Source organism: Setaria viridis, chromosome 1, assembly GCF_005286985.2.
Source record: "Setaria viridis chromosome 1, Setaria_viridis_v4.0, whole genome shotgun sequence".
NCBI classification, from domain to species: domain Eukaryota; kingdom Viridiplantae; phylum Streptophyta; class Magnoliopsida; order Poales; family Poaceae; genus Setaria; species Setaria viridis.
In genome coordinates, this window is record NC_048263.2 from 17,842,921 (window position 1) to 17,915,009 (window position 72,089).

Genomic DNA, 72,089 nt, shown 5'->3' on the forward strand with positions numbered 1-72,089 from the left:
ATCCGTTGACAAAACCACTCCCGCAGTCTAAGCATGATGCGCATGTAAGAGCTATGGGTATTAGGTACCTTCTAGATTGACTCTAGTGCAAGTGGGAGACTGTTGAAGGTATGCCCTAGAGGCAATCATAGATATGATGATATTCCATTTGTATCCATGATTTATATTGTGTTCCTTGAATATCCATTAAAGGCTACTTGAATTGATTTGCAATTATGTGAATTGTATGGGAAACTCTTTACTTGTATGGTTATTCTAAAGTTGTCCCTAGTTGGAGTTTATGTGAGGACACACATGAATATTAGACTAGCACATGTATTAGTTAATGACTATGTTTCACGAGTCATGGACATGGAGATGTTAAACTAATAATTTGGGCACATGTGGAGACATGTGATAGGACTCACCCAACACGAGAAATAGTTCTCTCTTTACACAACATGTACGCTTTGTCCTTAGACCTGAGATTGTCTCATGTACTTAAGATGCGGATCGACTTACTTAGGAGCTATCAAACGCTACACCGTGACAGGGTAGTTAAAAAGGTAGCTTTCAGGTTTGTCAAGAAGCATGCTGTGAGACATGGTCAATCAAGATGGGATTTGCCCCTCTCTGATTGAGAGTGATATCTCTAGGCCCCTCAATTGATCGGATTCGAAAATGCATGGCCATGCTACGTACGGTTAAGAGTTAACCTACAAAGGGATTCCGAATCACAGGATCGAGAAAAAGCGGTCGGCTTGAAGCTAGACCAAATATCGTGAGGCAAAGGGAATAGCATGTACATAATGTTGTGACGGTTCGTTTGATATGATCTTCGTGTGCGTATAGGAGTTGGCACGTCTTGCTAGAGACCACTACCGACTATTGGGCCGAGTAGGAGTACTCGGGCCATGTCTATACGTATCCGAACCCATAGGGTCACACACTTAAGGGGCTGGAAGCCCAATTCGGATGTGATCCGAGTTGGATTAGGTTTAGAAGTACTAATGGGCCTTAGACCCAAAGGCCCGTCAGGAACCTCTATAAATAGAGGGGTCGGGGCACCCTAGGGTTTACACCTTTTGGCCAAAACTGTAACGACCTTTGTCAAATCTTCCGAGTTGATCTTAATCCGAGTCCCTAATCCCGCTGACTCAGCTCCCCCGAGCTCAAGCGCTCAACCTCCGGTTCCCAGCTCCGACCCCTGAGAACCGGACCCCTTTCCATCGGTCCCTTCTGAGTTCCCCAAGGCAGTGCCCCTTTTCAAGCTTGGAGCTGGATAACAACCGAGACTGACGGGTGGACCCGCAATCTTTTCCCCCGGATCTCCCGAGGCAGCCGCACTCGAGCGGCCTGCAGCGCTACAAAGCTTCTCCGCCGCGTGGCTCAACTCCTCCGACCCCCGCCGCTCCGCCTAGTCACTGGCCGCGACTGGATGGATTCCCGCGCCCTCCTCCCCAATCGCAGCGGAAGCCCCTCTGCAACCCTTTTTGCAGCACCCCATCTTGCTCGTGCCCTCGCCGACCGCGCCTTGGTGCTCCGTCGCCGCTGTGGCAGAGTTTTGCTACCTGCTGCATCAGACCACCTCGCGGCTCGCGCCCATCATCACCTCGCCGAACCTCCGGCTGCAAGGCCCGATGCCTTCCAACTTTTCCGCCACCTCTCCACAGTCGCGTCGCCCCGAGCTCGCTACGCGACGATTCCTCCATCGCCAACCCCAACCCCGGCCGTGACAGCTCCTTTTTCCACCTTGCCAGAACTGTGCCCCGGCAATGCCGCCGTTTCGCGCTCGCCCGCGCAGCCGCAGCCCGCCTGTCCTTCCCCCTGTGCAACCTCGCTCACAGCGCCGTTCCCCCTGTCACACCCATCAGATCCGCCGCTCGACAACGCCCGCCTCCATCAAATCTCAACCTCGGCAAAACCGCGCCTGTGCCACCCTGTCTCCAGTGCCCAATGGCCGAAGGTGTCATCCCCGAAGTCCTGTTCCGTCGCCCCTCGCTGCTCAATCGCCGCCATGGCAGCGCACTCCATCTCTTTTTCTTCCCGATCTTCGTGCTGCTCCGACCCTCTCTCTCCCGCGCAGCTATAAAAGGGAATGCCCGAGTCCTACCGGAGTTTCCTTCGCCATCGCTGCCTTACCGCCTTGTTTCTCTATTTCGTGCTCGAGCGCTACCACCTAAGTTCCTGAGGGACTCTCCTCTCCGCTCAACACCCGCCTTTCCCAATCCACCCAGCCGCTTGCTCCTCCGCGCTGTGCTAGAGCTTGCTTGTTGTCCACAAGAAGCACCGCCGCCGCCGGAGCACTGCCGGACATCGCCCCTGCCCAAGTCTTAGTGCTTCAGTCCTTCCGCCCAAGTTTGCTCCTTCCCGATCCCAAAGCTTCACCTATAAACTGAAGGTAAGCTGCCGACCCCTTTTCTGCCTCACCCGACCCTGTCCGTCCGCCTAACCCCCTTTTCCGCCTCGCCCGACCCTATCTGTTCGCCCGACCCCTTTTCCACCTCGCCTGACCCTGTCTGTCCGCCCGACCCCTTTTCCGTCTTGCCCGACCCTGTCTGTTCGCCCAACCCCTTTTTCCGTCTCGCCCGACCCTGTCTGTTTTGCTGACCCTTTTTCCGCCTCGCCCGAGGACTCGGCTGTATCCTTTTCCTTGACCCGAGGGTATATGTGTAAAAATCGGGGACTTCTCTACGCTAAGTCTGAGGGCCCCCAGCACAGCTATTCCTCTAGTCTAAGGGTCAGATCATAAGTTTACCCCATCCGACCCTTTGATCTTGCTTTCCACCAACTAAAGTAATCTCTCCCCACCTTTTCAGTAGCCTTGCTACCAGTGTCCGAGCTTTAACTGCAAGTGTTGTTGAATTAACCATCTGAAACACTAACTCCTGCATTGCATTCGTGTCGAGTTGCATCTCGCTGACGGCGTCTACGAGCTGTACCCGGCGCCCGAAGACGGAGCTGTAGCCGAGCTACCGCTCCCAGAAGCCGAAGCCGCCCCAGCAGAAGACCAGTTCCCTTCCTCCTTGCTTGAAGGCAAGCCCCGGAGCATGAAACCCAAATTCCTAAACTTGCACATGCCTTCTTCATCATGTTTGTGCATTTACGTATAGGAGTTGTTTGCAACTGTAGATGCATGGCGTAGTTCCCTTGATCTGAACACTAGTTGTTGGACCGAGTAGTTGCTATGCTTAAATAAGAATCGGTAAAAGTCGAGTGATTTCCTGTCACTCGCGAGTATAGGAGTCGGTTGTTTCTCCTTCTGTTACAACTATAAGGACGATGGACGGGGCAGGGTTTTGGTTAACTTTTGGTGGTCGGCTGATCGCCCCGTCTGTCTATGAAATATGATTAAGGCCCAACAGTGGTGGTGTTCATGATCAAGTGTTTGAAAGTACTAACCTCATACTCAGTATGGGATGGGGAAGCCTAGAACCTGATTGAACCTAGACGTGAGCGGTCGCCCCATTGTCCTTGGAATGGAGTTCCCCTACGGCCGCACGTGGTGGCAAGTGTGGTCACAGAATGGCAGAGGCCAGGTCTGTGGAACCTTGCACCAAAGAAAATGGGCCCAACACGGGTTAGGGAATTGATGGGGAAGGCCGACACAGGAAGCGACCCTCAGTGGTGCGCGGATGTCATGAGGTTAGGTTCACCATGCATGGTTAAAGAACTCGAATCGATTCGTCTGCCTCTCACAGTTTGAGACTGCTTGATCACTATGCTACACTGAGTAATAAAGGAATTTGATGATGACATGGTCTTGATGATGTTTATATACCCTTTTGGTTGGATCTATGTTTCTTAGAGTAAGTTGCCAACTTAGACCGGTTAAAGAACTTAGAATCTGAGCTAAAACTTTGAAAATAAGGATCTACATAGTGCTTTTGGCAAACAAACCCCTCAGCCAAAGAGCCTTGCATGTCTAGAAGTGGTGGAGAAGTTTTACCACCGGTCGGTTAAGTCTTATTGAGCTTAGCAACTCAGCCTTGTTGTGGCTTTCTTTTCAAGTGAAGTTGCCATTCCTGAGTTGGTTCCTGTTGGCACTTGGTCGCCCCAGCTCCCTCCAAGTTGGATGGTCGAGTGGGATCCCTCCTCGGACGGCGAGGAAAGGGGTCACTGATGTCCTGATCGGCCTCATCAAGGACATCCGACCCCCAGTGCTAGTTTCCGCTTGTGTTTACCTTCTGTCATTTTCTTCGGAACTTGTAAAACTCTGATTTTCAACCAAGTGTGTAACAACTTGTAATCTTCTGTTGGACCTGTTGTATTCTCTAGAACCACTCACCATCGTGTGGGTTATGCTAAAATCGGTCCTGTCAAGTGGTTAAATCGGATGAAATCCGACGGCATCTCGAGTTAGCACGATTAAGGCATGAGTATCGCATCTTAAGCGACTTAACCGTGCTTTAATTGAGTTAACCCGAGGGGTTCTACCACAGAAACAAATCTTACGCGCCTCCCACGCCCTCGCTCTGTTGCAACTCGTGGATCTAGCAGTCCGACTTGCGATGCTTCCTCCCTGCACATGTGGATACCTTGGAGGTGTTTCGCCTGCAACACTTAGACGAGCCACCGATGAGCGACGATGAGCCGACGACGAGCCACGACGAGCCGACGACGAGCCGCGGCATGAGGATGACCTTGCTGCACGTGGACGAAGTACTGAGGTGCCGCTCGACGTCGACGTGATCGACTACGTTCGACTACGCTGATCGTCTTTGCTGCCCCGACACGATTCTACATCTTCCGCACTAGTGCGTCGAGCGGTAATCCCGTGATCCATATACGGCAGTTTTCCTGGTTTACGCAGTAGAAATTTTTGATTTGCGCTAGCGTAGCCTACCTCATAGCCCAACAGGGGCGTCCTAGGGTTTGATCCTTTGGCCAAACCAGAGCTGTCATGCCTCCCACACTCTCGCCTGTTGCAACTCACGGACTTAGCAGTCCGGCTTGCGACGCTTCCTCCCTACACGTGTGGATACCTTGGAGGTGTTACCTCTGAAACACTTGGATGAGCCGCCGACGAGCCACGATGAGCCGACGATGAGCCGCGGCATGAGGACGACCTTGCTGCACGCAGACGAGCTGGTCGGCGTCAACGTGATCGACTACGTGTTCGACTACGCTGATCGACTTCACTGCCCCAACACGATTCTACATCTTTCGCACCAGTGCGTTGAGTGATAATCTCGTGATCCATATACGATAGTTTTCCTGGTTTACGGGGTAGAAATTTTTATTTTGGGATAGCGTAGCCTACCTCGTATCCCAACAGTGGTATCAGAGCCGTAGCTGTTTTGTTATGGATTTTTGTTTTGTGCATATGGAGATATGCAAGTTTTCAGATTGATCTATGACCTGGTTTCGTTTTCTTGCTGTAATGGTAGTGTACCGACATACTCCTACCGGTCGGATTTTCGTCATCGGAGTTAAGTGATACACGTAATGCTAATTGCAGCAAGCGAAGATCAATGTGATTGATCAAATCGAAACCCAGGTTCATATGCCGGGCGCATGTGATGTGCAAAAGTAGATTGGATCTACTACCAGGTCGGAATTTTTGCCGTATGCATGTGGTTCAGTAAAACAACCGTAACTTTTCGGTACGATCTCGGATCGAGGTGAATTTTATATGAAAATTAATATATAGAAAAAGTTACACATGGTTTCGACGAAATTAGATTTCCCAAATTCGGCTTGGAAGATGGAGTTTCGGGCCTCTGTAGTTTGGAACGTTAGAATGCCTAACTATGTTTTGCATGATGCTATGATTTTGTGATCGGTATGGCTCTCTTGTGTATGTGATGCATGTGTGTAACTCATTCGAGAGCTGCGCGTCATGCGTACGGCAACACGGCTGGAGCCATATGTGTTGTCACCTTAATGTATTTAATGGTCTGCGTACCAATCTATGATGATCCAAGCAACTATGTAATCTTCATTACTAACTATTAGGTGCTGTAACATCCGCAGAAATCACCAACTAAAATCACCCGTTAAAAACCGTCTTTAAAATCTTTTTACCGCTGAGCTCCCGGAAATCGGAAATCTCCCCGGCGATTTTGCCGTCCCGGTATCCATGCCGACCCCTACCTTTCTATCCGTGCCCGTAAATCTCGTCGCGTGCCGTTGTCAGACGCCGCGCGCGTGCTCCGACCGCGTGCCGAAATCGCCGCCGGTCCCTCTCTTTTTCTTTCTCTTTTCCCTCCCCCCTTTTTTCCTTTTCTTTTTCCTTCTTCTTTCTTCCTCTTTCTTCCTCCTTCCTTCTTCTCTCTCCTTCCCTTTCTTCTTCCCGGCACCAGCAACCGGCCCCAATGCCTTAACTCCCCGGCGCCACTAGCACCATTCCGCCCGGCCACCCCAGGGCTCACGCCGCCCGGCCGGCGCCTCCCCTCGGGCCGCGCACCCGCCGGCCGGCCCCGGCCACCTGGGCCGCCCCGTCCCGGCGCCTGGCCGCCTCGGCCCCACGCGCGCACGGCGCGCCGGCCGCCGGCCCCTACCGACACCCACCTCCAGCCGGCCACGCCACCGTGCCGTGCCGGCCACCGCCGCCGCCGGCCCAAGCGGCACGCCACCTGCGCCGCCCCGCCGCGCCTGCCGGACCCCGCCTCCACACCATACTGCCAGCGCCCCCACTACCCGGACCCCCACCCGCCGCTGGGCTATAAAAAGGGCCGTCCGCCGGGCTTCAATCGCCACACCTCCACCGCCAGCTCGCCACCGCCGCCCGTGCACCGCCGCCGCCAGTGCCTCCACCACCCGAGCCGCCGCCACCACCGCCGCCAAAAATCCACCGCCGCCCGCCCCTTTTCCCGCGCCGAAGCTCCAAGGTGAGGGGCCAAATGGAGCTCCCTTCCACCGCCACCCCAGGCCCGTGGCTCGCCGCCGGCGGAGCCCCGCCGGCCGGCCGCCGCCGGACCCCCCCCAACTCCCCACTCTCTCTCTTCCTTTCCTGGAAGAAGAAGAGATAAAAGCTCTCCAATTCCGATCCGACCCCCAAGTTTCCCCAAATTACACATAGGTCCTCCCACCACTCTCATAACAGCTTCGCAAATAGGCCCCTCCACCTCCGAAAGTATTTACAAATAGGTCCCTGGTTTATTACAAATCAGCCCTAAGCCTTCGTTTAAGCCCCTAATTCATGTTTAACCCGTCATTTCATGCGCCAAACTTCCTCCAATTAATCCCAAATTTCACCACGTCATCCTCCAGAATACTTTCGCCGGTCTATATCCAAATTTCCCAAAAATAATCCTTCTACCTATTTTCCGTTCATGTTTCCTGTTCGGAGCTCACGGTTAAAAACCGTTTCCTCTTTTATTTATTTGTGTGTCTGTTTGTGTGTGCCGTAGATCGCGGATTGCCCGAGGAGGAGCCCGAGGAGGAGTTTGACCGCGAGCCCGAGCCCGAGGACCAGTACCGCGAGCCGGAACTCCCGGAAGGCTTTGAAGACGGCAAGTCCAATCTCACCCTTTGATGCATACTTAATACCTAGTTTTTCAAACACAACCTATTGGCCTGTGTTACAAAATGCATATTATTTTATCGCAAGACATGGTTGGATAGCCACCCCTTGATTGTTATGAACATTCCTTGTTATCCTATGTTTATTTCTAAATACGACTTGCTCTGTTTAGATGATAACCACTACTAGAACACTTAGGAAACTATTACTTAACTGCAATCATTATTACCATGGTGTTCTCGGAAAATAAACGTGTGTGTGTGCAAGTGAGAAAAATGGCTTTTCGTGTTCAAGGGAAAAGGATGTGTAGACAGGATGGATGGGTATTCCTTGTGTGGGATGCCATGTTGTTGTGCTCGTACCTTGGTGGTTGAGCAATGTCAGAAGATATCCATCTTGTCATATTTAAGGACCGAGTTAATGTGTCATCTTGCCTAATTCCACCATCGTGCAACCACTCGACCGTTGTATGGGCAACGGCTTAGCATAAATCCCACTAGCTGAACTGTTAGTCCTCAAGGGTGCAGGTGAGCAACGGGAACCCATGGAAAAGGAGTAAGATCTTGGTGACTTAGGTCCCGGTTACGGTCTCATGGTTGAGCCGTGAACCCCTTGGGTGTTTCCGCGAGGGCTAGCCAGTCTTAGCTAAGGTGGGTAATGGCTTTGTTAGGATCCGTACCGTCACTAAGGTGATCGTGATGCGGTACCCTACTTGTGGGAAAAGTGTACACCCTCTGCAGAGTTAAAACCTATCCGGGTAGCCGTGTCCACGGCATTGGACGAGTTACGGCTTGGTCACATAACTAGCAATTGGGCAAGGATGTCATGTGTGTGTGGGGGGGGGATTTTGGAAGAGTCCGGCAGATGTGCCGTGCGCTATGGCGGACGAGGAGTCCGATAGCGATAAAAACTTGGATCCTTTGTGTAGGATCAACCCCACTCAATGTTTCAGGTATTAAAGGAAAACTTTACAAAAACCCTTTTGGAAACGATCCCCTGCATGTGTTAAAATTTAGCTTTACCGCAAATAAACTATAGCCTATCCTTGTTGTACCTGTGCATAAACTTGCTTGTATTCCCCCTCCGTGGATGGGGTTGGACTTGTTGAGTACATTTGTACTCACCCTTGCTTCGTTGCTACAGAGGAAGACCCGGACTTCGTCGCCGAGGACCTTGATTAGAGGTTGTGTCCGCACCCGACGCTGCCTGTGGTGTTGGCCTACCCAAGATGCTGCTGCTGCCGTGTAGTCCCGAGTGCTGTCTTTTGGCAGTCGCTTGGTTAGCCGCTGTTATTTATTTACTGCTTATCGCTGCGTGGCTTTCACGCCCACTCCCTCGGGAGTTGTACGATAACTGAATTATCTGTCGAATAAATGTGCTATCAGCCTCCTGGGACTGATATTTGTATCACATTTAGTCTCTACTTATGTGGGGACGCTTCAGGTGCAATATCATGTTCTAGTTCTTGGAGGACTCATCACTAGGAGGATGGCGCAGATGGAACATGGAGATGGAGATCACCATGGTGAACAGGTTCTATGGAGATAAGGATCACCATAAGAAATCGGGCCATACTGTGTTACAACTGTGTGAATGCTATTCTTTATATTTTACTTCCTTCATAATGTGTTCTTAGAAGTAGAACGATCCCTCACAAAGTTTAAGTTTGTATGCCCTCCCAACTAAAACTTGCACCGTCCCATGTCTTGTACAATTGGTGGTGGGTCTATGAAATTAGGGTGCCACTAGTTTTCCTTGACTTGACGGGTTCATGTTGGACACTTACACGTATAAGGGTTGGTTTGCTTAACAAGATCATCTTAACAGTTAAGGACCTTGGGGCATAAAGGTTGAGCGCCGAGACATGGAGATGTGACCTAACAACAGCAAGAAGTTGCTTACTGATCTACCTTGTTTGCTAGCGGTAATGCTAAAGCTCACTAGTAGACTTGTTAGTTGTGAATCCTAAATTACTAAGTATCAATAGAGGGATACTGATTTTAGTGGGAGTAGATTCTGTTAAATAGTTTAATGTGATTTTCCCTATCATGGCTATGTTTGTCTTAGTATTTTGCATTATTATTTTGTTATAGGTGGCACCTAGCAGCACCACACCGTTTGCTTTGCATTCGGTCCTTGAGAAGGACAAGTTCAATGGAACAAACTACTCGGATTGGATCTTTAACCTGAGAATTGTTATTAGGGCTGATAAAAAGGAAGATGTTCTAGACACCCCATTACCACAATTACCTGCTGATGATGCATCTGCTGCCGTTAAGGCTGCTTACAAAAAAGCATTTGATGTCAATCTTGAGGTAAGCTACCTTATGCTCGCTTGTGTGGAACCTGAGCTGCAGATGTAGTTTGAAACAAATCATGAGGCGCACGATATGATCGTGGCGCTCAAGGATATGTTCCAGACACAGGCCAGGACTAAAAGGTTCAATGTGTCCAAGGCTTTTTTGGAGTGCAAGCTAGCAGAAGGCGCAACAGTAGGACCACACGTAATCAAGATGATTGGTTACACTCAGCGATTGAAGAAGCTGGGCTTCCCAATGGGCAAAGAATTGGCCACTAACTTCATTCTTTTGTCTCTTCCGCCTAGCTATGGGAACTTCATCTCGAACTACCATATGCATGGGACAGAGAAGGATCTGAATGAACTGTGTGGTATGCTCAAGATAGCAGAAGTTGACATTAAGGAAAGCGCTAGTAGCAGCCATGTGATGGCTGAACAAGCCTAGCTACAAGAAGAAGGCAATTCTTGAAAGAAGAAGGGCAAGTCTGGAGTGTCCAAGCCAAACCTAGCGCCCGAGGCTAAAGCTGGACCTGCTCCAGATAAAGAGTGTTTTTGTTGTCATGAACCTGGTCACTGGAAGAGAAAGTGCAAGCAGTACCTAGCTTCGTTGAAAAATGGCGGAAGTAAGAGTACTTCCACCTCAAGTACGCTTGTTGTTAATATTATAGACAACATATTTCTTGCTGATACAATTATTAATTCTTGGGTATTTGATACCGGGTCGGTTGCTCATATTTGCAATTCGATACAAAGAATGATAAGAAGTAGAAGCGTTGAAAGGGGACAAGTTGATTTCCGCGTGGGCAATAATGCAAGAGTTGCTACGTTGACCATCGGGACGATGCAACTCCGCCTCCCGTTAGGATTTATTATGGAATTGAATAATTGTTATTTTGTTCCTAGTTTAAGTCGAAACATTATGTCTCCTTCATGCTTGATGAAGGATGGTTATTCATTTGCGAGTGAAAACAATGGTTGTGTGATCTCTAAGAATGATATGTTAATGGCTTTTGCACCCATTGTGAATGGATTGTTTATTTTAAATTTTGATGGTTCACCTGTCTGTAACATAAGTGCTAAAAGGCCTCGGCCTAATGATTTGAGTACTACCTACATGTGGCATTATCGTTTGGGTCATATAAGTGAGAAACGCATGAAGAAGCTCCATACTGATGGACTTGTTGGAACTTGTACATACCGATGTATGCGGACTAATAAGCACGATAGCCAGAGGAGGGTACTAATATTTCATAACTTTTACTGATGATTTTAGTAGATATGGCTATATTTACTTGATGAGGCACAAGTATAAAACCTTTGAAAAGTTTAAGGAATTTCATAATGAAGTTGAAAATTAGCGTGGCAAGAAAATTAATGCCTTGTGATCTGATCATGGAGGCGAGTATTAGAGCTACGAATTTAGCAATCATCTAAAGAGTTATGGAATTGTTCCACAGCTTATGCCGCCTGGAACACCTCAGAGAAATGGTGTATTCGAGCGACGTAATCAACTTTGTTAGACATATTCGATCAATGATGAGCCAGTCGGACCTACCTTTATTATTTTGCGGATATGCTCTAGAACCAGCAGCTTTCACACTTAATAGGGTACCGTCTAAATCCATAGTTAAGACACCATATCACATGTGGATTGGAAAGACTCCCAGTTTGTCTTTTCTAAAGATTTGGGGATGTGAAGTGTTTGTCAAGTGACTTCAGTCGGACAAGATCACACCCAAGTCGGATAAGTGTATTTTCGTGGGATATTCAAAGAAACTTTAGGATATTATTTCTACAACCGGTCAGAGGGCAAAGTGTTTGTCGCTCGGAACGGGGTTTTCCTAGAGAAAGAGTTTTCTCAAAGGAGAAAAGAGTGGAAAGACATTGCATCTTGAAAAAGTTCAAGATGAGCCGATTGGGCAAGAATCAATGAGTGATGCTAACGTATGCAAGTTTCAGAGATCCATTTATGGATCAAAGCAAGCATCTAGGAGTTGGAACATTTGTTTTGATGAAGTGGTCAAAGGGTTTGACTTCACCAAGAATGAATAAGAGTCTTGTGTTTACAAGAAGGTTAGTGGGAGCTCTGTAGTATTTCTAATCTTATATGTGGATGACATATTGCTGATTGGAAATAACATTCCTATGCTTGAGTCCATAAAGACTTCACTGAAAAATAGTTTTTCGATGAAGGACTTAGGTGAAGTAGCATATATTATGGGCATTAAGATCTATAGAGATAGATCCAGAAGGCTTATAGGATTAAGCCAAGATAGTTACATTGACAAAGTGTTGAAACATTTCAGCATGGAAGAGGCAAAGAAAGGGTTCTTGCCTATGTCACATGGCATACATCTCAGCAAGACTCAGTGTCCTTCGACTGCTGATGAGCGGGATCGCATGAGTAGAGTGCCATATGCCTTGGTTATTGGATCTATCATGTATGCAATGATAACTACTCGCCTAGATGTTTCATATGCGCTAAGTATGACAAGCAGACACCAGTCTGATCCGGATGAGAGTCACTGGACAGCGATGAAAAAGATTCTTAAGTACTTAAGAAGGACTAAAGATATGTTCCTCGTCTATGGAGGTGAGGAGGAGCTCGTTCTAACAGGTTACACCGATGCTAGTTTCCAAACCGATAAAGTTGATTCAAAGTCACAATCAGGAGTTGTGTTCACGCTAAATGGTGGTGCTGTTAGTTGGAAGAGTAGCAGGAGACGGTGGCCGATTCTACGACAGAAGCCAAGTACATCGCGGCTTCGGAAGCCGCGAATGAGGGTGTTTGGATAAGGAATTTCCTTATTGAGCTTGGTGTGTTCCAAAATGCGTCCAGCCCATTGAATCTCTACTGTGATAACAATGGGGCAATTGCGCAAGCAAAGGAGCCAAGGAATCACCAGAAGAACAAACACGTTATCTCGAGTGATGGGATCCGAAAAAGCATGGCCATGCTACGTACGGTTAAGAGTTAACCTACAAAGGGATTCCGAATCGCAGGATCGAGAAAGAGCGGTCGGGTTGAAGCTAAACCAAATATCGTGAGGCAAAGGGAATAGCATGTACATAATGTTGTGACGGTTCGTCTGATATGATCTTCGTGTGCGTATAGGAGTTAGTACGTCTAGCTAGAGGTCACTACTGACTATTGGGCCAAGTAGGAGTACTCGGACCATGTCTATACGTATTCGAACTCATAGGGTCACACACTTAAGGGGCTGGAAGCCCAATTCGGATATGATCCGAGTTGAATCAGGTGTAGAAGTACTAATGGGCCTCGGAACCAGAGGTCCGTCAGGAACCTCTATAAATAGAGGGGTGGGGCGCCCTAGGGTTTCATCCCTCGGCCGAAACACATCTGCCACGCCAACCATGCCCTTGCCCTGTTGCAACTCGCGCACCTAGCAGTCCGGCTTGCGACGCTTCCTCCTTGCACGTGTGGATACCTTAGAGGTGTTGCACCTGCAGCACTTGGACGAGCCGCCGATGAGCCACGATGAGCCGCTGACGAGCCACGACGAGCTGACGACGAGGTGCGGCACGAGGACGATCTTGTTGCACGTGGACGAGCTGTTGAGGAGCTGCTCGACGTTGACGTGATCGACTACGTGTTCGACTACGCTGATCGACTTCGCTGCCCCGACGCGATTCTACATCTTCCGCACCAGTGCGTCGAGTGGTAATCCCATGATCCATATACGACAGTTTTCCTGGTTTACGCGGTAGAAAAATTTTGTTTTACGCTAGCGTAGCCTACCTTGTATCCCAACAGATTCTTGATTCCTAAAGATGAAAGCAGTAATCTTGGAAGGGCTCCTATATAGCTTTTGGAAGCTAGTTAAGGTTGATGGCTTTAAAGACCATTAGACCCAAATAAGAAGTCTCAACTAACATCTTACTAGAATAGATTCAACATTTTCTACAAACTACATCAACATCGAAAAATAATAGATTCAACATTTTGTACAACATAAATCAACATCTTTACAAAACATCCAGCATTCAACATTTTTGTTTTTGTATTTGAACACCAAGCCAAAATAGGTTCAACATTCGAAAGAAATATCAACATTTCAGGAGGAAAAAAATCATCTCCTTCTACACTGGTATGGGTGGTGACGCATGCAAGTTGATGATGACAGCGGCAGCTGCAAAGCTTGGCGCATGGGGGAACCACGGCGAGGCCCCACGAGTGGAGGTTGGGGACCTCGGGAAAACGGCAGCAGCGTCCATAGCACGCGACAACGATGGCTCGGAGTGGCGGCGGTGCCCTGGGCGCGGCAGCGATGGTGAGGACACACGTGTGGGGCCAATAGCGGACATGAACTAGCAACAGGGCACGTGCATGAGCCACGACAGTGCGTGGGGCGGTGGGGGAAGTGCGTAGGTGGAAAGGCTGCTCAAGTTAGGGTTGAAGGAGATGGAATCCCACCCGACGGATCAGATCATATGCACGAACCTCAAACAGAAGTTGGGGAAGAAATTTTTTTTCCGGAATATATAGGTTTGCCGCATCTTGGCTAAAAATGGGCCTTCTGCAATGTCCGGGCTGCCAGTTGCGTCCGACCAGACTGGCGAGGTCCCGAATTAGTAACAGGCCCCAAAAGATTAGCCCAAGAGAGCCCAACTAGCGCCCCTCAATATAAACCGTCAACCATCTACCAGCAACCCTAAACCCTCGCTGCGTAACGAGCCTGCGGCGGCGGCCGCTTCTCCGTACCGCGGCAGACGACGGCCTCCACTCCCTACCGCGGCAGACGACGGCCTTCGGCCTTCGTCCACTCCGTTCCAAGATCCGTCCTTACTTCGACTCCTCGCCGCTTCGCTGGTCGGCATCGACTCCTCGCGGCAGGCAAGCGGTGTCCCGATTGCCGTCTCCCCTTTCCCCGGCCAGGGCTCGCCGTCGCCCTCCCTCACCCAGGCTTGCGTTCCCCTCCGCCCGCTCCTCCCGGTAACAGGGGCGGGGCCAGCGGTAGCCATCAGAGGCGGGAAAGCCCCCACGCAGGGACCCGGCGGCGGCGCCGAAGCCCGCAAGCAGAGGAGGAACCGGCCGAGCAGTGGGATCCAAAATGAGCGACGACGTGATATGGCACTGCATCCGCCACAATCACTGCAGCTTCATGGCCAAGTATCGCATCACCACACTTCTTATTTTTTTCTCTTTGCTGTTGTTTTAGTTACTTGTGTGGTGTTCTGATGGCGGCGCCCGTGGTTTTGCAGGATTACAACAGGGATATTCTGCCGGAATCCCTACAACGCGACGGGCATCTGCAACCGGAGCTCCTGCCCGCTCGCCAACAGTCGCTATGCCACCATCCGGGATCATGATGGTGATCACTTGATATTTACCCTCTTTTTTGTGAATCGTGTACATGGGTAGCACTATCACCATTTGAATAAGCTGCAAAACATACACCACGTCGTTCCTAAGCTCCCTCCTTCCATGGCCACTGAAGTACTCAATTCAGCACTGGATCACAAGTATGGCGTATTGCAACTTTCAAACTAATCGAATTGAAAGCCTCTAATATCAAAAGGATTACACAAATCTCTCACTCTGCCTCAGATGATTTGATCACCCATCACTAAACCTAGGATTGAATGAGGTCAGGTAGTTTTTGATTGATCGGATGTGCTACCTTCATTGGTTGGTAAGGATTTGTGGTTCCTGATAGGATATGTAACAAAAATTTTATAGCTTATGTAGTTTATGAACTTCGAACCTGAGACTTGAGAGACACGTATCCTCTGAATACAGAAATATTAGAAAACAAGATGAGGATATGGTGATTACTAACTTGGAAAATTTGTTACCATTTACCTCTGTGGGTTTGGATGTTGCACTTGCCTTTCTAACACCAAACTGAACTACTGAAGAAACATTATGTTAGCTTTGTGGTTGATCTTTTAGGTGGTTATTATCTTTTCATGGAATTATCATTTTGTGATTATGGCCGTTGGTCTAATAACAATTAAGATTACTGCTTTGTTATTCTTGATAATTTGGGCTTGGACACATGTCTTGAAAAATGAAGAGTTAAGATTACTAGACTACGGATGTTTAGTTTTGCTTTATGTGAGAACAAATTGTGCTGGGTTGTGGTGCTATTTATATGAAATGAAACTAAAAATCTTGAAGGGAATATATGCTACCTAAATATTCTGCTGATTTTATTATTGTGTTTTTCCTCCTTAAATGGTTATGCAGGTGTTTTCTATCTGTACATGAAAACTGCTGAAAGAGCTCATCTGCCAAAAAAATTATGGGAGAGAGTCAAACTGCCAAGGAATTATGAGAAAGCAATGGATGTCATTAACAAGGATCTTGTATGTACCTCTAGCTAATGTTAATTGTCACCGCCATATAACTTACTCCCTCCATTCCAAATTGTAGGTCGTTTTGGCTTTTCTAGATTCATAGATATTATTATGCATCTAGACATACACTATATCTAGATGCATAATATGCACCTAGAAAAGCCAAAACGACCCACAATTTGGAACGGAGGGAGTACAGTACTTAGTCTCATTGCTTGGCTTCCTTTGTTGTGAAGGAATTTTGGCCTAAGTTACTTGTGCACAAGATCAAACAGCGGCTGACAAAAATGACTCAATATCGTATAAGAATGAGGAAACTTCAACTGAAAGTGAGGTGGGAACTTTTATTTTAATTGTTATTGTTATTAGGATGTTCTTTTTCTAAAAATAAATTTTATGTTGTTGAGTACCAAGGAGTATATTTTAAATGTTGTAGTATATGCTTCAAGGATAGTATATTATAACTAATTAGCATGTGATTCTGTTCAGTTGGCATCACCATGTTCTTTATATTTATTTGCTCAAAAAAGACGAACAAGAAGGTTTCACAATTCTTATGTACATTTTTAATTATTTTCTAGAATATCTTCATGAGGAAAGAGCCTCCAAATTTGAAGATACCAACAATATTCATTCAAGTGTGAAAAGCAGTATTCCAATGTGGAAGTAGTTTTGTGTGTGTAGCTCACAAACTTACATTGCCAGATCTGAAGGAGGATTATTGCAAGAAATGCCTTGTGTATAATCTGCACACAATTCTGTTGCAACGGTAGCATATCATAGTTGTTTTTGTTTGATTTTCCGGATTCCAGGTTTATGTGATTGTTCAAATGATCAATATCCCGGTTCTGTTTATTCCCATTCTGTGCACTGGTGGAGGCTGCGTCAACCAGATTTTACGTGTTACGGACTTATTTGGGTTGAAAAATATTACCAAATCCCTTGTGATAGGAAGGGCTGTTTGCTGATCAGCTAATTGATTAGCCTAACTCACCAAAACTATGTGGAATTATTAGAGCACTAAATTTTCATAGGTTTTAGAATGAAGTGGCTAAATGTTTACTACGACCAGGAATCTACATAATGAAAAGAATGGTACACATTCTGTTTCTGTCCTAAGGTATATTCCACGATGATCCTTGCTCTTGTTTTAGGTGGATTGCCCTTTGCTCTGATCAATGTGTCATTTGTCTATAACTAAGTTTCATCAGAAAATGGTTCATCTTGTGATGCATTGTAATTCGAACCTCCTCTGAACCATGAAAATTAGCTTGACATATGCCTCCATTCTTTTAGGGAGAAGGTCATGACAATGCCCAGGAAGCAAACACAGCGCGATCTCAGGAGACTGGAGAAGGCTGAAAAGGCTGCCCAACTAGAAAAGGTTATTGTTCTTGTATAATTTTTTTTAATCAAGTTCTGTATCCGTTTCCTGATACATAGTAACAAAAACATGTCATCATTCAGAATATTGAAAGTGAATTGAAGGAACGCCTGAAGAAAGGTGTTTATGGTGACATCTATAACATTCCCTTCAAAGAGTTTGATGAGGTTCTTGAAATGGAAAGAGATCAAGTGGTTCTTGAAGAAGAGGATGAAGAAGTAAGCATTGTACTGAATACCTGCAAGCCCATTTATTCCTTATTCTCGTTATTTACCAGCTGTGTCATTTGTGTCCACTTGATAACATAGGAAGGTGAGGTAGAATATGTAGAAGGTGATGACATGGAAGAGATGGGAGACATGGAAGATATGGAAGACTTTGGAGGCCTCAGTGATGGTAAAGATGCTTTGCTGAAACTTCCATGAGTCTTACTGGCCTTGAATACTTCAATTCTAAATTGTCTTGGCCCGCTAATCTGTGCAAGATGTGACATTTGCACATAAGGATTATTGCTAGTGTAATTTTCTTTGAAAAAATGTTAATTGGTTGCAGGGGGCACAGATGAAGATGATCGTTTGGATGACCAAGTAACAAAGAAACCTAAGGGATCAGGTTCTAGTTTGAAGCAAAATGCTGGGAAAAGGTCTAGGAAGGTTATGACTGAGGTAAAGATAGATCGCAATAATCTCAGTATTTTTCTTTTCTGATACAGCTAGTTTTCCCATGACATCCATTTTAGCATAGTCAATTGAGTGAGTTGCTATTAGGAAGTACTGCCCTATATTCTTTTTTATAATAGTGTTCTAGGTTTCTCAGATCAAAATGATCTGTTTTGTTGAAGTTTGTTGAAAGCATGCTGTTGGTGTGAGGTTTTACCCTTCACTGAGGAATGAAGTCAGTATTCTGATGTTACAAACTTATAATTTATTGTTGCTTATATGTGACAGGTGGAACAAGACGAAGAGACAAATACCAGGCAAAGGACGCGGATGTGAACTCTGCGAGCATAACTTCAACTTATGTGCTGTTAGTTGCCAGTGGCCACTTATGTTGTATCTTAGATCATTTTATTTGCCTAGTCATTGTAATGCATAAAATTCACCTGGGTTCCTGCTGAGAACTTGGCTATCAATGCTTGTCAACCTCTGTGATGAGGCAAAGGGGCAAACTAACAAATTGGTATGTACGGTCTACCGTCTACACAACTGATGCTGCAAATCAGAATCCTGGTGTCTTTGTATGGAATCACTGGATGGATCGTCCTTTTACCTTTTTATATCCGACCTATCTTATATAAGTTTCAATGGATTCGTAAGTTAGCTGTTCTCGTTAGGACAGCGTTTGGACCAATTTATCGGATTGAGATATTCTTGGTCGTCCTGGTTGAATATGCAAAAATCTTCATTTTTCATTCTCAGTGGATCTTAGCTGGGAAATCTTCTTCATCGATGATCGTGTTTTATCTATCGCTTTGTAATATCGACCCAGCATGGTGTGTGCATGTCAAAATGCGCCTTTTGCCTACCAGTTATGGATACTAGGATGAGTAGCGCCCTTCGCGCGCCCATTCATCTCAAGGTTGAGATTGGGATTGCTATCAAGTCCCCTTATTCAGGGGTGCTGGCTCAGCTTAACTGCACGGGCCACGTCGCGGCTGATCCAGCGGCCCTGGGGCTGCCACTGCGGCGTGCGGCTTCGTGGGGTCCCTTGGGTTCTCAGCTTAGCGGCTCCGGGTTCTAAGGGAGGCTCTTGGTTTGCAGTAAACGCGACCGTTTTTCTTACGCCACACCTCCTGCGCTCCATAATATTCCTACACCAAGAAGAGAAAATTTGGAAATCGTGCTGGTTTTACGGAAAGGCACCCACCTGCTGTTTTGCGAGGAGCCCCCCCCCCCCCCCGCCCCCCAGGCTGCGTGCTCGCAACTCGAGGTGCGGACCTACATGTCCGCTTCGTGCCCCTGGAGAGTGCGCTTAGCTGCTCTGCGGCCTGTTAATGGGGGTCTTCCCGCGGCCTCTCGGACCTGGCCACGTTGCCTCGAATTCGCGGCCATCTGATGGTGGCTGGCTTGGCTGTCTGGAGCTACCACCAGAGTGCGCTGTTTTGCGGGAAGACCCTCGGGTTCTCGGCTTATCGGTTCCGAGTTCGGGGGTTTGCCCCGCCCCGAGGCGCTGGGCTACGTGTCTTTATCCCATTGGTTGGGAGCCTCAAGGATAAGGATGCACTTGATTGCCCTATGTTTGTTTATGTTAGATGCATAAAATTTTTTGCAAGTAGCAACGGTGGCGTGTACGTGTGCATCGGCATAGTGTTGACGTGTTCTTTGCTACGACGACGTGTCCTATGCTGCGCACATGTGGCTGCCAGCTTGTTGATATGCAGTGCTTTTTTAGTTTTGGGTTCTATCCATATATAGGTTCTTCACTTTAATGTACTGATGTTTGGGATCCCAGAGTTTCCCCTGCTTCGAATCACCCGCTGCGATCATAGCGTGGTCTGGGCTACGTGATGTTTCGCCGGCGAGCAAGAACTGGTGCATGCGTGCTCGTATTGCTCGCATGTGGGATTATTGCGGTGCTCGGGATGGACAGCCTGCTTTGCATATTGATTTGGTGCTTGTGGACTAAAAGGTGCGTGCTTCTCGGCCGGATTGTAGCTCTGTTTGTGTGTGTGTTGATTGTGGCGGAACCGTCCAAATTAACCTGACTAAAATACACTTAAGTCGTCTGACACGCGATCATGCACTTTAAGCAAGTCAACTTGGTCGACCGTCAGATTTCATCCGATAAACCACTTACATAAGATCGAGAAGCATTGCTCACACGAAGGTGAGTAGCACAGAGATTACAACATTCTCATCACATTAACGTAGTTCGACAAATTATTACATCAGAGTTTTCGAAATTCAAGCAAGTTTGCAAGGTTCAATCAGATGAAGTAAAACAAGCGGAAGCTAAACGTCGATACACAATATCATGACAAAGCTGATCATGACATCAATAATCCCTGCCCTCGCCGTCCGAGGAGGGATCCCACTCGACTGTCCAGCCCGGAGGGAGCTGGGTAGGCCAAGTGGTGCCAGCAGCCAAACTATTAACATCACCTGAAAAGTGAAGCCACAACAAGGCTGAGCAACTAGTACTCAGCAAGACTGACCCGTCGGGTGACAACTATTTTCACCAAAACCTAGACATGCAAGGCTTTCTAACTTTGGGTTTGCTTTGCCAAAAGCGTATATAGTCGGTCCTTACTTTCAACATTTTAGCTCAAGTTCTACGTTCTTTTAACCAGACTAAATTAGCAGCCTATACTAAGCAAGCATAGTTTCCAAGCAATTTAAAGAACAAGCATCAAGATTAATATCATTATCATGTTCCATCTTTAGTCAGAGCAGAATAGCGATCAAGTAGTCCCAAACTGTGAGAGGCAGACGAATCGATTCGAATTTATTAACCATGCATGACGAACCTAATCTCACAACATCCGCGTACCATGAAGGGTCGCTTCATTTGTCAGCCGTCCCCATCGATCCCTTAGGCACGTGTCAGGGCCAACTGCCTTTGGCATGCAATGCTCCATAATCCCGGCCTCTGCCGTACTATGACCGCACTTGCATGCACATTATGCACCATGGGAACGGCGTTCCAAGGACAGTAAGGGGAGTATGCCACGCCCCAGTTCAATCAGGTACTAGGCTTCCCCATCCCATACTAGGTATGAGATTAGTACTTTCAAACACTTGATCGCGAACGCCGACATGTTTCGGCCTTAGTCCATTTTCATTTAGACAGACGTGGCAAACCACCAAGTATCGAACATAAGCCCTACCCCGTCCGTCGTCCTTATAGTTGCAACATAAATAAAACATTCAACTCCTATACTCGCGAGTGACAGGAAATCACTCGACTTTTACCGAGACCTATTAAGCATTGCAGCTACTCAACCTTAGCATCTAGTATTCAGATCATGGTACTAAGTTCATGCATCTATGGTTTTAATTAACTCCTACAAATGTAAATGCACAATCATAAGCATCAACAATTGGCATAAAAGTAAAATACGGAATTCATGCACCGGGGCTTGCCTTCAGGAAAAGTTAATGGTTCGTCGGGGTCCTGATCTGGCTCAGGCTCGCCTTCCAAGTGATGAAGCTCCGCGACGGGTTCTTCCTCCGGTGCAGGGTGGAGCTCGTAGGTTCCATCGGCGAGATTTGCTTCTATACGACATGCACATGCAAGAGTTTAGTTGTATTCGCACATGTACCCAACGATGCAAGGCATGGCTTAAAGTGGAAAGGAAGTTGCAATAAGGTCACATTCACCTTGACAAGGTTTTAAATTTCTTTAACTTCAAAAGAATGTGGTCGGTTTAAACTTGAGGTTGACTTTGATGGCGATTGTGTACATATATAGCTTCTTACAACTTAGAGTTGCACAAAGAGAGTGGAAGGTCGTGTTTGGGGTGGTTCAAGTGCATTAGGGAAGTTACTTACTTCTGAATGTTTTTATGTACCTCTTCCAATTCCACTTATTTAGCGTATTAGGATTTGTGCTTCCTTTTTATTCCTTTAAGTCGATTAATTAACCAAAAATGATTTCATAGCCAAACAGTAGCTAAAGGTACTGAGAAAATTACATCACCTCACTTAAGCTATTAATAAGTTACTGTAAAATTTTGGAAGCCATTGGATGACCCCAAAAGGAATTATATGCATTTCATCATTAAAGGTAGTATAAGCTTAACTTTTTCTATCACCAAACTTCCATTGAAACAGAGGGTGAAATTTTACCAGTATGTTAAAGGTGTGTTACAGGAGCTTTGGTGAATTTTTCATAATTTTTGGAGAAGGACAACTATTTCCCCTATTTACCTTCTATTTAAACATGCTTAACAAGGAAGGTGATTTTCTTTCTGATTTTTACCACAACTCATATTTTTCTTGCAAACTATACTGCAAAAAAAACTCAACCCAACTGGTTTCACATTTTTCTGAGCTCTGGATCAAAACTTATGCAACAAGGAAGATTTAATCTTAGATTCGCAAAATAAAGTTAAAGCAATGACTTTAAGTTCTAGACCAGAGCCCTAATTATTTTTCTGAGCTTCTACTCATATTAACAAGCATCACAAAGTTGGTTTTACATTTTTCTCACCTTTCTTCTATTTACTATGATTTAAAAGGCCTAAACCATAACTAAAAGCATAGGATATTATTTACAACAGTAACATGAGCAAACTTATTTTTCTCGGGAACTAGGCAGAGCAAGGATTCCAACAAAAGTGGTTTGGCATTTTTCTCATTTTTCTACAATTTACTGGGCATTTACAAAATTTAACTCTTTTTCTGCTGATGTTTAAACGAAAAACCGTGGCAAACTTGCACTCTACCCCCTGAGTCTAAGGTTCAAACGTGTAGAGGTCCCTGAGTTTTGCGCTCAGGCCCTGGAAAGATTGGGGAGGACGCAATGTTGTCACCGGGAGTGCGCGCGGCGGCGGCGGTAAAATCCCCGGCGGTTTGCCGGCGGGGACTGGGCAGCAAGTTGCCGGAGAGGCTCAGGGGCTCACCGGAGCTCGACTTGGCGGGGTTGGGGTGACGGACATGGCCGGCGAGGGTCGAAACACAGCGGCGGCGACTGGGCTTGGCGGGTGACGGTGCAGGCGGCATTCTGGCACACCGGCGGTGTCGGGGAGGCCACAAGCTGCTCGAAGACGTGCGCGGAGGGGTGGAGAAGCAGGCGGAGAAGTCGTCAGAGTGCAAGGTGGTGCGGAGGTGGGAGCCTAGCGGCGGCGTAGAGGAAAAGGAGGGGCGCGGTGAGTGGGAGGTGGCAAAGGGTGGCGCTAACGGCAAGCTCGGCCCTTTTATAGGGTAGAGGTGGAATAGAGGGTCGAGGCGGGGCTCCGGTGGCGGGAGGATAAGGCCGGGGAGCGGCGGGTGCGCGGGCGAGGCAGCCATTGGCCAGCAACGCCATTGGGTCGGGGAAGCGGAGCTCCGGGTGCTCTCCTACCGCGATTGGCCTCGGGCGAAGCGTGTCGTGTGCCTCCGGTCTGTCGGGCGGGCGAAGCGGAGCGCAAGGCTCGGGTTGGGCGAGCGGGTGGAGGCACGGGACGACGACGGTGTGGCGGTTTCTCCAGCGAGCAGGCAAAGCTCTGGTTGGGTGGAGTAGATGTGTGGCAGGGGCGAGGGATGCGCTCGGCCGACAGTTGGCAAGCCCGGCGCTCGCCCCGTCTTGTCGCAGGCGCGGGTTGGGCGTCGGGGATCCCGCCCTGTCGCTGTCTCTCCGGGGATAGGGCGCCGGTGAGCTGCCGGTGGCCGGCAGCTCACGCGGCACGCGGCGTGCAAGCGAACATGCCCGGGCGCGTTGGAGTCGAGGCCGTGTCGGGCAGCAAGCTTGACTGGCTTTGGGAGCTCCCCTCTCATGATTTTTAAACTAAACGTTCAAAACTCCTTTAAGCAAACTTGTACAACTCTGGTTGTAGTTCAAACTTTATTAAAAGTGTTTGTTAAGATTTTGAAAGGATCTGGAGATAGCCCGAGCCAAATTTTGCCAAAAATCTGAGAATTCAGACTTAGCCATTTTAGCCGAAGGGGTTGAATTTCAGGAGTTTGGCTATCGTTGAGTCAATTTTAGGGCATCTTCTAAGTTGAATTAGACCAAAGCGTTGTTGAAGGAGTTTCTCTCCAAACTGAGTACTTCAACTTATATTAAGGGTTTTTTTTGAGTTTAGTTCAAAAATTTGGAGGAACGCCCTCACCAAGAGGCGCACTCTAGACAGTTTCCAGACTTAGCTGAGTTGACTGTTTTACCCAACTTTGACCAAGATTTTGAGCAGGTTTGGATTCGATTTGGACCTGGGTCAGTGTAACAAAGTTGGAACACACTCAAGGAACTACAACTTGTATTAAGTGCCTGACTTGAGGTTAGATATGAAGTCGTGAGATAACAGGTTGCAAAGTTGAAGGAAAACTTGAATTCCAGGACTTAGATGGTTTATAGGGTTCCTTAATACTCCTGTTTTGATTCCTATTTTTGGCCTTCTCCCACTCCGAATTATACAAAGTGTCTTTAACAAAAGTTGTTTGAAATTAAAAGTTTTACAACTCTCATTTAGGCAAAAATTTAAGTTTGCATATAAAATCTCACGTTTTATTTTAAACTCCAAAAAGAGCTTCTTAGGGTCAAAATGGACATTTCACCTCTTTGCTTAAAGACTAACCAGTTGTTTAGGCTTAAAAACACTTAATTAAGGTAGAGTTGTTACAGCCTACCCCCCTTAAAGGAATCTCGCCCCAAGATTCAGGTACAGAAAGGAACTAGTGTGGCCGGTGCAATGTACCTCCCTAGTCGAAAAGAAAACCGCAGAAGTTAGTGTTGAGATACTCTTCTGTTTCCCACATTGCTTCGTCTTCCGTATGGTTACTCCACTGAGTTTTGTACTTTTTTTACCATTTGCCTACGAGTATGCCTTTCTTTCGGATCAAGGATCTTAACAGGATACTCCTTGTATGATAAATCGGGCTCGATCTCCGATTCCTCCGGGGCAAGGACCTCGGTTGGAACTTGAATACACTTCTTGAGTTACGAGACATGGAAAACATTGTGTATCACAGCAATCTTCTCTAGGAGTTTAACTCGATATGCTACGGGTCCACAAATTTCTACAATCTCATATGGACCAATATAGCGTGGAGCCAACTTTCCTTTCACTCCAAAATGTTGTACGCCTTTGGTCGATGATACTCGAAGGTATACAAAATCCCCAACCTTAAATTGGATAGGTCTTCTTCTCTGATCGGAATAGCTCTTTTGTCGGGACTGGGCGGCCTTAAGATTTTCTCGGATAACTCTCACTTTTTCTTCGGCCTCCATTACCAGGTTAGGTCCATACACTGTTCGCTCTCCGGGTTGCGACCAGCTTAGCGGGGTTCGGCATCTACGTCCATACAAGGCTTCAAAAGGTGCCATTTTCAAGCTGGCTTGGTAGCTATTGTTGTATGAGAATTCTGCTAATGGCAAACATTTATCCCAATTCTTGTCATAATGAATGACACAAGCGTGTAGCATATCTTCCAATATCTGGTTAACTACTTCAGTTTATCCATCGGTTTGAGGGTGATATGTGGAACTATGAATCAGCTTAGTGCCAAGTGAAAACTGCAATTGCTCCCAGAAGCGTGCTACAAACTGACTACCTCGATCAGAGATGATCATTTTAGGTACACCATGCAAGGAAACAATTCGGTCAAGGTACAGTTCTGCATATTTCTGTATGGTGTGGGTGGTGTGTACTGGAAGGAAATGTGCTGTTTTGGTAAGTCGGTCTACTATAACCCATATGGAATCATGCTTGCGAGAGGTATTGGGCAATCCGACTATAAAGTCCATGCTTATGTCCTCCCACTTCCACGAGGGAATACGCAGCGGCTGCAAGGGGCCAGCTACCTTCAAGTGGCTTGCTTTAACTTGTTGACATGTATCACATTCGGAAACATATCGTGCAATATCTGGTTTCATCCCACTCCACCAGAAATTTTGTCGGAGATCGTGGTACATCTTGGTACTACCAGGGTGAGTTGAAAACTTGGAGAGGTGGGCTTCATCCATAATTCGTTTCTTAAGATTAGGATCATTCGGGACAACCAATCGAGCTTCATAATGTACAACTCCCTTCCAATGCTGTCGGAAGTGCTTATATCTCTCATCTTTCTGTGCGAGTTTCTCCTTGATAAGTTTTATCTCTTTATCTTCCAATTGGGCTAAAACAATCTGGTCATGCAGGGTAGGCTCAAGAGAAATATGACTTAAGGTGCCGTGGGGAACAATTTCCAATTTAAGCTTAGCCATCTCATGACATAAGGTCTTGGCATAATTAATCGCAGACAAACAGTTGCAATGGATTTTGCGGCTGAGAGCATCTACAACTACGTTGGCTTTGCCTGGGTGATAATGCACTTCTAAGTCATAGTCCTTGATCAATTTCAGCCATCTTCTCTGATGTATGTTGAGGTCTGCTTGAGTGAAAATATACTTGAGACTCTTGTGATCTGTATAGATATTGCAACAAGTTCCCATAAGATAATGTCTCCATATTTTTAGAGCATGAACGACTGCTGCTAACTCAAGATCATGGGTAGGATAATTCAGCTCATATGGCCATAGCGCTCACGAGGCATAGGCAATGACTCGACTGTCTTGCATAAGAACACAACCAAGTCCAGTGCCAGAGGCATCGCAATAAACGTCAAACGACCTAGTGGTGTCTGGCTGAGCTAAAACCGGTGCAGAGGTCAGCAATTGTCTCAGGGTGTGGAAAGCATCTTCACATTTGTCACTCCACACAAACTTAACTCCTTTCTTCAGCAGTTCCGTCATTGGCTTAGCATTGAGAGGTCAGTAATCCACACACATGCGCAGACTCTCATCCTTATTTTTTACAAACAAGGCGGGGCAACCCCAAGGTGATGTACTTGGACGAATAAAACCTTTTTCCAACAAATCATGCAACTGAGTTTTCATTTCTGCCAGCTCTGCGGGTGGCATCCGGTACGGTCTCTTTGAAATTGGGGCAGTGCCTAGTTGCAGCTCAATAGCAAACTCGATATCTCTATCAGACGGCATACCCAGCAAATCATCTGGAAACACATTGGGATACTCACACACTACTGGAATGTCCTCCAAATGGGCTTCAGTCATGGGATAGGCACAAGAAGTTTTGCACTCGCGGTGGGGTAAGTGTAAGATTGAGCTACCATAAACGGGTGAATTTATATGGACTGCTCTGGCAGGGATGTCTAGTGCCACTCGGTGCCGAGTCATCCAATCCATACCCAAGATAATATCTATCCCCTCTATCCCAAGGATAAGGAGGTTTTCCTTAAAAAGGGTTCTCCCCAACTTGATAGGCACCTTGCGGCTCACTTGGTGTGAGGTTACTTTCGCACCCAGGGTAGAGATTATATATGCACCTTTTGTGTGATAAAAATCTAACCCACACTTAGCACTGGTTCTAGTCCCAATGAAACTATGGGATGCTCCCGAATCAAACAAAATAAGAACTGGTTGGTTATAGATAGAAAAGGTACTCGTCATCACTTGTGCGCCTTCCGGAAGTTCGGCAAGGGTGGTGAAGTTCAGCCTGCCTTGGTGGATCTGAAATCTAGGCTTCTTCCCCTTGTTGCCCAGCGCATTGCTCTGACCTGGCCATTGATTCTTGTTGCGGGGGCAGTCCTTGGCAAAGTGTCCTGGATTTCTGCAGGTGAAACAGTGGTTTCCAGTAGTTGGGCGCGGCGGCATTGGGAGAGCAGGCTAGGGCCCTTGCGGCTGGAATCCAGGGAAACGAGGTGCTGCCTGCGGTGGAGGTCGAGCAACCCATCTCCCAGGCTGTGCGGGCCTGCGAGACGCCTGTGGGGGAACCATCCTATATTTCTGTGTAGGTGGGCTGGGTGCCAGCATTGGGGCCTTCCGCTTCATGTCGGCCTTGGGCCTTCATGCAATCCTCCTGGTAAATTGCCAGGTTCACCAGTTCATTGTAGGAATCCACCTTGATGGGATTCAGCCTCTCCTTGAGCTCCAGACTCAAGGCTCTGCGAAAGCGGTCCCTCTTCTTCTCATCAGAGTTTGCATGGTAGCCTGCATAGTGACACAGGTCATTGAAAACCTGTGCATATTGCAGGACATCACAGCCTCCCTGGGTGAGAGCCAGGAACTCATTGAGCTTGCGCTCCAGGAGACCCTCAGGGATATGATGGCCCCTGAACGCCGTCTTGAACTCCTCCCAGCTGACGATGTGGTCGGCCGACTGCATGGTGTGGTAGTGATCCTACCAGAGGAGGGCTGAACCACGCAGCTGCTACGCAGTGAACCAAGCCTTATTCTCATCCGGGCAATGGGCAGTGAGGAGGGAGAACTTGGACTCGATGGCACGAATCCAGGCGTCTGCGTCAAGCGGATCCTCCATCTTGTGGAATAGAGGAGGCTGTGTCCCCAGAAAGTCCTCGTAGCGAGCAACATGAGGTTGCTGATGAGCTCTTCCTCCCTGGGGCTGCTGCTGTTGCCCCTGGGCGATGTGCCTCAGCAGCTCCATTTGAGCGGCCAAGATCGCCTCTAGGGTGGTTGGAGGCGGAGGTGGTGGAGGCACCTGCCTCTGCTCGCTGCCACTGGGAACAGAGCCGGAGCGTGTGCGGTGTGCCATCTGCAAGATTCACCTTTCCATTAGTCACATAATCCCAAAAGCTTGTCTAACCATAAGGAAACATTATGTGCTGAAACGTTAATCTCTAGTCTTGCCGATGGGGCGAAAACAACAATCATATCTTTATTGAGTAGGTGCATGTCTCTTCTTCGAAGTGTACAAGGTTCTCATGCTTATTTGAGGGTTAGGACACATCATACATGACCACTTTCATTTTACGCTTGTTGACCGAAAAGGAAGGAAAAGGGGTCGTTTAGTCGATCTAGCAAGTTGCTGTCCAGGCTGATTTTTCAGCAAGCTGAGCAGTGGGGTTTTGGCTCTAATGGGCGTTTGACAGATCCGAAGCAGCTGAAAATTTACGATTAGTTAGAACAGAAGTTTTTGCACAACTTTGGTATTCAAACTTTGGATCAAAATGTGGAGACAGGGGTAAAACTGAGGAGAAACAGCCACTGCATTTCTGCCATAATTTTTCAGACATTACACTAATTGGTAGCACGGCAAACCCTACATGGAATCAGCTTTTCAACACCCGAATACTCAACTCAAGCTAACATATTACATCACAGGTCGAAATATAGATCGCCGAGGAGTACAACAGAAGAAATCGATCTCAACAAGCCGATACGTCTAAAAGTCATCAAGGTTGCCTACGAAGGCAAAGCTGAGTGCAGGAGAGTGAGCGTCACCAACTCGAGGCTGCGGAGCGGCCTCCTCAAAGTCCATACTTGAAAAGCCCTCGATCTCCTCGGGCTCCTCCTCCTGGGCCATAGGCTCATCCTGCTGCATCTCTAAGGCGTGAATAGCATTAAGCTCATCGTGGTGCTCCTGCAGGTGCTCATTGGCGTTCACCAGCTCCATGTTCACATCATAGAACTGGTCGGCCAACATCTCCATATCATGCTCCATATCTACTACCTCCTCCAAACTAGTGATCCGGTTCTGCATATCAGAAATCTGGACATCCTTCTGTACTAACTCAAGTGATAAGTCCACCATGCCATTCTGCACGGTAGTGAGGGCAACCTGGTTGGCCACTGCCATCCCAATCACAGTGGTCATCGCCCTGCTCTGCATCTCAACCATCCAGTAGAACACATTCATGCAACGAGCGGAAACAAAGATCATGCGCTGTGGGTCCAACACACCTAGCAAGTCAATGTGCTCCATGCGGTCCAACCAATCCGGATCTCTCCTACCTCGGGCAGGGAACAAACCAATCGGGTCTAACACAATCTCCAGGGGGTGTGCCCTGCAGAACTGTGTCAACGCCTGCAAAGATGCAAACTCCCACATGTCCTGCAACGCGTGTCCCTCAGCCACAACCTCCAAAAGTGGCCACTATGGCTGCTCCGGAGGTGGGGGCACCCTCACGTGCACGCGGCGCCGAGGAATCCCGTGGTCCTGGTACGCGCGTCCCATGTAAACAGGCGGTGACGGGTACCCAAAGGAACGCAGGGTGTCCCACAGTATGGCCGAAAAACCCTCGTAGTGGAGGCATCTTGATTGGGTTGTGCCATCCGCACCAACCGCAACGTACACGGGGTGAGCCATCTGTAACAAAAGGACAAGTGAGAAACGGAATCAACACTCGAAAATCAAAACAGATTTCTAGCAGTTAGAGAAAAGCTCATAACTCAGCAAGTATTTATTTAAAATTTCTCAAATTTTACCATCATGTTCTTCAGATAGTGTGCAACAAGTTTGGTATTCAAAGGTAAGCTAGAACATGACCTAACAAGGTGATAAGCTCAGATTTCCATTAAGTGGTACATGCTGGAATTTTTCAAACCCGAGCCAAAGTAAACTGAACATAACTCCAAAACCAAAGACCTAATGAAGCTGAAATTTTACCACCAAGTTCTTTACTAAGTTTTGAGAAACTTTTCTTAAGGGACTCGTAGCAGAAAAAGTTCTTAAGGTGGTAGAAACAGTAGGACTCCAACTGGTGTGCACTCAGGACTGACAGCCAAACAGGGGGTCACAAAACGGATCACAACTTTCAACCTTAGTGGTAGCATTTTGTGAAAACTTTTCAGCAAGTTATTTGGGATATTTAACACAAATTTCTTATATAAAGTTTCTGGAGTTATCATATGGAAGAACCTGAAAGATTTTATTAAAATGTGCATGGCGGAAAAAGGACAGCTAGAAAATTCTTATCGCGGTGCATTTCTTTTTACGACATACACGAGCTCGGATTTATTTCTTTAGGTTGCAATTTTTATTTCCCAATGTATGCACGTCCTAGTCATCCTCACAACCAAAAATAATCGCCAAAAAGCTTTGGACTTACGTGGTTAGTGCCGGTGGCAAGGCAACAATACGACTCTCACTATAATAACTAGTCGAGTTGCTAGGCATCGTTTCATACATAATGTAGTTAGTGTACCTGCAGAAAATCACATCACAACTTGAACCTTCCGTGCCAGCACTCACGAAAGCATCCACAATCATTACCGTTCACTATAGAAATGGCACCCATGCGTTTAACGCTGCATGGACAGCGCACAACCGTGGAAATAGGTTCCCTTGAATAGAACCATATAACCCTTCGTATTCTCGTGATGCGGAATCATGCACACGTATAATAGACGTGAGTGAACAACCGGGATGATAGGCTCGTTGGAATCGAACCATACCATCCTTCGCATGAGTTAACATACGAAACCTGCGCACGTATAATAGACGTGGGCGAAAACAACCGTGATGATAGGCTCGTTGGAATCGAATTCCCATCACCCTTCGCATACTCGCGATGCGGAACTCAGCACATGTATGATAAATGTGGCGACAAGTGCTGGAAGTCAGTAAATAACCAATAGTTATTAGCCACCTTAAATGATCCAAAATTCCCCTAGGGCTTCTCCTACTAAACTCATCCTTAACGAACTTACAAATTTTTCAACTCGTTTCTTGCAAATTTTATTCAGAAAAAGTGTTTTAAGGTCTGTTGTTCTCCGTACCATGCTTCAAGCTCTGATGCTAGCTGTGGCAGAATGTAACACCTGCCATTTTAGTCATCAAAGTGACTTTGAAGAATTGGAAGCAATTCGAGAAGAAAAGAAAAATAAATTGGCCGAAAATCAAATTCGGGTCAAATTTGACCAAAATTTGAATTTTGAATTTGAAATTCAGAAAAATTCGGCAAAAATATGGAATAAAAGTGTAAGAGTGATTAGAACTTGAGGATCAAGAATTTGGAACAGAACTGGTCCTAAATATCTCAAAAGAATCAAAGAAAGAAAATGGAAAACTGGAATCACTATTCATCGTCCGAAAATAGGAATTCAGAAAAACAGCAGCAGAGTCTATTTTCAAAAATTGATTTCTGATGAATTTTTCAAATAAGTGAATCAGAACAACTACACCATATTAAAGTGTGGATTTTGGACTACTAGATTTGGGTGTTGTTGATCAAGAATAGCAGAGGGAGCTATTTCAAATAAAGGCCTAAAGTCAGCATCTCGTCACTGTAATTGCATCACTGAAATCAGCTAAGTCTGAAAACAGCAGTACATGGCTAACTTTGGAGTTGATTTTAGAGAAATGTAGATCAAATGGTGTAGGTGTTTTTGGGCAAAATGGAAACCTTGAAGATAGTAGAGCACAATTGCGTAGAGGTTGGATTACAAGGAAAGGATTTGGATCACTGAACTCAATCACAGAGTAAGGTGAATAGCACTGACAGTTAACTGACGAACTGAACTTTGAGTTCAGCGAAATTCAGTTGAAGCAGAGAAAGAAATTCAAATTACACTGTGCTCGGATGTTTATCTCGGGGTAGAGCCAAAATAAAAGTTGAAGGATTCAAGTTTATCTACAACTTTGGTTAAGACACTTGGGGACCGTCGGATTTGGAATCAGCCATGGTGGAGCTCTGAAGTTTCGGGCGTCAGAAGAAAGGGGGGGAACGATGACAGAGCAGGCAGGACGTGTCGCCGCCACTGTCGTCGGTCGCTCACCAGCGCAACAGCTACGCCACCTCCTCACCACGCAAGCCTACGAGTAGGCCATGGTGTCGTCCATGCGCGCGGTGAAAGCTTGAATAACTACCGCTCCCGCGCCGCCGTTTCTACCGCTGCCTTTTTACCGCCACCATCTCCTCTGTCCAAGCCACCGCCGCCGAGCAAAATACTCCCACCACACCGCCGCTCCCGTCGATTCCCTCCGTCCACACCTCCACCCACACCCCACCAGCAGCCCTAGCAGCTTGTTGTCAGGCTTCTCCGCCGGCACGCCTTAAACCGCCGCCGTTTCTGTCCGCCGTCGCCGCACCTCCCGCTCACGGTGAGCACCCCCTTGCGCTTGTTCTCTTCCTTCTTGGGTAGCCTTAGGCAGGTCCTTAGGATCCTAGGATGGTGTAGCAGTAGTCGTTGGGGTAGTTTGCGCCGTTGTCGTGCGTAGCCGCGACCAGCCGTAGGTGCCGCCGCCCGCCGCCGTGGAGGGAATGGCTCCGGCCATCTCCCGAGGAGCTGTTGCCACGCGCGGGTGCGTGAAGGCACGGAGGTGCTGTCTTGACCTAGTCCCGCCGTCGGTAGGGCGCCGGCCGGCGAGCCACGCCGCCCCTTGTCGTGCGCGAGTTTTGGCGGGAGGAAGAAGAAGGTGCTGGAGCCTTGGGCCCGCGCGTCAGTGGGGAGGAAAGGGAGAAGGAGTCGGCCGGCCGGACACGGAGGCCAGTTGGGCCGCGGCCTTAAAAGCCCAAGAGCGCGCGCGGTTAACCGAAGAGAGGAAAAGGGCCGGAGGCCCAGGGGGAAAAGCAGGCCGCGCTCGCGAGGAAAAGAAGAAAAAGAGAAAGGGCCGTTGGGCCGTCGCGAGCGAAAGGAAAAGTAGGAGAAAGGGGAATCGGCCCAATAGGGCCCGGCCGGGGAGAAGGAGGCCGGCGGGTAGAAGGAATAGGAGAAGGGGTGGGTCCGCGCCACGGGCCCAGTGCAAGTGAGAGGGGGGTAGAATCGAGCCGCGTGAGAAAAGTCGCCGGGGGAGTTTTTCGGGAAAAATTAGATTTCCTTTATAGAATAATTAGTTTAAATCCGAATTTCACCATTTAAATCACAGAAATTTCTAGGAGTGTCCAAAATTAGTGAAACCAATTTTGTTAGGCTTGTTTTATTTTTCTTTATGCATTAAAATTTTTACACCCTAGGAAAATAATAAAAATTTGGGTATTTATTTAATGCCTTTCTTTTAAGGTAATTAAATAAATGCTTAATCCTTATAAAATGCATAAAATATGGAATAACATTTTCATAATCACAAATTATTCTTAACTCATAGGAAATTAGATTTTTAAGTTAGAAAATAATTATAACCTTTTTCCAAAAATAAAAAGAAAGGCCTTAAGTAAGGTTAGGTAAGAAAATAAAAAGTGTGGGCTAATCTTTTGTGTTTTTGTGTGTGGCTTGCAACTTTATCATGATAAATTGTATAGTCCTTGTTGGCTAGCAACTTTATCATGAAGGGAAGTTGTATAGTCTTTTATTCAAAAATTTGCATTCCTAACCCCTGCATATGTTGTACTATAGACCCCGAAGCACCAGAAGGAGATTACTTGGAATTTTCAGAAGGATCTTCGGAGTTTGAAGAAGTCTTTGAATTGGTCCCCTGCGAGGCCAACCCTTCGGACAGTACTAACTTTTTAAGCGAATAAGGCAAGCCCCGGTGCATTACACCTATTATTTTGAAGTCAATATTTCATGTGTCCTTTATTTAGCTATTTGCTATGTGTATGCACTAAGTCTAGGAGTTGCTTGAAACCTATTCTTGTGCATGATCATACCTTGTTTCAAGGACATCTTTGCCACTTGTTCAAACCTTTAATAGATAACCCACGTCTAGAATTGCTTAGTTGCTTAAATACTTGGTTTACCAACCTTAAGGAAAACTTTTGAGTCATACATGTGATTTATGGAAAGATGACTTGAAAAAAATTGAGAAGCGGACAGAAGCTAGAGATGTAGTTCTGTCTGCTAGATTAATTTGGTTAAGGCCCGAATCGTTGTCTTAACCTTTGATCAAGTGATAATCATCTGATCACTTACTGGGTATGGGACCAGTAAAGCCCAGTAGGTTAGTAAACTCTCTGATCGGGAATGCTTCGTACCCGAGCTTGACGTGCTGGAGATTGGCAGGGGCGTAGCCTGAAACTCACATGGTGATCGGGCCAGACGTGGGGTCCCATGTGGGGGTGCATCCCTGGGTCCGGGTAGTCTTATTCCCAATCATTGATCTTGCTAATCGAAAGGTTGTTGTGTACAACCTGGACAGTCGTATATAACTGGTGATCGGGATACTCTCCTGCAGGATGTAAATTGATCCGGATCGCCGTAATTCTCGGTTATGAATGCACTTGATCACTGTTGAGCATCGTAGTATAAACTCATGAATGACATATCTTTCTGATAATGTTGATGTATGACTTAATACCCTTATTGTTGCGTTTACTTTCTTCTCATCATCTAGAATGGTTAGGTAATGACTTAACCCAGATAAAAGATAAAACTAAGGCATCACTTGTAGTAAGCTTTTCGGCAAAAATATATCAACCAAGTACACCAAAAAGCTATCATGTACTTCCAAGAAAAGCTATTATATTGGTTAGTCGGGTAAGACTTGCTGAGTACCCCGTACTCAGGGTTATCCCTTGTGGTTATCTTTCAGAAGCACCGCAGGAGTCTACCGAGGAGGAAGCCCTAGGGTATTGTTATGAATCTCACAATACCCTTAGAAGAAGTTTTTAAATGCTCAATTCCACCTGAACCGTTTATGTTTTAAAGTCTTAGAACTCCATCTAACACTGCACTATTAAGTTTGCTTCAAACTAAGTCTTGTAATAACTCGTACCTATTGTATGTATGTAAAAATGTAAATATTTGTTGATGCTATCCCATCGCGGATACTATCCTGATGTATGGCTATGAGACACGACGTGGATCTTTCGAGGAGTCCTAGGGACACTCGACGGATGACCAGACTTATACTGTTTTAAGTGCGTTTCGGATAATTGCTGCATCGGCAGCAATTAGGCGCATTTAAACCAGTTTAAGTTGGATGGTTCCGCCACACAGAACCACCCAAATTAACCTGACTAAAATGCACTTAAGTCTCCTGACACGCGATCATGCACTTTAAGCAAGTCAACTTGGGTCGACCGTCGGATTTCATCCGATAAACCACTTACACAAGATCGAGAAGCATTGCTCACACGAAGGTGTGTAGCACAGAGATTACAACATTCCCAACACATTAACGTAGTTCAACAAATTATTACATCAGAGTTTTCAAAATTCAAGCAAGTTTGCGAGGTTCAACAAGACGAAGTAAAACAAGCGGAAGCTAAATGTCGATACACGATATCATGACAAAGCCGATCATGACATCAATAATCCCTGCCCTCGCCGTCCGAGGAGGGATCCCACTCGACTGTCCAGCCCGGAGGGAGCTGGGTAAGCCAAGTGGTGCCAACAGCCAAACTATTAACATCACCTGAAAAGTTAAGCCACAACAAGGCTGAGCAACTAGTACTCAGCAAGACTGACCCATCGGGTGATAACTATTTTCACCAAAACCTAGACATGCAAGGCTTTCTGACTTTGGGTTTGCTTTGCCAAAAGCGTCTATAGTCGGTCCTTACTTTCAATATTTTAGCTCAAGTTCTACGTTCTTTTAACCAGTCTAAATTAGCAGCTTGTACTAAGCAAGCATAGTTTCCAAGCAATTTAAAGAATAAGCATCAAGATTAATATCATTTTCATGTTCCATCTTTACTCAGTGCAGAATAGCGATCAAGTAGTCCCAAATTGTGAGAGGCAGACGAATCGATTCGAATTTATTAACCATGCATGGCGAACCTAATCTCATGACATCCGCGCACCATGAAGGGTCGCTTCATTTGTCAGCCGTCCCCATTGATCCCTTAGGCACGTGTCAGGGCCAACTACCTTTGGCATGCAATGCTCCATAATCCTGACCTATGCCGTACTATGACCGCACTTGCACCCACATGATGCACCATGGGAGCGACGTTCCAAGGATAGCCGGGGAAGTATGCCACGCCCCAGTTCAATCAGGTACTAGGCTTCCCCATCCCATACTAGGTATGAGATTAGTACATTCAAACACTTGATCACGAACGCCAACACGTTTCGACCTTAGTCCATTTTCATTTAGATAGACGGGGCAAACCACCAAGTATCGAACATAAGCCCAACCCCGTCCGTCGTCCTTATAGTTGCAACATAAATAAAATATTCAACTCCTATACTCGCGAGTGACAGGAAAGCACTCGACTTTTACCGACACCTATTAAGCATTGCAGCTACTGGACCTTAGCATCTAGTATTCAGATCAAGGTACTAAGTTCATGCATCTATGGTTTCAATCAACTCCTACAAACGTAAATGCACAATCATAAGCATCAACAATTGGCATAAAAGTAAAACAAGGAATTCATGCACTGGGGCTTGCCTTCAGGAAAAGTTAATGGTTCCTCGAGGTCCTGATCTGGCTCAGGCTCGCCTTCCAAGTGATGAAGCTCCGTGACGATTTCTTCCTCCGGTGCAGGGTGGAGCTCGTAGGTTCCGTCGGCGAGATTTGCTTCTATACGACATGCACATGCAAGAGTTTAGTTGTATTCGCACGTGTACCCAACGATGCAAGGCATGGCTTAAAGTGGAATGGAAGTTGCAATAAGGTCACATTCACCTTGACAAGGTTTCAACTTTCTTTAACTTCAAAAGAATGTGATCGGTTTAAACTTGAGGTTAACTTTTATGGCGATTGTGTACATATATAGCTTCTTACAACTTAGAGTTGCACAAAGAGAGTGGAAGGTCATGTTTGGGGTGGTTCAAGTGCATTAGGGAAGTTACTTACTTCTGAATGTTTTTATGTACCTCTTCCAATTCCACTTATTTAGCGTATTAGGATTTATGCTTCCTTTTTATTCCTTTAAGTCGATTAATTAACCAAAAATGATTTCATAGCCAAATAGCAGCTAAAGGTACTGAGAAAATTACAGCACCTCACTTAAGCTATTAATAAGTTAGTGTAAAATTTTGGAAGCCATTGGATGACCCCAAAAGGAATTATATGCATTTCATCATTAAAGGTAGTATAAGCTTAACTTTTTCTATCACCAAACTTCCATTGAAACAGAGGGTGAAATTTTACCAGTATGTTAAAGGTGTGTTACAGGAGCTTTGGTGAATTTTTCATAATTTTTGGAGAAGGACAACTATTTCCCCTATTTACCTTCTATTTAAACATGCTTAACAAGGAAGGTGATTTTATTTCTGATTTTTACCACAAATCATATTTTTTTTGCAAACTATACTTCAAAACAAACTCAACCCAACTGGTTTCACATTTTTCTGAGCTCTGGATCAAAACTTATGCAACAAGGAAGATTTAATCTTAGATTCGCAAAATAAAGTTAAAGCAGTGACTTTAAGTTCTAGACCAGAGCCCTAATTATTTTTCTAAGCTTCTACTCATAGTAACAAGCATCACAAAGTTGGTTTTACATTTTTCTCACCTTTCTTCTATTTACTATGATTTAAAAGGCCTAAACCATAACTAAAAGCATAGGATATTATTTACAACAGTAACATGAGAAAACTTATTTTTCTCAGGAACTAGACAGAGCAAGGATTCCAACAAAAGTGGTTTGGCATTTTTCTCATTTTTCTACGATTTACCGGGCATTTACAAAATTTAACTCCTTTTCTGCCGTGTTTAAACGAAAAACCGTGGCAAACTTGCACTTTACCCCCTGAGTCTAAGGTTCAAACGTGTAGGGGTCCCTGAGTTTTGCGCTCAGGCCCCTGGAAAGATTGGGGAAGATGCAATGTCATCACCGGGAGTGCGCGCGGCGGCGGCAGTGAAATCCCCGGCGGTTCGCCGGCGGGGACTGGGCAGCAAGTTGCCGGAGAGGCTCAGGGGCTCACCTGAGCTCGACTTGGCGGGGTTGGGGTGACGAAGATGGCCAGCGAGGGTCGAAACACAGCGGCGGCGACTGGGCTTGGTGGGTGACGGTGCAGGCGGCGTTCCGGCACACCGGTGGCGTCGGGGAGGCCACAAGCTGCTCGGAGACATGCGCGGAGGGGTGGAGAAGCAGGCGGAGAAGTCGTCAGAGTGCAAGGTGGTGCGGAGGTGGGAGCCTAGCGGTAGCGCAGAGGAAAAGGAGGGTCGCGGTGAGCGGGAGGTGGCAAAGGGTGGCGCTAACGGCAAGCTCGGCTCTTTTATAGGGTAGAGGTGGAATAGAGGCTCGAGGTGGGGCTCCGGTGGCGGGAGGATAAGGCCGGGGAGCGGCGGGTGCGCGGGCGAGGCAGCCATTGGCTAGCAACGCCATTGGGTCGGGGAAGCGGAGCTCCGGGCGCTCTCCTACCGCGATTGGCCTCGGGCGAAGCGTGTCGTGTGCCTCAGGTCTGTTGGGCGGGCGAAGCGGAGCGCCAAGGCTCGGGTTGGGCGAGCGGGTGGAGGCACGGGACGACGACGGCGTGGCGGTTTCTCCAGCGAGCAGGCAAAGCTTTGGTTGGGCGGAGTAGATGTGCGGCAGGGGCGAGGGATGCGCTCGGCTGACGGTTGGCAAGCCCGGTGCTCGCCCCGTCTTGTCGCAGGCGCGGGTTGGGCGTCGGGGATCCTGCCCTGTTGCTGTCTTGCCGGGGATAGGGTGCCGGTGAGCTGCCGGTGGCCGGCGGCCACACGGCACGCGGCGCGCAGGCAAACATGCCCGGGCGTGCTGGAGTCGAGGCCGTGTCGGGCAGCAAGCTTGACTGGCTTTGGGAGCTCCCCTCTCATGATTTTTAAACTAAACGTTCAAAACTCCTTTAAGCAAACTTGTACAACTCTGGTTGTAGTTCAAACTTTATTAAAAGTGTTTTTTAACATTTTGAAAGGATCTGGAGATAGCCCGAGCCAAAGTTTGCCAAAAATCTGAGAATTCAGACTTAGCCATTTTAGCCGAAGGGGTTGAATTTCTGGAGTTTGGCTATCTTTAAGTCAATTTTAGGGCAGCTTCTAAGTTGAATTAGACCAAAGCGTTGTTGAAGGAGTTTCTCTCCAAACTGAGTACTTCAACTTATATTAAGGGTTTTTCTTGAGTTTAGTTCAAAAATTTGGAGGAACGCCCTCGCCAAGAGGCGCACTCTAGACAGTTTCCAGACTTAGCTGAGTTGACTGTTTTACCCAACTTTGACCAGGTTTGGATTCGATTTGGACCTGGGTCAGTGTAACAAAGTTGGAACACACTCAAGTAACTACAACTTGTATTAAGTGCCTGACTTGAGGTTAGATATGAAGTCGTGAGATAACAGGTTGCAAAGTTGAAGGAAAACTTGAATTCCAGGACTTAGGTGGTTTATAGGATTTTTTAATACTCCTGTTTTGATTCCTATTTTTGGCCTTCTCCCACTCCGAATTATACAAAGTGTCTTTAACAAAAGTTGTTTGAAATTAAAAGTTTTACAACTCTCATTTAGCCAAAAATTTAAGTTTGCATATAAAATCTCAAGTTTTTTTTAAACTCCAAAAAGAGCTTCTTAGGGTCAAAATGGACATTTCACCTCTTTGCTTAAAGACTAACCAAATTGTTTAGGCTTAAAAACACTTAATTGAGGTAGAGTTGTTACATTGATCCAACTGCTGGGTGTGCAGGGAGATGTTATGTACGCAGAAGTTGGTGGGCGTGATGTTGATAATGTTAGAAGTGCTGTCAAGGAAGGTGGTGTGTATTCGTTTAGTAAGTTCGCTGTGGTCAATATGAAGCCTTCCTAAAAGCCTTTTTATGCGAAGTATATGATCAAGCTCACCCCCTGGACGAATATGGATCATGTTGAATCTGTCGTTGTATCGTTTCCTTGATTTGTGTTTCACCTGTCGCCACTTTCAGATCTTTCTTCGCGGGTAGGAAGTCAGGCATATTTTATAGGTCAGTGGTGCGATATCAATTGTTAGGTTATTTACTATTCTTTTAGATTATATTTCCCTCTTACAATGATTGTGTGTACTTTCAGATGTTATGGCAATGATAGTTGGTGTGTCTAATGTTACTCATATATAGGTAGGGAGTAACTCAGTTGATACACCTAGAAGAGTCATTGGTATCAAGGATTTGAGGTAGGTTGCTTGTTCATTGGAGTTAAATTCTATTGGTTTTTATACGTGGTTATTTAAATTTGTATGTACCATTGGTGATGTGTTTTTATTGTATGTTTGCAGTGGTTTGGAGATGAAGCTTGTCCTATGGGAAAATCATGCAAATGAGTTTGACGTTGAGGCGGTTCATCTGCTTGGGCAGGAACACACTATTGTTGGGATATTCATTGGGACTTTGGTCAAGTCGTACTGAGGTTAGTTTTCAAATTGGTATTGTCTCCTTTGTATTGGTTGTTTTGGGTGTTTGCTGCACCAGGTTTGGTTCTCATTTCATGCAGGCGAGGAGACTTTGTCTGGTCGGTCCACTTGTAAATGGTACCTTAACGAAGATATAGCAGAAATAGATGAATTCCTTGAAAGGTGTGTGTTGCTTGCGTTGTTTTTCCTTGGATATTTTAAATTTTACACCTAATCCATTGATGTTGTGTCTATTTTTGTTTGTGTTTGCCAGGCTTGGTGCTGATTTCACGAAAATAGATTGGATTATTGATGAACAAGGAGGTGACCACCATAGGTTTTGTCAATTGCTACACAGGAGTGTGTCTGAACTTCGAGCTTTCGATCCTTGGGAGGTCAAGGTAACTTAACGTTCGTGTAGTTCCAATATTGACGTATGCCATAGCATTTTATTACAATGTGTACCTATTTCTCTTGTAGGCTGCCAGTTTCCTTTGTACTGTGACAGTAGTGAGGATTAGCACTGCTCAGCCATGGTGGTTTTCGTCCTGTGCTAGATGCCATAAGGCTTCTGCTCCGTATGGATCTGAGTACCGCTGCAGTGGTGGTTGCACTTCTACTACTGCTATTCCTAAGTACATATTTTAGGCAGTGATTGTTTTGTTACTGTTGGTACTGTTTGTGTTTTTCCCCTAATTTCCCCAGTTGTAGGTATCGTCTCTGTTTAATTTGTTCTGATGGTATGGCTACTGCCAAATTCGTGCTGTTTGGAAGGGTAGCTCAGCAAGTGGTTGGGAAGGCTATTATGTCTCTTATGAAAAATGATTGGATTCCAAGAGAGATTGCTGCTATTGTGTCTCAAAAGTTTACTTTTGCTGTGTCTGTTAGTCAGAAGAGATTGACGCAGAGGGTTGTGTCATTTCAAGTTAATGGGGTGGAGACTTTTCTTGGGAGGCAAGCTTGTTTGCCAGATATACGGGATTATGATGACGTTGAAGCCACGGGGGCATCATCTTTCTTTAGCAATGCTGACCCCTCTAAGCAACCTTCTGCTCCTGTTGGGTTACCTGTGCAGAGGACACGTAACTCATCGCGCCGAGTGGTAATGATGGCTTCTAATAGTATTTTTTTGTTACGAGGTAAATTCATTCCCTGAGCTTTTCTTATTTGTGCTTGTATGCAGCCTTTGGTTACTAAGCGAGTGGATTGTTCTAGGGATAAGCAGGTTGAAGGTGTTGGAGGACCAAGTTCATCGTCGTTAGTGCTTGATCAGTTACGTGTCTTTTTTTGGTAGTTCATGCGTGCTATCCGTTGTTTGTTAGTTGCTAGATATAACTACCTAATTTCTTCTTCAATTATTGGCGGCAACTGGTACAAGTGATCGCAGTGGTGTTGTTGCAGAGAAGTCAAAGATTCTTGCAGTTATAGATGGTTTGGTTGATAATACGGAAGGCGATGAAAGGAATCCTAAGGTTTTGTTCCTTTGCATGGTGTATGTTTGTTTGCTTCCTATGTAGCTACTTATGTATAATGTTTTTAGAGTGGAGAACGGGGCAGCGATGGCCATGATAGCGATAAGGTTGATGGTGCTGACGAGCATGAGAAGACCAGAGATGCTAAGGGAGCTAAATTGGCGGCGACAAAGAGGTTTCCCTATGACTCCACTTAGTTTTGTTTGGTCCATGTGCTTATTATCTGATTGTAATGATATTGATTCGATTTCCTGCAGACGAAGGTCGAATCATTCATGATGATATTGCTACAGTTTCCTGCAGGTGATAGTTGTGTTAGCCTGGTGTTCTTGATGTTCAAGCAATGTTAAAGAGTGTTTCTTTGCGAAGAAAGCGGAGTGGTGATGGTCTAGGGTGCTTTGTGGGTTGTGTAACTGTACTTGTTGTATTTGTTGTTATTATTATTGTGATGCCTTTATGGTTGATGTCGTTGGCTGGTTTAACTTGTGGATCTATAATATATATACTTAAGTACCTACAGCATTGTGTATGCATGGATTCCGTGTTTTCCTATGCTGGGCACTGCGTTGGTGTTTTTAGTATGACACAGAGGAAAAATGCACTGTTGGAGACGAGGTAGATAGTTTTTTTCATGATTTTCCTTCGGATGTGGTTGCCAGATTTAGGTTGTTTCGTGTCTTTCTCGGTGATGATAATTTCTTGGGTGGTTGCCCTATTTGCTCCTGCACCGTGGGTGCGAATACGTGGCACCTATGGTTCCCTAGAGTGAGCGTATCAATTTCTTGGGTGCTTGCTCTACTTTGATACATTGTTGGTGAGCAGCAGTTCCAAGCTGTTTGTTTGGTGGCCAACGGACAATATGTTGTGTCATTGGTTCGTCGTGTAGATGATGGCAAGCACTACATTGGAGCTAGCGACCTTGTTGTTATTGTACACGCGTTGTTGACCATTGTTCTATTATTAGCGGTGTTATTGTATCTTATTTTTGGTGATTCGAATTTCTTCAACATTGCTGCTTTTGCATTGCTTCAGTGTAAGTGCTAGAATGGCTTGGTATATATTTTCAATTATCGTATTAGACACTGGGGAGTAGGATGGTTTGTTATTGGCTTGTTTCGCTATTGTTTGGTTTGTTGTTTCAATAGCTGGTGTATTTTTGGGCTCATATCAAGGATTGTTGGCCTCTGTGTTTTGGTGAGGGCAGCGTATAATGGGCCGTTACCAGTTTTTAGGTCATTAGGAGTTGATTAGGTCCATATAAATGGTGGACAGAAAATCGTGGACTGAGCTTCAATTGTCCATTCCTGGTTGGTTGCTATATCTACAGGCAGTTAAATAATTTTTACGTAAACAAATATTTCTATGTGCAGATTGTTACATGTGTCATTTTGTTAGCAATGATCCCATCATGTGAGCGATACGAGCACGCACACACCAGTTCTTGCTCGCCGATAAAACATCACGTAGCCCAGACCATGCCATGATCGCAGTGGGTGATTCGAGGCAGGGGAAACTTTGGGATCCCAAAGATCAGCACATTGAAGTGAAGAGACTACATATCAACATGTTGGCGGCCACATGTGCATAGTAAAGAATACGTCAGCGTAGCAAAGAACACATCAACACTGTGCCGATGCACATGTACACACCATAGTTGTCGCCCGCAGCAAATTTTATGTATCTAACATAAACAAACACATATCAATCAAGCGCATCCTTATCCTCAAGGCTCCCAACCAGCAGGACGAAGACACGTATCGCAGTGCCTCAGGGTGGAGCAACCCCCCGGACCCGGAACCGATAAGTCCCAAAAAATTTTATGTATCTAACATAAACAAATATTTTTGGTGGATGACATGCTGACGTGTTCTTGCTCGTTGGTTACAGCTCAATGCCTATGTGTTTAGGTTCCTAGAATTATGGCGCTGCATGTACATTTTCATCTTTAAATGCTTTGTTGCTAAACCTCCACTCTTTTTGCTATACCTATTCCACACTCTGTATTTTTTGAATTTGGAGGACCTGTTTTGGCTTTATGTCACCACCTAAAGGTCGTCGTTGGGCGTGAGATTCTGAGCAAAGGCAACGTCATCAACGTCTCCTGGAATTAACTCAATGTTTGCATTTGTGTTCGATTCGTTAGAATTTCTTATTAGTTTTTGCTTTAGTTTAGCATGTGCGTTTATGTTTGACCCATTTATTTTCTCATGTTAATTGCATTATATTCATTCGCGGTTGTATGTATGCATGTTTATTCTTCATATTGCCAAAGCACCTTGACGGTTATAGATGTTGGGATACGAGGTAGGCTACACTAGCGCAAAACAAAATTTTCTACCGCGTAAACCAGGAAAAAAAACTGTCGTATAAGGATCACGGGATTACCACTCGACGCACTACTGGTGAAGAAGATGTAGATTCGCGTCGATGCAGCGAAGTGGATCAGCGTAGTCGTATGTAGTCAATCACGTTGACGTCCAGTAGCTCCTCAGCAGCTCGTCCACGTGCAGCAAGATCTCCCTCGTGCTGCAGCTCGTCGTCAGCTCGTCGGCGGCTCGTCATGGCTCATCGGCGGCTCGTCCAAGTGCTGCAGGCGCAACACCTCCAAGGTATCCACACGTGCAGGGAGGAAGCGTCGCAATCCGGACTACTAGATCCACGAGTTGCAACAGCGAAGGGCGTGGGAGGCGTGGGAGGCGCGGCGGATGTGTTTCGCCAAAAAGGTGCTAACCCTAGGGCGCCCCCACCCCTCTATTTATAGAGGTTCCTAACGGGCCTCTGGGTCCGAGGCCCATTAGTACTTCTAAACCTAATCCAACTCGGATCACATCCGAATTGGGCTTCCAGCCCCTTAAGTGTGTGACCCTATGGGTTCGGATACGTATAGACATGGCCCGAGTACTCCTACTCGGCCCAATAGTCAGTAGCGGCCTCTAGCAAGACGTGCCAACTCCTATACGCACCCGAAGATCATATCAGACGAACCATCACAACATAATATACATGCTATTCCCTTTGCCTCACGATATTTGGTCTAGCTTCAAGCCGACCGCTCTTTCTCGATCCTGTGATTCGGAATCCCTTTGTAGGTTAACTCTTAACCGTACGTAGCATGGCCATGCATTTTCGGATCACTCTCAACCAGAGAGGGGCAAATCCCATCTTGATTGACCATGTCTGATATCATGCTTCTTGACAAACCCGAAAGCTACCTTTATAACTACCCTGTTACGGCGTAGCGTTTGATAGCCCCTAAGTAGGTCGATCCACATCTTGAATACATGCGACAATCTCAGGTCTAAGGATAAAGCGTATATGTTGTTTAAAGAGAGAACTACTTCTCGTGTTGGGTCAGTCCTAGCACATGTCTCAACATGTGCCAACATTATTAGTTCAACATCTCCATGTCCATGACTTGTGAAACATAGTCATCAACTAATACATGTGCTAGTCTAATATTCATGTGTGTCCTCACATGAACTCCGACTAGGGACAACTTTAGAATAACCATACAAGTAAAGAGTTTCACACACAATTCACATAATTGCAAATCAATTCAAGTAGCGTTTAATGGATATTCAAGGAACACAATATAAATCATGGATACAAATGGAATATCATCATCTCTATGATTGCCTCTAGGGCATATCTCCAACAATAGATACCCGGGTACCCTCATGGACGGCCCAGCTGACCACTAATCGGTCGGCCCGACTTGATTAAGAAGGCAGAACATAGAGTCCGGCTAGGGCTCCCCACGTGTTGTAATTCTACTAGATCTCATTTATAGTAACCAACTAGGGGTCCTGCCATGTAACCCTACCCCTCAGAGTATATAAGGGGAGCTAGAGGTACCCCTAGCAGGGGAACTGATCCAATCCCTCAATACAACAACCAACACCCGAGCGCAGGGTGCAATACAATCCCCAAAATAGGATGTAGGATATTACACTACACTGGCGGCACGAATATGTATAAATCTCTGTGTCTTGTGCCTTGCATTACCATCAAGTTCATGGTCTTGCAATCCTCTCTACCTACAAATCAACCATCTGGGTACCCCCTAGGTGGACTGCGGGTCACATAATTCGATAGTTGGCCCGTCAGGTAGGGGTGATCGTGAGGTCCTCCCCAGCAAGCTTGATGGCAGTTATTATAAAGATCTATTCAAGAAGCCCAGTGAGTCGTTCCTAGCATTGGTATTAGATCTATTTGATGTCCGCAATAGCTAATCTCGTATTCTTCATCTTCAATCTCTACGCTTGGAGCCTCTTCTCTCTCCGATCGGCGCATCATGAGGTGTCCACCACGGCCACTACGTGCGAGATGTTGGAGCGCTGCGGGGGTGGCCGCCAACATGCTTGCCGTGTTCACCCGTCGGTACGTGATCACGATGGCGGGCGTCACCCAGGACTCCATCCACCATGTTAGTTTGGTCGGTGCCTAAAACTTGGGCGATTCCGACATCCTTGTTCCTTCTCCACGCCGGCGTTAACTCTACATCTGTCTACGTGCGGGCATATACGACCAAGGAAAATCCATCTGCAAAGACCATACAGGAGACACTAAGCTTACTTTACTCTTTTCCGTTTCCAATTTTCTTTATCAGTTCAATCGGCCAACATTGTTTTTGTATTGTCAATTATTTTATTCAGCTGTCGTGAATTTTCTATACCTAGGCGACTTGTAGTTGCATCATTGCACACCTCTGCCTCTCTGACTGTAGGTTTGCATGCTGACATGCGTGCGCACGACGCTATCGCATTCAGGATCCGTTAGCCAAAAGCATGCGCGGTTCATGAGATCGGGGTAGCCATATGTGCTCGACTCGGCAGCAATGACCATGACCTCAACAACAACAGCACGGGCGACGCCAACGCGCCAGGGACAACTCTGATGACTCAGACCCCACACGGAGCTGGCATCGCCCCAGGGACAACTCTGATGACTCAGACCCCACACGGAGCTAGTCAGGAGCGAATCCCCGATTAGTTTGCTTCATCACCAACTGACCGCCGACCACGATGATCAAGATGACGGTTGGGGGCTTCTAAGCCTAAACGCGAAGACGACACGTGGGTTCTCCGACTCGACCACGAATCAAGCTAAGTCTTATTTACAATTAAATATTTTAAGGCTTCTGAATACCTACATACGTCTTGGATCCTCCATGTCTCCTTGACTTTTGCTGACTGCCTCGGCTCCTCTATGTCTCTAAGACTTTCGCCGATCACCTTGGTCGCACCCCGGCTGCTTATACAGCTTGGTCCATCCACTACACGGGCGGTCGGGTGCTACATCCCTTGGGTTCCCACCTCATGCTGGTACTTTTCTGCACAGTTCTGACTGCTTTGCAACTTGTCCACCCCCCTTAACGGTTTCTAAAGTACTTGGGTAGCACACGCCTTAATCCATGAAACTTGACCTTCATGTGTCGCTTTCTACTAAGCACGCTCGAGTCCCCTCAACAGCACCCCAGCAGGGTTAGGTGCTTAAATGTAACGGGCTAACTACTCGAGGAAATTACCTAGCCTACAAGAGCAGGATGCGCAAGAGTTTATTTCTACAATGAATCGGACTTCCGAGTTATTCAATCATTAAATATTCTACATTATGCTACATATTCTTTGCATTATCTTTTTACAGTTCAAAAACTACTCAGCATGCCTCCTACCACTCAGCCGACCTCCTAGGCTCGGGGGCTGGGTGTGGGAGGTGACTTGGTGTGCTTCCGCAACTCAGCAGACCTCCGAGGCTTAAGGATCAGGTGTGGGATGTGACTCGGAGTGCTTCCACGACTCGGTCAGCTCCTAGGCTCGGGGGTTGGATGTCACTAACAACTAGGCGTGCCTCTTGCTGCTCGGCCGACCTCTCTGGATCGGGGCGGGAGGCAACTCGGTGCGCTTCCGCGAGTCGGCCGGCTCCCAGGCTCGGGGGCTGGGCACCACAGACGACTCAGTGAGCATCCTGCTGCTCGACCAACCTCTCTACCTTGGGGCAAGAGGCGACTCGGTGTACTTCCTTGACTCGGCCAGCTCCCAAGCTCGGGGGCTGGATGCCACAGACGACGCAGCATGCCTCCTGCCACCAGGCCGACCTCCTAGGCTCGGAGGCTGGGTGCGGGAGGCAACTCGGCGTGCCTCCATGGCTTCACCAGTCCTCGCGCTCGGGGACTAGGCGCCTACTTCGGGTCGACATGCCTTCATGGTTCTGCTAGTCCTCGCGCATGGGTGCTCGGAGGCTGGGCTTAATATATCACTTGACGTGCGTCCATGGTGTTTCACAAGACAAAGACTACAAGATCAAGAATTTCTCTTTGAGCACTTCGCAGCTTCTCAGCAACTAGACGACGAAAGCACTCGGGGGAAGCTTATCCAACTTGGCATTCGTGTTGGGCTTGACGGTTATAGATACCGGGTACCCTCATGGAGGGCCCAGCTGACCACTAATTGGCCGACCCGACTTGATGAATAAGGTAGAAGATAGAGTCCGGCTAGAGCTCCTCACGTGTTGTAATCTCATCTATAGTAATCGACTAGGGGTCCTGCCATGTAACCCTACCCCTCGGAGTATATAAGGGGAGGTAGGGTTACCCCTAGGAGGAGAAATGATCCAATCCCTCAACACAACAACAAACACCTGAGCGCAGGGTGCAATACAATCCCCAAATAGGGCGTAGGGTATTACGCTCCAGTGGCGGCCCGAACCTGTATAAATCTCTGTATCCTGTGCCTTGTGTTACCATCAAGTTCATGGTCCTACGATCCTCTCTGCCTACAAATCAACCATCTGGGTGCCCCCTAGGTGGACTGCGGCTCACTAAATCCGACAGTTGGTGCGCCAAGTAGGGGTGATCGTGAGATCCTCCCTAGCAAGCTTGATGGCTGGTATTATCAAGATCTATTCAAGAAGCCCAATGAGTCGTTCCCAGCGTTGTGTATTAGATCTATTTGATCTCCGCAATAGCTAATCTCATATTCTTTATCTTCAATCTCTACACTTGAGGCCCCTTCTCTCTTCGATCGGCACATCACGAGGTGTCCACCACGGCCACTACGTGCGAGAGGTTGGAGCGCTGCCGTTGTGGCCACCAGCATGCTTCTCGTGTTCAGCCGTCGGTACGTGATCACGACGGCGGGCGTCACCCAGGATTCCATCCACCACGTCTGTTTGGTCGGCGCCAAAAGTTTTGGCGATTCCTACATCCCTATTCCTTCTCCACGCCACCGTTAACTCTACATTTGTCTACATGCGGGCATGTGGCCAAGGAAAATCCATCTACAAAGACCATACGGGAGACACTGAGCTTACTTCACGCTTTTTCATTTCCAATTTTCTTTATCAGTTCAATCGGCCAACGTTGTTTTTGTATTGTCAATTATTTTATTCAGCTGACGTGAATTTTCTATACCTGGGCGACTTGGAGTTGCATCATTGCACACCTCTACCTCTCTGACTGTAGGTTTGCGTGCTGACATGCGTGTGCACGACGCTATAGCATTCAGGATCCGTTAGCCAAAAGCATGCGCGGCTCATGAGGTCGAGGTAGCCATATGTGCTCGACTTGGCAGCAAGGATCATGAGCACAACCACAATAGCACGGGCGACGCCAACGCGCCGAGGACAACTCTGACGGCCCAGACCCCACACGGAGCTAGCTTCATCACCAACTGACCGCCGACCGCCATGAGCAAGATGACACTAGGGGGCTTCTAAGCCTAAACATGAAGTCGACACGCGGGTTTTTCGACTCGACCACGAATGAAGCTAAGTCTTATTTACAATTAAATATTATACGACTTCCGTATACCTACATACACCTCGGCTCCTCCTTGTCTCCTTGACATTCGCCGACCGCCTCAGCTCCTTTGTGTCTCTGTAACTTTCGCCGACCACCTTGGTGGCACCCTAGCTGCTTATACAGCTTGATCCGTCCACTACACGGGCAGTCGGGGGCTACACCCGCCAGGTTCCCAGCTCATGCTGGTGCTTTTACGCACAGTTCCGATTGCTTTGTGGCTTGTCCATCCCGCTTAAGGGTTGCTAAATTACTCGGGTAGCACAAGCCTTCATCCATGAAACCTAACCCTCATGTGTCACTTCCTGCTAAGCACGCTCAAGTCCCCTCGCAACACCCTGGCATGGTTAGGTGCTTAAACATAACGAGCTAACTACTCGGGAAATTACCTGGCCTACAAGAGCAGGATGCACAAGAGTTTAATTCTACAACGAATTAAACTTTCGAGTTATTGAATCATTAAATATTCTAGATTATGTTACATAATGTTTGCATTATGTTTTTACAGCTCAGAAACTACTCAATGTGCCTCCTACCACTCAGCCAACCTCCTAGGCTCAGGGGCTAGGTGTGGGAGGTGACTCGGCGTGCTTCCACAACTCAGCGGACCTCCCAGGCTTAGGGATCGGGTGCTGGAGGCGACTCGGCATGCTTCCGCGACTCGGTCGGCTCCCAGGCTCAGGGGTTGGGCGTCACAGACAACTCGACATGCCTCTTCCCGCTCAGGCAACCTCTCTGGATTGGGGCAGGAGGCGACTCAGTGCGCTTTGGCGACTCAGCCGGCTCCCAGGCTCCCAAGCTGGGCACCACAGATGACTCGGCGAGCTTCCTGCTGCTCAGCCGACCTCTCTGGCTTGGGGCAGGAGGCGACTCGGTGCACTTCCACGACTCGGCCGGCTCCCAAGCTTGTGGGCTGGATGCCATAGACGACTCGGCATGCCTCCTGTCACCAGGCCGACCTCCTAGGCTCAGAGGCTGGGTGCTGGAGGCGACTCGACATGCCTTCGTGGCTTCACCAGTCCTCACGCTCGGGGGCTGGGTGCCTACTTCGGGTTGACGTGCCTCCGTGGCTCCGCTAGTCCTCGTGCTTGGGGGCTGGGCATAGGATATCACTTGATGTGCGTCCATCGTGTTTCACAAGACAAAGACTACAAGATCAAGGATTTTTTCTTTGAGCACTGCGCAGCTTCTCGGCAACCAGACGATGAAAGCACTCGGGTGAAGCTTATCGAACTCGGCATTCGTGTTGGGCTGCCGTTCAACTCCACACCGCTTGGGGGCTTGACAGTTATAGATACTCAGGTATCCTCATGGAGGGCCTAGCTGACCACTAATGGGTCGGCCCGACTGGATGAATAATGTAGAAGATAGAGTCTGGCTAGAGCTCCCACGCGTTGTAATCCGACTAGATCTCATCTATAGTAACCGACTAGGGGTCCTGCCATGTAACCCTACCCCTCAGAGTATATAAGGGGAGGTAGGGGTACCCCTAGGAGGGGAACTAATCCAATCCCTCACCACAACAACCAACACCCGAGCGCAGGGTGCAATACAATCCCTAAAATAGGACGTAGGGTAGTACGCTATACTGGTGTGGCAGAACCACCCAAATTAACCTGGCTAAAGTGTACTCAACTTCGCCTCATATGCGAACCACCACTTTAATCAAGTTAACCTGATAATCTATCGGGATTTACCCGATAAACCACTTGTCTCAGATTGAAACAAAGCATACTCACACGAAGATGAGTCTAGAGATTACAACAACATAGATAGATTAATATAGGTCCCAACTTCAGCTATTACACCACAAAAGTTCAAAATGCATAAAGTAAATTTTTTCAGAGTTTAGCAGCGGAAATAAAATGATACAACTAACATCGATACAAAATACCATGGAGAAGCTGGCCATGATATCAATTGTCGGTGTCGACAATCGCGGGTTAGGACTACCGGCTTAGTAAATTTGTTTCTCTGCGCATAAAGCTCGGATGGTTGTACGAGAGGGCACGAGGTTTATACTGGTTCGGACAGGAATAGCCCTACGTTCAGTGCGGGTGGCTGCTCGTGTTACTCGTACCAAGTCTATAGTAGGGGCTACAAATAGGAGAGAGAGGGAAGCTGGTTCCCAGGTCGCTGTGAGTGTTTTCTCATCTGGTGGTTCGGTTGGCTTGTACTTGGGTGAATTCGGGGTCCCGTCCCTCGGGCCACCTGGTCCCCCTTTTATAGTGTAAGGAGGACACAGGGGTTACAAAATGAGCTGGGAGTAAGAAAGGTAAAAAGGTAGAAAGGTAAAACAAGAGAGGGGGAGGAGCTACTGGAGACGCCGTCTTCCTTTCTTATCTCTGCATCTTGTTGGTCTTGCTACTGGGAAAGGGCGGTCATCCTCCTTTCTTGTCTCTGCTTCTTGTTGGTATTGCTACTGGGAAAGGGCGGTTGCCGTTGGGTCCCATTGATGATTCGGCGGTCGGCCACTATAGCCGAGCACGCTAGTCGCATATGGCGGCTGACCACTGTAGCCGTGCAAGTTGGTGGTGACAACCAGCCACTGTAGTCGTGTAAGTGGCAGGAGGCGGCCGACCACTGTAGCCATATTTTCTGACAGGGCGGTGCGGTTGATGTGCATTTCTTGCCAGGCTGCGCTGGAAACCAGGCAGTTTTCCCTCCTTCGTTAGACGGCGTAGGCGATGAGTGCCCTATGACAGGTGTCGCAGAGGGATAAGGCGGTGCACTCGTAGTCTTGTGCTGTCGTGGTAGCAATGTGCAGCCCACCATTCTGTCAGGTCATGTCGAAGAATGCGGGCGCCTCTCCATGTGTCAGAATCGTATCCTAGAGCGTGCGCATCCCATCAGTTATGTTTTGGCGAGATCGGGGGGACCCACAAGACCTGTGCCTCCGTTTGATGTCCTGCACATGCCTTTGAGCGAGGCGGAAACGTGCTTTGAGGGGTCAGGTGTGTTCGACCCCTTGCGTTCGGGGTCAGGCGAGTCGGAATCTTGCTTCGAGGGGTCAGGCGCATCCGACCCCTTGCGCTTGGGGTCGGGCGAGGCGGAAACTTGCTTCGAGGGGTCGAGCGCGTCCGACCCCTTGCACCTGGGGTCGAACAAGGCGGAGCGAGGTACCTTCGGGGTGTGTTTTTGTCGGTGAAGATTACGGGTGCTGGGGATGGGCCCTGGCCCTTACGACCGTTGATTAGGGAGCGTAAGGAGGTCATTTATATTTCTCCCCAACAGTAACCCCCGAGCCTCTAGTGGAGCGAGGTGCTCCTCCAGAGGCTGTGATTGGCTCTGGGCAGAGTGTTTGTCTAGAGTCTTTGTCTAACCCGTAACTAGGTTCGATCAGGGAAAACATTTTTGTCGTTGGCCTGATCGGGGAGTTTCAGGCAGATTCCCATTGTCCCTGTCATCATTCCTGCCTGATGACCGAGCGTGACCACATGCGTGGCCGTTTCTTTGCGATTCCAGCCCCCGAGCCCCCACGCGCTGCAGGAGGCCGATCAAGAGGTCGGATCATCTTTTAATTGTTGCCCCTCAAGCGTCCGTTCGGTTAGACGGAGGGGTTGAGCCGTGCCATGTTATCCTCATCGGACAAACCATGGTGCTCGGTGAGCTGCTAACGGGTCCGTTCGAGTGGAGTCCCGGTCCCCGTTAGGGGGGAATCCGGCTTGGGCCAAGCTGGTGGCGTACTCCTTGTTCCGGACGGCCAGGTGATAGAGTTCCCGAGTCCATTCGACCGGATCCGAGGGTTCGTTGCCTTTCTTCGAGGAAAAACCATGAACTTAATTGCCAGTCGGGACTCGAATGTGAGGTCGGGACGCCCTTGGCTTTCGTTCGCCAGGGTAGAGGTTGCTAGCAGACCCATCCCGTCTCACCCCTTGCTCGGGAAGTGTCCTGGGGCGGCTATCAAACCCTTGGGAAGGCCAGCCTTATAACCCCTCGACCGTAATGGGCCATAAGAGCGTTTTCAGCTCTGTATCCCTTTTGTACCTGAAGCAGGCCTTGGGCCGCTTATGGGCAACATTTGTGCACATGGCCTCTAGGATGCAAAGCGGCAGATAATTCCGGGCGCATAGGGCGAGGAGGCACGACGTTCCCTGCGGTTAGAATGGGCTCGTGCGCACGGTTTCCGAAAAAAGACAGGGGTGATGAGATGTACCTGACGTCGCAATAAATGCAATTGGTTCCTCTGTCGTCCGCCGTGCACCCCTTATAAAGCGAAAGAGCTTTCCACACTGGTTTCGCCCCGCGCTTGCCTTCAGCTTTCTCGCCTCCTTTCCTACTCTTTGTCTCCTTTCGAGCTAGAGCAATCATTCTTTCACCGCCGCCAACGAAACTTCCCCCTTCTCAGTGATGGATTCGTGGTCTCCGTCAAGCTTCAACACCGTGCGCGCGACCGGCCTCATGAAGAAGGGTCTTCATCGGGATAGGACCACCGTGAACGAGTGGTGGTTTCCCGGGAATGAGGCCGAGCCGCACCCGGCGGATGGGTACGTGGTCTCCTTCACGCATTTCCATGAGAGGGGGTTCGTGATTCCCCCAAGCCGCTTCTTCCGAGGGCTCCTGCACTACTATGGCATCGAGCCGCAGCACCTCAACCCCAATGGCATCTAGCACATCACGGTGTTCATCGCGCTATGCAAGGAGTATTTGGGGATTGAGCCCAACTTCTCCCTCTGGAAGTACTTCTTCGCGGTTACTCTTTATCTGAGGACCGAGAGGAGGGGAAACCAGACGCAGTAGATTTCGGTGCCGGTGGGGTGTGCCGGTATCCACCTCCGTGGCAACCGGGCCAGGGAGTACATGTCAATGAAGACTCCATCTTCCCACAAGGGGTGGCATCAACAGTGGTTCTATGTGAAGAACCATGGCAACATCCCCTTGTCGGTGTACACCGACCGCACTATCGAGGAAGTGCCAGCGACGTGGTCTTACGGCCCCGTCGAGAAGGAGAAGAAGCAGATCCGAGACCTCCTCCAGGCCATCAACCGTCTGAAGAACCATGGCCTGACCGGGGCTGGGGTCATCGGGGCGTATCATGCCCGGAGGGTAGCGCCGTTGATGCTGTGGGCCCGCTCACTCGACGAGATGGTTCCTGGCGTGCCGACCAACGGCACCGTCCTCTCTACGGAGGGGATTGCTGATGCCGAGATCGAGCAGTGTGTCTAGGAGGCGTTGGGCAACAAGGATGTTGAGTTCCTAGTGCCGGGGCACCCTCCGATGTGTCCGGATGAAGGCTTCATTGAGCTGGTGAGAAACTTGCATTCTCGTTCTTTTTTCCTGCATTTACCTAGTTTGTCATCTTGACGCAGGGTTTTCAAATCTGCAGGGCAATTTAAGCCTCGCTGTATGCTCCCAGCCACCATTGCCAGATGACGCGGAGCGGAGGATGCGGAACTACCTCGCCGCCGAAGCGTAGAAGAGGAGGATGTGGAACCGCCTCGCCGCTGAAGTGCAGAAGAGGAGGAAGGACAAGGAGGCGGTGAGGAAGAAGAAGAAAGCCGTGGCGAGCTTTCGAAGGCTGCGGAGGGGCCCAGGCCCGACAATGGACGAAGATGATGACGACGACGACGACGATGATGATGATGATGATGAGGATGGCGACGACGAGGAGGAGGGGTCTGACTAGCTCGAATGGTTGATGGCCGAAGAGCTTGAGAGCGACGTGGTCGGGGAGCAGCTCGCTGCTGAGGACTATGTCCCGATCTTCGCGCTAGGCCCGCTTGTCATCCGGGAGCCGCCCCCTCAATCGGTCGCGGAGGGTGTGCCGGTCGGGTCAGCCGTCTAGGGCCCGACCCCGTGGGACCTAGAAGCCGTGCCCCAGGGGTCGGCGAGGGGCGTGTCTCAGGAATCGGCGGGGCCAACCCCTGTTCCTCTGCCTGTGTCGCACGAGCAGAGGGATAGCGGCAAGCGGCCGCTATCCGATATCCTGGGGTCGGCGTCGGGCTTTGGCGCGCCGGAGTTGAAGCGCGTGTTGGGATACGAGGTAGGCTACACTAGCGCAATTCAAAAATTCTACCGCGTATAACAAGGAAGAACTGCCGTATAAGGATCACGGGATTACCACTCGACACACTACTGGTGCGGAAGATGTAGATATGCGTCGATGCAGTGAAGACGATCACGTAGTCGTACATAGTCGATCACGTCCAGCAGCTCCTCAGCAGCTCGTCCACGTGCAGCAAGATCGCCTCCGGTGCCGCGGCTCGTCGTCGGCTCGTCGTGGCTCGTCGGTGGCTCGTCGGCGGCTCGTCCAAGTGCTGCAAGCGCAACACCTCCAAGGTATCCACACGTGCAGGGAGGAAGCGTCGCAAGCCGGACTGCTAGATCCGCGAGTTGCAACAGGCGAGGGCGTGGGAGGCGCGGCAGGTGTGTTTCGCCAAAAAGGTGTAAACCCTAGGGCGCCCCCACCCCTCTATTTATAGAGGTTCCTGACGGGCCTCTGGATCCGAGGCCCATTAGTACTTCTAAACCTAATCCAACTTGGATCAGATCTGAATTGGGCTTCCAGCCCCTTAAGTGTGTGACCCTATGGGTTCGGATACGTATAGACATGGCCCGAGTACTCCTACTCGGCCCAATAGTCGGTAGCGGCCTCTAGCAAGACGTGCCAACTCCTATACGCACACGAAGATCATATCAGACGAACCATCACAACATAATATACATGCTATTCCCTTTGCCTCACGATATTTGATCTAGCTTCAAGACGACCGCTCTTTCTCGATCCTATGATTCGGAATCCCTTTGTAGGTTAACTCCTAACCGTACGTAGCATGGCCATGCATTTTCGGATCTGATCACTCGAGGGGCCCAGAGATATCACTCTCAATCAGAGAGGGGCAAATCCCATCTTGATTGACCATGTCTCATAGCATGCTTCTTGACAAACCCGAAAGCTACCTTTATAACTACCCTGTTACGGCGTAGCGTTTGACAGCCCCTAAGTAGGTCAATCCACATCTAGAATACATGCGACAATCTCAGGTCTAAGGACAAAGCGTATATATTGTTTAAAGAGAGAACTACTTCTCGTGTTGGGTCAGTCCTAGCACATGTCTCCACATGTGTCCACATTATTAGTTCAACATCTCCATGTCCATAACTTGTGAAACATAGTCATCAACTAATACATGTGCTAGTCTAATATTCATGTGTGTCCTCACATGAACTCACACTAGGGACAACTTTAGAATAACCATACAAGTAAAGAGTTTCACATACAATTCACATAATTGCAAATCAATTCAAGTAGCCTTCAATGGATATTCAATGAACACAATATACAAATCATGGATACAAATGGAATATCATCATCTCTATGATTGCCTTTAGGGCATACCTCCAACAGTCTCCCACTTGCACTAGAGTCAATCTAGAAGGTACCTAATACCCATAGCTCTTACATGCGCATCATGCTTAGCCTGCGGGAGTGGTTTTGTCAACGGATCAGAAATGTTCAGATCCGTGTGTATTTTGCATATCTTAATCTCACCCCGGTTAACGAAGTCTCGAATGAGATGAAATCGCCGCATTACGTGTTTGTTCTTCTGGTGGTTCCTTGGCTCCTTTGCTTGCGCAATTGCCCCAGTGTTATCACAGTAGAGATTCAATGGGCTGGACGCATTCGGGAACACACCAAGCTCAATGAGGAAATTCCTTATCCAAACACCTTCCTTCGCGGCTTCCGAAGCCGCGATGTACTCGGCTTCTGTCGTAGAATCAGCCACCGTCTCCTGCTTGGAACTCTTCCAACTAACAGCACCACCATTTAGCGTGAACACAAATCCTGATTGTGACTTTGAATCATATCTGTCGGTTTGGAAACTAGCATCGGTGTAACCTGTTACAACGAGCTCCTCCTCACCTCCATAGACGAGGAACATATCTTTAGTCCTTCTCAAGTACTTAAGAATGTTTTTCACCGCTGTCCAGTGACTCTCACCTGGATCAGATTGGTGCTTGCTTGTCATACTTAGCGCATATGAAACATCTGGGCGAGTACTTATCATTGCATACATGATAGATCCAATAGCCGAGGCATATGGCACTCTACTCATGCGATCCCGCTCATCAGCAGTCGAAGGACACTGAGTCTTGCTGAGATGTATGCCATGTGACATAGGCAAGAACCCTTTCTTTGCCTCTTTCATGCTGAACCGCTTCAACACTTTGTCAATGTAAGTATCTTGGCTTAAACCTATAAGCCTTCTCGATCTATCTCTATAGATCTTAATGCCCAGAATATATGCCGCTTCCCCTAAGTCCTTCATCGAAAAACTATTTTTCAGTGAAGTCTTTACGGACTCAAGCATAGGAATGTTATTTCCAATTAGTAATATGTCATCCACATATAAGATTAGAAATACTACAGAGCTCCCACTAACCTTCTTGTAAACACAAGACTCTTCTTCGTTCTTGGTGAAGTCAAACCCTTTGACCACTTCATCAAAACGAATGTTCCAACTCCTAGATGCTTGCTTCAATCCATAAATGGATCTCTGAAGCTTGCATACCTTTCCAGCATTTTTCGGATCGACAAAACCCTCGGGCTGTATCATATACACGTCCTCAGCTAGGTTTCCATTCAAGAAAGCTGTCTTGACATCCATCTGCCATATCTCATAATCGAAATATGCAGCTATAGCTAGAATAATTCGAATGGACTTAAGCATCACTACGGGCGAGAAGGTCTCGTCGTAGTCAACTCCTTGAACTTGTCAAAAACCTTTTGCGACAAGTCGTGCTTTATAGATGTGAACATTTCCATCCATGTCCTTTTTCTTCTTATAGATCCACTTGCACTCTATGGCTTTAACACCATCAGGCGGGTCAACCAAGTTCCAAACTTGATTGTCTCCCATGGACTCTATTTCGGATTGCATGGCACTCTGCCATTTTTCGAAGTCTGGGTCCATCATTGCTTCTGCATATGTCGCAGGCTCATCATTGTCCAACAATAATATTTCCCGCATTTCGCGGAGCCTTGCCGACCTTCGTGGTTGCGCCGGTGCTTCTCTTGCCATGGGTATCTCAACTTGTTCTGCTACGTTAGCATCACTCATTGATTCCTGCCCGATCGGCTTATCTTGAACTTCTTCAAGATGCACTGTCTTTCCACTCTTTTCTCCTTTGAGAAACTCTTTCTCTAGGAAAACCCCGTTCCGAGCAACAAACACTTTGCCTTCTGATCGGTTGTAGAAATAATATCCCAAAGTTTCCTTTGGATATCCCACGAAAATGCACTTATCTGACTTGGGTGTGATCTTGTCTGACTGAAGTCGCTTGACGAAGACTTCACATCCCCAAATCTTTAGAAAAGACAAACTAGGAACCTTTCCAGTCTATATCTCATATAGTGTCTTAACTACGGATTTAGATGGTACCCTATTAAGTGTGAAAGCTGCTGTTTCTAGAGCGTATCCCCAAAATGACAACGGTAGGTCCGACTGGCTCATCATGGATCGAACCATGTCTACCAAAGTTTGATTACGTCGCTCGGACACACCGTTTCTCTGAGGTGTTCCAGGCGGCGTAAGTTGTGGAACAATTCCGCAACTCTTTAGATGATTGCTAAACTCGTGGCTCAAATACTCGCCTCCACGATCAGATCGTAAGGCCTTAATTTTCTTGCCACGCTGATTTTCAACTTCATTCTGAAATTCCTTGAACTTTTCAAAGGTTTCAGACTTGTGCCTCATCAAGTAGACATAGCCATATCTACTAAAATCATCAGTGAAAGTTATGAAGTATTGGAATCCTCCTCTAGCCGTCGTGCTCATTGGTCCGCATACATCACTATGTACGAGTTCCAACAAGTCTACTGCTCTCTCAGGAAATCCTGTGAAAGACGTCTTGGTCATCTTGCCTAGCAAGCAAGCCTCACATGTCTCGTATGATTCAAAATCAAACGAAGTTAGTAGTCCATCAGAATGGAGCTTCTTCATGCGCTTTTCACTTATATGACCCAAACGACAATGCCACAAGTAGGTAGGACTCAAATCATTAGGCTGAGGCCTTTTAGCACTTACATTACAGACAGGTGAACCATCAAGATTTAAAACAAATAATCCATTCACAATGGGTGCAAAAGCCATAAACATATTATTCTTAGAGATCACACAACCATTGTTTTCACTCGCAAATGAATAACCATCCTTCATCAAACATGAAGCAGACAAAATGTTTCGACTTAAACTAGGAACAAAATAATAATTATTCAACTCCATAATAAATCCTGACGGGAGGTGGAGTTGCATCATCCCGACGGTCAACGCAGCAACTCTTGCATTATTGCCCACGCGGAAATCAACTTCTCCTCTTTTCACGCTTCTACTTCTTATCATTCCCTGCATCGAATTGCAAATATGAGCAACCGATCCGGTATCAAATACCCAAGAATTAATAATTGTATCAGCTAGAAATACCCTGAGGTAGAAGTACTCTTACTTCCGCCATTCTTCAACGAAGCTAGGTACTGCTTGCAGTTTCTCTTCCAGTGACCAAGTTCATGACAGTAAAAGCACTTTTTGTCTGGAGCAGGTCCAGGTCCAGCTTTAACCTTGGGCGCTGGGTTTGGCTTGGACGTTCCAGCCTTGCCCTTCTTCTTCCAAGAATTGCCCTTTTCTTAAAGCTAGGCTTGTTCTGTATAGCCATCACATGGTTGGTACTAGTGCTTTTCTTGATGTCTACCTCTGCTGTCTTGAGCATACCACACAGTTCATTCAAACCCTTCTCCGTCCCATGCATATGGTAGTTCGAGATGAAGTTCCCATAGCTAGGCGGAAGAGATGAAAGAATGAAGTCAGTGGCCAACTCTTTGCCCATTGGGAAGCCCAGCTTCTCCAATCGCTGAGTGTAACCAACCATCTTGATTACATGTGGTCCTACTGCTGCGCCTTCTGCTAGCTTGCACTCCAGAAAGGCTTTGGACACATTGAACCTTTCAGTCCTAGCCTGTGTCTGGAACATGTCCTTGAGCGCCACGATCATATCGTGTGCCTCATGATTTGTTTCGAACTGCATCTGCAGCTCGGGTTCCATGCAAGCAAGCATAAGGCAGCTTACCTCAAGATTAGCATCAAATGCCTTCTTGTAAGCAGCCTTAACGGCAGCAGATGCATCATCAGCAGGTACTGGTGGTAGTGGGGTGTCTAGAACATCTTCCTTTTTATCGGCTTTGAGAACAATTCTCAGGTTACGGATCCAATCCGAGTAGTTTGTTCCATTCAACTTGTCCTTCTCAAGGACCGAACGCAAAGCAAACGATGTGGTGGTGTTCCTAGGTGCCATTTAATCTACAACAAAAGTAATGCAAAATACACTAAGACAAACGTATCCATGATAGAGCAAATTACATTAAACTATTTTAACAGAATCTACTCCCACTAAAATCAATATCCCTCTATTGAAACTTAGTGATTCAGGATCCACAACTAACAAGTCTACTAGTGAGCTTTAGCATCACCGCTTGCAAACGAGGTAGATCGGTAAGCAACTTTTGCTAATCATATCACATATGACTCCTGTTGTTGGGTGACATCTCCATGTCTCGGCGCCCAACCGTTATGCCCCAAGGTCCTTAACCGTTAAGATGACCTCGTTAAGCAAACCAACCCTTATGCGTGTAAGTGTCCGACACAAACCCGTCTAGTCAAGGAAAACTAGTGGTACCCTAATTTCATAGACCCACCACTAATTGTACAAGATATGGGACGGTGCAAGTTTTAGTTGGGAGGGCATACTAACTTAAACTTTGTGAGGTATCGTTCTACTTCTAACATCACAGCATGCAGAAAGTAAAACATAAACAGAATAGCATTCACACAGTTGTGACACAGTATGGCCCGTTTTCATATGGTGATCTCCATCTCCATAGAACCTGTTCACCATGGTGATCTCCATTTCCATGTTCCATGTGCGCCATCCTCCTGGTGATGAGCCCTCCAAGAACTAGAACATGCTATTACGCCTAATAGCTAGTAAAGAATCTAGTAATGAAGATTACATAGTTGCTTGGATCATCACAGATTGGTACGCAGACCATTAAATACAATAAAGTGACAACACATATGGCTCCTGCCGTGTTGCCGTACGCGCGACACGTAGGTCATGAATGAGTTACACACATGCCGTTGAATTTCATGTGTAACTTTTTCTGTAGATCAATTTTCATATAAAATTCGCCCCGATCCGAGATCGTACCGAAAAGTTACGGCTGATTTACCGAAGCATACGTATGGCAAAAATCCCGACCCCGGCAGTAGATCCCATCTACTATTGCACATCTAATGTGCCTGGCGTATGACCCTGGATTTCAATTCGACCAATCATATTGATCTTCGCTCACTGCAACTGGATTTACGTGTATCACTTAACTCCGATGGTGGAAACCGACCGGTAGGAGTATGTCGTTACACTACCATTGCAGCAAGGGCACGAAACCAGGACATAGATCAAACGGAAAACTCGCATATCTCCATATGCACACATCCCGAATCCAAAACTAAGCAGCTACGGCTCTGATACCACTGTTGGGATACGAGGTAGGCTACACTAGCGCAATTCAAAAATTCTATCGCGTATAACTAGGAAGAACTGCCGTATAAGGATCACGGGATTACCACTCGACGCACTACTAGTGCGGAAGATGTAGATATGCGTCGATGCAGTGAAGACGATCACGTAGTCGTACGTAGTCGATCACGTCCTGCAGCTCCTCAGCAGCTCGTCCACGTGCAGCAAGATCGCCTCCGGTGCCGCGGCTCGTCGTCGGCTCGTCGTGGCTCGTCGGTGGCTCGTCGGCGGCTCGTCCAAGTGCTACAAGCGCAACACCTCCAAGGTATCCACACGTGCAGGGAGGAAGCGTCGCAAGCCGGACTGCTAGATCCGTGAGTTGCAACAGGCGAGGGCGTGGGAGGCGCGGCAGGTGTGTTTCGCCAAAAAGGTGTAAACCCTAGGGCGCCCCCACCCCTCTATTTATAGAGGTTCCTGACGGGCCTCTAGATCCGAGGCCCATTAGTACTTCTAAACCTAATCCAACTCGGATCAGATCCGAATTGGGCTTCCAGCCCCTTAAGTTTGTGACCCTATGGGTTCGGATACGTATAGACATGGCCCGAGTACTCCTACTCAGCCCAATAGTCGGTAGCGGCCTCTAGCAAGACGTGCCAACTCCTATACGCACAAGAAGATCATATCAGACGAACCATCACAACATAATATACATGCTATTCCCTTTGCCTCACGATATTTGGTCTAGCTTCAAGCCGACCGCTCTTTCTCGATCCTGTGATTCGGAATCCCTTTGTAGGTTAACTCTTAACCGTACGTAGCATGGCCATGCATTTTCGGATCCGGTGATGGTGGCGTCTACTCCAGCGGTGGAGGTGGAGACAGCGGCACCTGTCCCAGGGGCGGAGATAGAGGCAGTGGAGGAGGTGACGACGGCGTCTACTCCGGCGGTGGAAATGGAGATGGCGGCGCCTGCCCCGGGGGCAGAGACAGAGGCGGTGGTGCCCGCTTTGGAAGGGCCATCGGCATCGATCGAGGGGCTGCCGACGTTGGTTGGGGAGTCCTCTTATGCCATTGTTAGACCTGGACGTGATCCCAACGTGTGGGGAGGACCGACCGTGCGTTGGGCCCCCCATGAAGACTCGGAGAACCCCCTCTTCGTCCTTGATGACGTCGGGGAATAGGAGAGGTGGCTGGAGGTGTAGGGAGGGCACGAAGATTTTCATGCTGCCCTGTCCTCTGTGATGGGAAGGCTGCGCGACGTTGTCGCCCTTGCCGGTTAGGTATGGTGTTCTTCTCGGTGGTCATTTTCAAGCGCAAATCGTCCTGCAGGCCCTCAGGGACTGTAGCCGGAGGAAGTCCGAGTTCCTCCGGCGCTAGAGGGGGGTCTGGGAATGCCTCTCCGAGGAGGCGTGATGGAACAGGGAGCTGACTGGACAGCTCGGCGCTGCCCAGTAGGCTGCCGTCGCCCTTAGTGAGATGGTGGTCCACCTACATGCGCAGAAGAAGGAGGCGCAGGCGAGCGCCAGGAGGGCGGAGGAAAAGCTTCGGGTCACCACCGAGAAGGCCTGCCAAGACGCTGAGGAGCTCGCCTGGGTCAAGTTGGAGCACGAAGCCCTTAAGAGGACCGTCGAGCGCACCCGGTGCGAGCGCCATGCGGCTCGGTAGGAGCGCGACGCGGCTTGACAGGAGCGCGACCTCAAGGCAGGTCAGAAGGTCGAGGCCGGGCGGGTGGCAGCCAATCTTGTTGAAGAGGTCAGCCAGCTCCGGGGGCAAGCGCAGGGGCTTCAGGCCGCGGTGTCCCAAGGGCTTGTCCGGAAATGCGAGAAACGAGCCCGCGTTGATGGTAAGGACTTCGTCGTCCTTTTTCTCTTGTCTATCCCGGCGCGCAACGCTGGTTCTGATTCATTTTTATGGTTTGGGCAGGTCTTGACGGCGACCTTGCTCAAATGAGAGCCACCGTCAAGGAGGAGCACATCGAGCTTTCCAACCTGTGAAGCGCCATTGGCCTGGTCTGCGAAGACCTCGGAGTCGTCCAGCAGGAGGGGACGAGTTCGCTTGCGGCTCGTGTCCTCGCGACGTCTAGGCGGGCGCGCGAGGTTGCTCAGGATGTGCTCCGCATTGGCGTGAAGTGGGCCTTTGGCGTCTTCAGCTCTCACTACGCCGGCCTCAACTTCCAACTGTGAGCGAGGGCTACGCCTCCAGCTATACTGAAGCTGAGCTAGACGAGGTCGACGCGTTGGTGGCTGCTCCCGCGGAGGCCTTGGCATGGCTCTTGGACGAGGAGGCCGTCCCGCCTGAGCGTCCTTGAAGAAAATCTGTATCGGGCAGAGGTGCCCCAAAAATATGCAAAGAATTAAGTAATTCTAAACTTGCTTTTGCGTTGGCTGGAGTGGCCTTTTTGTTTATGCAGTTTTTCAAAAAAAGTTTTTGATCCTCTTTCTATGTTTTTGGGTTCGAAAAGATCAGAATGCGAGACGGACGGGTTGGGAAGCGCCGATGAGCAAAGGCACCGTAGCCGACGGAGGCGTAGGTTTCTCGTAGTCTGATTTGTCTTGCCCGAGCGTCATTTGCACACTCTTCTCCTCCCGTGCCCAAACGTTTAGGAAGACGGTTAGTTTGGAAAAAAGTGTTGTTTTGAGAAGACGCCAAGTGTCTTCGGCCAGAGCTCTTGACAGCCCCAAGGGATATTCGACCCTGGGCGAGAGCCAAGGTCGGATATCCCTAAGTTTTGAAGAAAACTTTAGCGAAGGTGACCCGAAATAGCTTTTTCCTCAAACAAATAGTAGAAGTTTATACATAACTTTAGAAATGACAACTAGGGGTAGAAGCGACTTAGCTATTCGATGTTCCAAGCGTTGGTGAGGATTTGCCCATCGGGGGTCGCTAGTTTGTACGTGCCTGGTCGCACTACTTGCGCAATGACAAACGGACCTTCCCACGGCGGGGTCAGCTTGTGCTGACCCTGGTTGCTCTGGACGAGGTGGAGTGCTAAGTCGCTAACGTTGAAGGCCTGGCCCCGTACCTTATGGCTGTGGTACCATCGCAAGGCTTGCTAGTACTTGGCCGAGTGTAGCAGGGCCACGTCTCATGCTTCGTCCAGCTTGTCTTGCGGGTCCATGAGGGATGTTTGGTTCCCTCTTGTTCGTCGTATGCCCTGACCCTTCGGGGACCCATACTCCAAGCTGGTGGGAGGATTGCCTCGGACCCATAGACCATGAAGAATGGGGTGAAGCCGGTTGCCCTGCTAGGGGTCATCCTTAGGCTCCATAGGACCATGGGGAGTTCCTCAACCCATTAGCTGCCGAGCTTGTTGAGGCGGTTGAAGATCCATGGCTTGAGACCCTGGAGTATCATGCCATTGGCCCGCTCAACTTGTTCGTTTGTACGGGGATGTGCCATGGCCGACCAGTCCACACGGATGTGGTGATCGTCGTAGAAACTAAGGAATTTTTCTCGATGAACTGCATGGCGTTGTCCGTGATGATGGAGTTGGGGATTCCGAAGTGATGAGTGATGTCGGTGAAGAATTGCACCGCTTGCTCGGATTTGATCTGTGCGATCGGTCGAGCCTTGATCCACTTCGAGAATTTGTCGACGGTGACGAGTAGGTGGGTGAAGCCCCCTGGTGCTTTCTTGAAGGGCCCGACAAGGTCCAGGCCCCAGACTGTGAAGGGCCACGTGATGGGGATGGTTTGGAGCGCTTGGGCAGGTAGATGAGTCTGTCGGGCGTAGAATTGGCATCCCTCGTAGGTGCGTACCACGCGGGTGGCGTCGGCGACTGCCGTTGGCCAGTAGAAGCCTTGTCGGAAAGCGTTCCCGACGAGGGTTCTTGGTGCGGCATGGTGATCGCAAGACCCGGCGTGGATGTCCTGGAGCAGTGACCTCCCTTGCTCGGAGAGGATGCAATGTTGTAGGATCCTGGTAAGGCTTCACTTGTAGAGCTCTTGGTCAATGATGACGAATGACTTGGCACGATGGGCAATCCTTCACGCTTCCGTTTTGTCCGTAGGGAGCGACTCACAGATGAGGTAGTCGAGGTACGGAACTCTCCAGTCAGGCAGAGGGTTGGCCCCTTCTGCCGGGTCTAAGTCGATCTCCATAACCTTGGGGTCGGAGGGGTCGGCCTCCGGGTCCGGGACAAGTGGCTCATTGCTGACCTCTCCCGATTCTTCATAGCGGACCGAGGGCTTATGCAAGTTACTGATAAAGACACCGGTGGGGACTAGCCTCCGGCCGGATGCTGCCTTTGCCAGTTCATCGGCTGCCTCGTTGAAGCGTCTTGCGACGTGGTTGAGCTCAAGACCATCGAATTTGTCCTCGAGCTAGTAGACTGCGTGGCAGTACGCTGTCATCTTGGGGTCATGACAGCTTGACTCCTTCATGACTTGGTCGACGACTAGCTGCGAGTCACCTCAGATGTCAAGCCGTCAGATGCCCAGCTCGATGGTGATGCGGAGCCCATTTATGAGAGCCTCATATTTGGTGACATTGTTAGACGCGGGAAAATGGAGGCAGACCATATACCTTAAGCGCACGCTGAGGGGGGAGATGAAGACCAGGCCTGCTCCGGCACCAATTTTCATCAGTGACCCATCGAAGTACATTCTCCAGTACTCCTGCTCCACCGGCGCCGATGGTGTCTGGACCTGCATCCATTCCGTGACAAAGTCGGCGAGCACTTGGGACTTAATGGCTGTTTGGGAGGTGTAGGTGATGCCTTGGTCCATGAGCTCGAGTGCCCACTTCGCAATTCTTCCCGTCGCGTCCTGGTTTTGGATCACCTCACCGAGGGGGAAGGATGATACGACTGTCACAGGGTGAGAGCCGAAGTAGTGGTGCAGTTTCCTCTTTGTGATGAGGACTGCGTACAAGAGTTTTTTGATTTGGGGTTAACGGGTCTTGGAGTCGAACAAGAGCTCGCTAATGAAGTACACCGGGCACTGCACCTTGAGGGTATGCCCTTCCTCCTATTGCTCCACCACCAGGGCAGTGCTTACCACCTGTGTGCTAGCCGCAATGTAGAGCAGGAGTGGTTCCTTATCGGTCGGTGGGACCAGGATCGGGCCCTTTGTCAGGGTTTGCTTGAGCCGGTCAAGCGCCTCCTGAGCCTCGGTCGTCCACGCGAAGCGGTCGGTCTTTTTCAGGAGTCGGTAGAGGGAGAGTCCTCGTTCGCCGAGGCGTGAGATGAAGCAGCTTAGGGCCGCAAGGCATCCCGTGACACGCTGTACCCCCTTTAGGTTTTGGATTGGTCCCATGCTGGTGATGGCCGATATCTTCTCCGGATTGGCTTCGATGCCGCGCTCAGAGACGATGAAGCCAGGCAGCATGCCCCTCGGGACCTCAAAAATGCATTTCTCAGGGTTGAGTTTGATGTGCTTGTTTCTTAGCCTCTCGAAGGCCAGCTCAAGGTCGGGGATGAGCTGGTCGCCGAGCTTGGATTTGACCACGATGTCGTCCACATAGGCCTCAACGGTTCGCCCGATGAGGTCCCCAAAACAGTTGAGCATACATACCTGGTATGTAGCCCCCGCGTTTGAGGCCAAATGGCATCGTGACGTAGCAGAATGGTCCGAAGGGGGTGATGAAAGAGGTCGCGAGCTGGTTGGACGCTTTCATGGTGATTTGATGGTAGCTGGAGTATGTGTTGAGGAAGCTGAGGGTTTCGCACCTTGAGGTTGAGTCGACTATCTGATCTATGCATGGCAAAGCAAAGGGATCCTTCGGGCATGCTTTGTTGAGACCTATATAATCAACACACATTCTCCATTTCCCATTGTTTTTTCTACAAGAATAGGGTTGGCTAACCACTCAGGGTGGTACACTTCCTTCATGAACCCGACCACCAAAAGCTTCTGAAGCTCCTCGCCAATGGCCCTGCGCCTCTCCTCATCGAAGCGGCATAGTCCTTGTTTCACTGGTTTGGATCCGGCCTTGATGTTCAAGGAGTGCTCGGCGACTTCCCTTGGGATGCCTGGCATATCCGAGGGTTTCCACACAAAATGTTGCTGTTTGCACAGAGGAAGTCGACGAGCGCGCTTTCCTATTTGGGGGATAGGGTGGCTCCTATGCACACCACCCTGCCGTCGGAACTGTCGAGGCTGAGAGGGATCTCCTTGATGCCCTCCATGGCTTCGAAAGAGCTGGAGGATCATTTCGAGCTGAGCGAGTCCTTAGCGTCCTCCGTGAGCTAGACCGTGTGGTCCTCCGAGGTGGTGATAGCCGAGGCATATTCGCAGCACTCAACATCGCCCTCGTAGGCCTTCTGGAAGGACGTGCCGACAGTGATGACCCCGTTGGGTCCCGGCATCTTGAGCTTGAGGTAGGTGTAGTTGGAGATGGCCATCAACTTGGCGTAGCATGGTCGTCCCAGGATGGCATGGTAGGTTCCACGGAAACCTACTACCTCGAACGTAAGGGTCTCCTTCCTGAAGTTAGAAGAATTCCCAAAGGTGATGGGCAAGTCAATTTGCCCGAGGGGCATTGCCCGTCTCCCCGACATGATGCTATGGAAGGGTGCTTCGCTGGGGCGGAGACGGGATCGGTCGATCCCCATGGTGTCGAGGGTTTCGGCGTAGAGGTTGTTGAGGCCGCTGCCTCTATCCATCAGCACCTTGGTGAGGCGCTTCGTGCCGACGACAGGATCGACGACGAGAGAGTAGCGCCCCGGCTGTGGGATGTGTTCCAAGTGATCGAAACGGTCGAAGGTTATGGTGGACCTTGACCAGTTGAGGAAGATCGGGGTGGCAGGGTCGGTCGCGTAGACCTCGCGACGTTCCAGCTTTTGGTGGTGCCTGGAGTCGTAGGCCGCCGGTCCGCCAAAGATCATGAAGCAGCCGTCGATGTTCGAGAAGCCGTCCTCCTTTTCTCCAGTGTTCTTCCCCACTTCCTCAGGCTTCCTTCTCCGGTCGCCCTTCATGGAGTTGCCGACAAAGAACCTCTTCATGAGGTTGTAGTCTTTGTAGGCGTGCTTGACGGGGAACTCGTGGTTCAGGCACGGCCCCTCAAGCAGCTTGTCGAAATGGCCTGGGGTGCCCTCAGGGGGCAGCCGTCCACTCTTCCGTTCGGCAATGGCCACGAGAGGGTCCTTGAGCCGCTGCTTGTTCTTCTTGTTCTTCTGGCGATTGGAGGTGCCTTCGTCGGCATCCTCCTCCCGCTTTGCCTTGCCCTTGGAGTGACTGAATATCGCCCCGACGGCCTCCTCGCCCGAGGCGAAGTTGGTGGCGATGTCGAGGAGTTCCTCGGTGGTCCGTGGGCCCATGCGTCCTAGTTCGTGGACCAGAGACCTATAGGAGGTCCCTGCCAAGAAGGCTTCGATGACATCGGCATCGGTGACATTGGAGAGCTCGGTGTGCTTCCTGGAGAAACGCCGGATGTACTCTTGGAGAGTCTCATCTTACCCCTGGCGGCAGCTCTAGAGGTCCCAGGAGTTTCCAGGGTGCATGTACGTGTCCTGGAAGTTTCCCACGAAGATGTCCTTCAGGTTGTTCCAGTTCCGGATTCGGCCTGACGGAAGGTGTTCTAGCCATGTTCGCACGGAGTCAGCCAGGAATAGAGGCAGGTTGCAGATAATGAACATGTCCTCATCCGCCCCACCGGCCTGACAGGCAAGCTGGTAGTCGCTGAGCCAAAGTTTAGGGTTCGTCTCCCCGGAGTATTTGTTGATGTTGGTGGGCAGCCTGAAGCGCGCCGGGCACGGCGCGTTGAGGATCCGCACGGAGAAAGCCTTGGGCCCCACCAGGTCAGAGCTCGAGCTCCAATCTTCTCCGCTGTCGTAGCGGCCACCACGGTGTACATGGTAGCCACGGTCGGCTCCATCCTCCCTGTCTGCATGGGAGCGTCTTCATGCCTCCAAGGTGTCTCGTGCATCACGAATGGGTCCGACGTGTTGGTGAACGGATATGGCTCCGCCACCCGCACGCGGTGGAGTCCGTTGAACGGGCGAGGCCCGGTTTCCCCCGTGGGAGGAAGGTTAGTGGACAGACCCTCCACGCCTCTCGAGAGGCGCAGAGGGTGTGACCCTACTAGCATTGTGTCCGCGTCATCGGGACGTGGAGCTCTCTGCCTGCTGGACTGCCGCACACTCAAGCAGGTCGCGTACCTCTCGGTGGGCTTGTCGCTCCTCATGCGTTGCTGGCTCGGGGAGTCATCGGAGTAGGGTTGGCGCGTGCAAAGAGTTGGGGACGATCCTCATCCTCGCAGATGCGCCAGTGGACGTCACAGGCCCAATGGCATGCTCCGCCCTTGTTGCGGTGGTGTCAATCTCCTGCTCGAGCACCACGCGTTCCTCCGGTAGCCAAGGCTGCGCTGGGACCCAGGCGTGTGCTCCGGCTGTGGCTGCAGAGTTGGGTGGGGGAGTATGCTACTCCCCTTCGTCGTCGTCGTCGCTAGCCCTCGTGCAGTGCGCGTCGGCCATGAAGCATTCACGTGAGGGGTGGTAGGTTCCGTTGGCGGAGCTAGCGTTGGAGGTCGTTTTCGGCCTCTCCGCAAGGAGAGGCAAGACAGCCCCCGAGGCGTACTCTGTCATGCCCACGAACTCATCATTCGTGGGTGGTGAACCCGAATGTTATTGTTGGCCATCCGAAGTCGGTGATGAACGACGAACGCGCAAAGGTCCCCTACCTGGCGTGCCAACTGTCAATGTCGAGAATCGCGGGTCAGGACTACTAGCTTAGTAAATTTGTTTCTCTGCGCGTAAGGCTCGAATAGTTGTACAAGAGGGCACGAGGTTTATAGTAGTTCAGGTAGGAATAGCCCTACGTCCAGTGCGGGTGGCTACTTGTGTTACTCGTACCAAGTCTGTAGTAGGGGCTACAAACATGTGAGAGAGGGAAGCTGGTTCCCAGGTCTTTGTGAGTGTTTTCTCGTCTGGTGGTTCGGTTGGCTTGTACTTGGGCGAATTCGGGGTCCCATCCCTCGGGCCCCCTGGTCCCCCTTTTATAGTGCAAGGAGGACACAGGGGTTACAAAATGAGTTGGGAGTAAGAAAGGTAAAAAGGTAGAAAGGTAAAACAAGAGAGCGGGAGGAGCTACTGGAGATGCCGTCTTCCTTTCTTGTCTCTGCGTCTTGTTGGCTTGCTACTGGGAAAGGGCGGTCGTCCTCCTTTCTTGTCTCTGCATCTTGTTGGTATTGCTACCTGGAAAGGGCGGTTGCCGTTGGGTCCCATCGATGATTCAGTGGTCGGCCACTGTAGCCGAGCACGCGAGTCGCATATGGCGGCTGACCACTGTAGCCGTGCAAGTTGGTGGTGATGATCAGCCACTGTAGCTGTGTAAGTGGCAGGAGGCGGTCGACCACTGTAGCCATATGTTCTAACAGGGCAGTGCAGTTGATGTGGATT

At 48.5% G+C, this 72,089-nt stretch overlaps 1 protein-coding gene and 1 pseudogene across 1 annotated transcript; both read left to right on the forward strand.

Moving 5' to 3' along the window:
* The first annotated feature begins 14,413 nt into the window (after nt 1-14,413).
* Nucleotides 14,414-18,727, forward strand: LOC117859223 (uncharacterized). Its single transcript, XM_034742430.2, has 9 exons — nt 14,414-14,877; nt 14,970-15,079; nt 15,958-16,076; nt 16,304-16,401; nt 17,364-17,451; nt 17,535-17,669; nt 17,760-17,847; nt 18,004-18,116; nt 18,399-18,727. Exons 1-9 carry the CDS (start codon nt 14,819-14,821, stop codon nt 18,444-18,446), a joined length of 858 nt encoding a protein of 285 aa, XP_034598321.1. The 5' UTR covers nt 14,414-14,818; the 3' UTR covers nt 18,447-18,727.
* Nucleotides 18,728-19,887: 1,160 nt separating this feature from the next.
* On the forward strand, nt 19,888-42,166 carry LOC140221616 (replication protein A 70 kDa DNA-binding subunit A-like; annotated as a pseudogene).
* Nucleotides 42,167-72,089: the final 29,923 nt, after the last annotated feature.

Coding starts and splice junctions, on each gene's coding strand:
- LOC117859223 (XM_034742430.2), top strand. CDS start 14,819: ATGAGCGACGACGTGATATGGCACTGCATCCGCCACAATCACTGCAGC. Junction 17,670..17,759: donor TTGAAGAAGAGGATGAAGAA/GTAAGCATTGTA, acceptor TTGATAACATAG/GAAGGTGAGGTAGAATATGT. Junction 17,848..18,003: donor CTTTGGAGGCCTCAGTGATG/GTAAAGATGCTT, acceptor AATTGGTTGCAG/GGGGCACAGATGAAGATGAT.